The following is a 72,089-nucleotide window of genomic DNA, read 5'->3' as shown; positions in this document are numbered from 1 at the left end:
GAAGTCTCAGATTCAAGGTACACTCCTTTGAATATCCTTCTTGCATTAAATTTTCTAATCTTACATAAATTTTTTTACTAACTTCCACTTGTGTAAACATCTACATATTTCCATTTTGACAATCACTTCTGAATAAGAGTTGCCTCTTTTCAGAACATGTCAATATGTTCATTTCCAAAATTATAATATACTTCCAACTGTCCATAAGCAACCAATCTTTGGTAAACCTCATATTGTCCTCAACAATTGCTTAACTATTTTAGTCATATCTTGTTCTAGTCCCTTTTCCTTCTTAATGCCCTAGGCATTTGGAAAATTAGAACAAATTAATGTTATATCATATGTAATCAATCCTATATACTAAGTATATGGAATTTCATACATAATGTCTCACATAAAGACATAATACTCTATCAGTCTCTTGCTATAATATTTTCATATATAGAATTTCCTTATGTTGAATCATCTCAACATAACATTCATATATGTCCTTGAATAAATTTGGTCAAAATCTCAATCTAGACTTTTAGATTTGAAATGAAGTATGAGTTCCTCTCCCTTAATTATAGGAAAACAACTTTTCAAACTCTGCAACTTTGCGAATCGAAACTTTTGTTTTGTATAATTAACATTACTAACTCGCAACACTTCGTATAATAATCATGCTCCCACTATCATGATAATTATATTCTTACTAGCATAACACTTATGCTCCCACTAGCTTTGATATATACCCATAAATCAGCTAGACTTCTAGAAATCAATACTTATTGAATTTCTTTCCAAAGTTTAGATTTTTGATACGAGATGCTTCGATAGGCCTTTATCTAAGCTCATCCACCTTTTATAAGAAAGCTCATATGTCTGTCTGAACTATTTTAGAACTTAAGGCAATAAGTACCGAATGTTCAAACTATTTGCCTATTCTCTCAATTCGAACCATGAAGAGGGATGCCGTAATCATAATCAAATTTGAGAACGCAATTAACACAACTACTATCTTCTTAATATCTACTTAGTGAAAGAGTTTCCTCACAATAATTTTCATTAAATGGAGAGAAACCTTATGACACTTAGATTTTATGGTGTATGTGTTCCTATCCATGTAAATTTGTTATTTCCTAACCATTATCATAGGATAAGGTCTATGAAAAATTCAAACTCATATAGACTGAACATGTTCAGTCTTAATTTCTTTCCATTTAGCAGCACGAGGGCCTACCATGTCTTCCAAGTTGTTGAGTAAATCACCCTTGCTGATCAATGAACTTTCATTGATCAAGGTGCATAGCCTTATACAAACAATTGAGAACTCATAGAGCTCACATGCATATTCAACTTTAACTGAAATGGGCACAAACACAAGAATATGTTAAACACGATAGGTTACAAACCTCAAGTCGTTTGATGGTGATAAACAATAGGTTTTATTCTTGATTAGTTCTTGAAACTTTTCAATATCTTTAAGACTCCCACCGACCTCTCGACATATAAGATTCTTTTTTCAAGAACCGTTCCTTGTCAAAAAAAATATGAAAGAGTTAGTGAGGATTCTTACCAAGAATGACACTTCATATAACTGGTCTTAGTTGGTCTTTGTTTTAGCCAAAACATCACAACTACCAATTTTGAAATATGCAAGAGTTAGAAAACATTTCTATTCCATATTTCATGATGTGTTATATTCTACTTAAGATAAGTCACTCAAGGAAAAATCTTGGAGTAGGACTCTAAGACTTGATTTTGGAACAAAGTATGATTCACGTTTTTTATTTAACCATTTCAACCATTTCAACAATTTTCCATTCTTCTTCTTAGTCATACAGGTGCACTAAGGTGTCCTTATAGGATCAATTGTGATATGGTTTCAGATAATCATTAAGATGATCATAAACCACGATACTAAAGTACTCTCCTTTCCTTTCAGATTGGAGAAACTTTTATCTTTCTGCCTAATTTGATTATTCTTATTCGTCCTGCTATACATTGAAACCTTTTCAATGATTCAGAATTACACTTAAATCTTTTAAGCATAATCATATTCTCTAAACTCTTAGTAAATCATGACGAATAGTCTTATCGTTCCTTGTGGTGGACCTGGACCAGTGCACAACCATGTGAACTTGATCCCCTAGTCCTTCACTTAACTCACATATATATGTGAACAAGGGATAAGTCTTAATTTCCTAAAGACGAAAATTATCATTCATCATACGATACAAGTTGCACGATTCCAAATTTTTGTCCAACTGAAACTTGGGTGATGAAAATCTTTCCTTATTTGGTAAATTTTGACACTACCAGAAACGAAAGAATTAAATCCATTTTAAACTTTGCTAACAATAGAAACACAAAAACATCAATTTTCAAAAATGTCATTGCAAGGAAATATAAAATAAGATAAAATCAAGATTTTTCTATTTTTATAAAATGCGGAAAACCTTTTCCTTACAACGCAAGTACAAATGAAAAATATGTAACTACATATTTCTAACCAATCTATGATAACTCCTAAGTAGCAGCTCAAAAATCAAATCTTCGAACCAGGCGATCAAAATCCATCTCTTCGCGATCAGATTCAGCTTACTCTTCCTTTAAGCTTCCTTTCTTTTCTTCGATCCTACAAAACATCAAAATGTAATTTCATTACATCATGTATCAAGAATCTCAAAATAGGAACTTAATACAGTTAGATAGTGGACCTACGTGAAGCAGAGTCAAACTTTCTGACTTTACCATCCTTATGGTCCTTCGGGTAGATACAACAACTTCACATCCAATGCCCCTTCTCTTGGTAGTAGAAACAAACAGACTCTTTTGGAATGGCACATGGGACAATCTCAGACTTAGCCTTTCTTTTTACCATTTGGTCAAACTGATTGACCATGGCCGACCCCATTCCATTGGGAAGAGAAGACTTTTCTGGACTTCCAATGTTTCCATTGTCAATGTCCATGGAAGTTTGGGAAGTAGATCTTCCAATCAAATTTTCATTACCAGTGCGTGAAATCATTGTTGATTCAGCAACAATTAGCAAATAGGTAAGATCGATAATGTTCATGTCGCGGTCTTTCATATATTAATCTCTAATGAACTCACTATATGACATAGGAAGTGATTGAAGAACCAAGTCAACAGCCAACTTCCTCGACACAACGACTCCTAACATTCCCAGCCTATCAATGTGTGACTTCATCTCCATGACATGTACACACAGACCTTCCATATTGGTGTTTGCTCGCCAATCGGTCTTCAGTAACCTTGAACTTTTCAAGTCGACGAACATGTGGGTTAGGGAGAAATATTGGAGGAGGTGGAGGAATTCAAGTATGATTTCCATTTCCAAGATCCAATCGTGGGACATCATCTTCATGAGGAAAATTATTTCTAAAAGATTCGGGAAGACCATAGTTGTCAGAACTAGACATCTAAAAGGGAGAAATTCAAGTTTAGTTTATTTAAGTCCTTAATATAACACCCAAAAAGAAATATTAAGGTTTGGACCCAACACAATATTCTAAAATTCGGAAGAGGGATGACGTAATCCAACTGCAGAATATTTCAGGGTATGTAAATGACGATTTACCAATTTCCACCATGAAAAATAAAAATAAATATTAGGTTTTAAATGAATTGAAATTCCTAGATTCTTTGAGATTCATTGAAATTTTCAATAGCATGTTAAATCTCGATTATGCCCTTCAAGTTTGTGACTGGGATACTGAGGATCACAAACAAAGTGTGAATAACCATGCAAATTAGCTTTGTACACTCGAAGATATTTATCACCTAATCAATGTGTCGGTTAACCACACACGCTCCATTAATCTATGATAATCTCCAAGCTACCCATTTCCATCCTACATTAGTCCCAGATTAGTGTGTCGGTTAACCACACATGCTCCATTAACGACTAATAAGGTGCGATGTGCAATTTCATGGGTTACCATCAATTCACATTTTTCCTAGGTAACTAAGATTTTGGAATTTATAAAATATTTAGTTACTTGGTATTTCATTATACTTTTAATGGAAGTTTGTGTCCTATCCTACCCGTTCGGCTAACGACCCTCCACTAGTCAAGAGTACAGTGGGTAAGAGTGTATACCCACTGGCGGTCATTTTATAAGTCGTTTCCTTAAACACCCCTTATAGACTAGCTTCGTGAATGACGCCTACTAACAGTAAGACTGACTTTTTAACTTATATATATATATATATATATATATATATATATATATATATAATACTAAGCTTTTAATTTCATATAGTATAAGGGTGTATTTTAAATATTTCAAATACTAGGTGGTTTTATCTATTAATTAAACTAGAATTTTAATTTAATTAAACTCAAACCGTATAATTATGGATTTCTTAATACTCTTTTAATTAATTATCAATGAAGCCATAATTAAACCCTTTAATTCTCAATTTAAGATATGAAGTCAAAAAGTTTAGTATTTAATATTTCTCAATTAAAACTTTTTTAATAAATTTTTAAATTCCAAAACTTGAGGGCAAGCTTTGAAAATCTATTTGTTCCATAAAAGAGATTTTCCAAGTTCCATAACTTGAGGGCAAGTTATGAAACTTTTTAATGCCATTTGAAACAAACATTGAAACCTTTCAAGACTCTTGGATTGCATAACTTAAGGAGTTAATTTTTTTTCATGAATGAGACTTTTCATATCCATAGATCAATCTTTTAAAACAATAAATAATCATATCATTTTATCTTTTACTGAATTGACGTAATTCAACTCTTGTAGCAAAATGATTCAAAATTTACAAATAATTAGTTATTCACAAAATCAAGTAATTATCTAAAAATTTGGCAATGATCATGTTATTACATGGGGATAATAATTACCATATCAACAAAATAACATTTTATGAACCAAAACAGTTTGTGGTAATGATCCTAATCAAAACAGGCCAAAAAAACTCAAAAATACTACAACCAGACTACCCAACTCGTTGATTCAAGGCATGGACTCACCGATTTCATGATGAACTTGTCGAGTTCATAAGTGGACTCGGCGAGTTCACCTTGGCAGGGTGTAGAAAAGCAGTTTTTTCAACATTGAACAATAAACATATGAATCTATATGAAAGAAAACACCCATGGCTCTGATACTATTGTTGGGTTTTATGTACTATAACATTCCTATGGTGCACATAAAACCATAAATGCTTTCGATCTATGTTTTCTCTAGTTATACATGCAATAAAAATTATCCAAAGCATGAAGCCTACAGCTAGCATACAATTTGACATATAAATCATAAAAGCTAATTAGAAGATTACCTCTTTGTTGTAGCTTGTACAACATGGCCTTTCAAGAGCTTAGCACCCCAAGTGTTGTGCCTTAAACAAGTCACAAACACCATGAACAAGTTTTGTATAGTGAGAGAGAGGTTATGAGCTCGAAAACGGCTAGGTTTTCACCTTGGAGTACTAGTGACCGATTTTGCAAGCTTAGGGGTTTAATTTATAGTTTGGAATCCTTAGGGTTTAAACATGTAAATCTAATTCACTTGGGCTTTTAATCCAATAAATCATTTGCCTTATGGACTAACTTTTCATGGACTCTCACAAAGATTTAGTCCAATCCTAATCAACATGGATCTTTAGCCCAAACTATAAATATCACTAATTTACATAATCAGCCCTTAAAAATTTAATTAGTCCCTTTAGATCACTAAATTAATTCCAAATTAACTCTTGATCAATACTAATTAAATAATTTGATTTCAAAATTAATATTTTATACTTGTAATATATTAATAAATCATAAATAACCTCTTTCTCAAATATCCATCCTATCAGATTATCCTGGTTAAGGCAACCCGAAATTGACCATGCTACTCTCAGGTCAAGTACATAGCAATTAAAGTTATGGGCTTAGACACCTAATCCAACAGTAACAACAATGAAAAATGAAACAATGAAACTGAACAATCTGAAAAATAAAGAAGGAGATGGAATCAATGGAATAAGTTGCAAATGACAAATCAATCAGAAGATTGCCCGGGGAAGTGGTTCCTCTCAAACTGAAAATCAAATCTCATGAGCCAATACAATATTAACAAAATTACATCATATCCAATCTTACATATTCCTTGCTTATTCATTCTATCTGATGGCATAACTAACTAATTAGCCAGTTTCCTTTTTTGCCCTCATTCCCCTTCTAGAATATACTAGCAATGGCCTTTGTGAGTCATACTTTGTACTAAACCATTAAAAGAAAATGGATTGGATCAACAAATTATGGTTGAAACAAAATAGATCCTACTGAAAATCATGATAATCAATAAATTAAAAGAAAGATATACACAATTTAGAAAAGTGGAGAGACTCGCTAAAAGATATTGTATCTTGATTCGATTACGCATGAATGTTGTCAAATCATGAACCGTTCCATCTACTAATCACTTGAATCATCGTGGTTTGGCTCTGATACCACTTGTGTGAAAACTCGAAATTTCTAGCTTTCATTCTTCATTGTTATTAAAGTTAGCTTCATTTTGCTATTTTATAATGAAGTTTTGGGTCTAAAAGAGTACTTAAAGCTTAGTATATTTGAGATACGTGTCGGACGATGGGTTAGATTGGGTGTAGCATTGGAAAAACGGGCCAAACACAACAAACCAGGTGTGTGCGGCCAGCCAGCCGCACACAGGCCAACCACACACACCTCCAGCCGCACTCACCCTTCTATATATACTATCCTTGGTCATTTTGATCATTTCTTACACTTCTACATAGCAAGGACCCGAAAATTCTCTCAAGTAACATCCGGAAAGGTAACATCTTTCACCAAGAACACCAAGAACACCATGTTTTCTGGCAGCACACACCTTCTGGCAGCACACCTGGCCGCACACATGGCCGCACACACGTGCTGGCAGCACACCTGGCCGCACACCTGGCCGCACACACATATATAATGTGTATTTTGGCCATACACTCTCTTGTATAGCCTTATAACCCTTCATACAATCGTATATGGTTGTAACACTTCAATATAAGTGTTTACTAGTCCCTAAGATGGTCCCAATTCAAAACATAGTTGTTCATAACACTAATCATATTCATATATGTATCAATATATGCTAAATAGGATTCGCATGTGTACTCAAGTCACCACTTGGCACTTGGCAACTAATCCAACATTGTCATCAGAACCACTCACTGCAGGTGAGTTCATACCCCTAAATTAACCTTTGAAATACTTTAAATGCTCTAATGGAGGGGAATACAAGTTGAACAATTATAGTTATTATATCAATCACATGTGATTAATGACTACCAAGCAAATGGTTTTCTTACTTTCCAAAGTATTTATCAAACTGGTTTACCTCAAACTGTCTTACAAACTCCTTTAATTGTCAAATTCTTTTACTTAAACTCTTTTAAACTTATATTCTGTGTATCTGTATAGATATAGTTATATAAGTAGGATTGAAAAGACTTTGGACAGCTAGTCTACCCTGCTTCCTGTTCTTGTTTGATAGTGGTCTTAGGGTATCAAGGTTTGTTGTCCGAAGGTCGGTTGAATCCTAGTTATATATTATGTATATGTATATAGATATAAAAGGTTATTTCTTTCATTCAATTCCATGCCCTTGGCTAGCAAGGGTATACAAATATGTTCATACATTACTAGTAAGCTACCATAGGGGTAGTTTAGGAAGATATTATTACTAGAACAATGAAACATACAATGAGTCAGTTCATACATGAGTCAATACATACTATGATGAGAATCAAACATGAAACAGAGTGATGAGAAACAAACAATAGACACTATGATGAGAAACAAACATACAGACTAGACAGAGAAAGAACACACAATACAGCTAGCACACAAGTCACATTTCATATACATTAACCACATTTATGTGAGCCATTAAGCAGGGAATGGCACTACTTGCCATGACTGTTTTTGTATCAAAATCTCCTTCATTGGGGAGCGTATTGAGTTTGCGTATAGATCTATATTGGATTGACTATCCTACACCTTGTTGCTCGCTACAGTGGGACTTGCAATTCTACGGGTGCCAAACGTCATTTTTACGACATCTTACATTGTCGTTTTCAGCTAAGTCGGTAGCAAGATACACGCCGATCATATCTTACCTTAAAATTTACATTTGGTTTAAGGTAGTTACTACATTATTAGTTACTAGTTACTATATTACAGTACTATAACATTTTCCATTTACTTTTTACTTTGTGATGTTCACACAATAAACAATAATGTAAAAACTATATTTTTGGTTAATGATAGTTAGATTTGGGAAAATACACTTTTACAAGAGACACACACACAAGTACTAGATGCCTTGGTAGAAGGCTACTTTCAGTAGAAAACATAGGGTTTTCTAGGAGAGTTCAATCAAATACAAAATTTTACAAACATACACAGTACATCTTATAAAACACCTTACAAATGCTTTCATACAAACACATACACTAACATACTTATGATCTCACCAGCTTTAAAGCTGATACTCACTTTCAAAATAACTTGTATTCCCAGGTCGCCAGTAGACACGTACAGGTGCCATGTTTTGAGAAGAAGGAGCTCGTTCAAGACTCCTCTTTTATTTTGATGTATATAATTTTTGGTGTCTATATAACTTGACGGAACACACTTGTATGAAATTATACTATTAATGCAATGGATGATGTTGTTGCTTGTTTACTACTTTGCATTGTTGTGATACTGTACATGACGTCCTCCACCCCAGAATGTTTTCGCCATTCATCGGTTTTAAGGGTGTGACAAATTCGTATCAGAGCATTGTTTATAGTGAATCGAGTGTATCAACCCATAAAAGATATACGAACTATAAACACAAGCGGGATTTAAAATACTCTGATAAAGAGTTTATACTTTTAAATAATAAAATATTTAACCAAGTATACATACCTGCATTCATACTAAAATCAGTGTCACTAGGACAGAAAAAAAGTATTACGATTGTTGGACAGCACAAGTGGATTTAGAGACATATAGTCAAAACTGGGAAGATATAGCCTGATCAACTATATTATCCGAGGGTTGACTAGCATGTGCCTAAGTGTGGTTGTGAGGTTGCAACAAGTCTAAAAACTTACCAACACTACTACAACAAGATCAGTAGAATAGAACATTAAACTTAAAATACTATAGGAGTATTTTGTGTTACAATAATCACTTATCTGAGAATTAAAGGTCTTTATTAGTATGTCAATAGTTTCTTAGTGGATACATTACGAGTATATTTGCCTAGGATGTCATAGCCTTAGAATCTGTAAATCTTTGCTTTACTTCCTGTTCTTGTGTGATTGTGGGCTTAAAGTTAGGATTCACTTATTCGAAGGGCTATCCTGTCATGAGTACATATAGCTGGTATGCACTAAACGTGTATTGGAGTAACTGATAAAGATCATCTAATAATTATCTAGTTAGTTTGTCTATTACTTATTTCCTTATCCCTATTCTCGCATAGATTAAGTGGCTGGATTCCATATCCCTAGAGATTCGTACTTCCCCAATCACGGCAATCTAGGATGGCTAGAAGATGAACCGGAAGATGATCACCCAATTCCTTTGGATGATCATGAAGCTGAAGGCTTTTCTGATGATTCTGGCTTAGAGCCTAAAGTCAACAACCTACCTCAAGTAGGTCAGGCTCCAAATAACAACCCCCGACCCACATTCTGTCACACCCCCGAACCAGACGGCGGAAACGTCCGGGGGCTGTTGTGACTCAATTGTATACCATAACATTGAATATATATGAAACATAACAACATTCGTCACCATTCATTAATATAGTACAACCAGTAGCGTTTACATGACATACACTGTTTAAATATTACATTCCCAAAAATAAATTGTTCGACTCGTACATAAACAAACTGCAAGCCATCACTGAATATGATTTCCTTTGATTCAAGGGTTTCCTGAGAATACAAGTATTTTGAAAAACGTCAACATATGGTATGTTGGTGAGTTCATAAGTTGTATTTGAAAAACAATGTTTCGTATCGTTTGAAAACCACCAGAAAATCCGATATTTTCTTAAAAGAGAAGCTTTTGAAAACGGTTATGAAGATCCATAAGTATGCTTGTTTGTTTCTATACTTGTAGCAATTGTTCACTAAAATTGTATGCATTTCGAATCCGATATGTATTGAAAAACCTAGGAAAACCCGATGTTTTCCTAATCCTTTGAAATCCATTAAGTTGCGTTGAAACCATTACAAAAATAGTAGTCTCATTCCCAGGCGACGTTGGATTATTTTTGAGCATGATTAATTACTACAAAACCGCATTACACAAACGCCCAGTTTATAGCAATACTAACGATCCCGAAGGCGTCGTCCTTACTAATCACGTTATCCAGCCGCCCTGACTACGTGTCGTCCCACATCCGAAGAGAAAGAGGACACGAAGGCCTCGATGACTCTATTAGCCGGTTGGGGATAATATGTGTACGAGGAGTCCCCGACCCGCCTCGCAAAAATATGTAGACTTTACTAGCAATACCAAAGGACCCTTGGGGACCAGTGGTATACGAGCCATTGAAAGTCCCTCTACGTTGTGCCAAGTCGGTGAAACCCAACACTTCGTAGAAAAATAGGTCTTCGGGCCTTAAGATCAGGTCATTGGGCTAGCTAGGCCCAACAAACAAGATTTTACACTTTTGGGGCCCAAAGATGGTGCGTAGACGTCTGTGCACACTCGTATGTAGGTTAAGTTCCCAAACGTTATTTGTATGCATCGTAGTGTCGCCATGTTAGTAGTTTCGGATTTTCATTGGTTCGAGACCGAACCAATTCGTTTTACAACGATTTTGGTATTGTAGTGTATTGTGTTTCGTCGATAGTCGCGGTACCATTATTTGGTCAAATTGCATGCATTGAATTAGTCTTGAAAATTTTCTGTTTTCAGCCCCTCCTTGTTTGTAAAATTTACTTTTTCAACCCTTTACTTAAATACTTTCCGGTTTGGTCCTTAAATCAATTTTCTTGACATTTTAACACCAAAAATTATTGAAATAAATATTTTTCAGCATATTTTTCATAGAAAACAGCTTAGGTCCCTGGAATTTCAGTTTTCTCGGTTGTAACCCTTCTTTTCGCAATTTTGACAATTTTGGACCAAATTGTGAAATATTTGCAACTTTGGTCCTTTTTAAATTTAAAAAGCATTTTAAACCTTTGAAAAGGACTTGGATTACTTATGGTCCACTGTTTTACAGAAAATCACAGTTTTGGCCCTCCAAAACAGAAAAATTCGCATAATGGGCCTCATTGGGCCGAAAATGTCATTTTTAGCCCATTAAGCTTGAAATTTATATTTTTAATCCTCTAAATGAGTAAATTTCCAGAATTTGTTTTATTGAAACTGTTTTGGCACACCTCATCCATCAGAATTCGTGATATGTCAATTTGGATCCTTGATTTTGTATTTTTCACATTTTAGGCCCAAAATTTGTGTTTTTAGCCCAAAGAAGATTGTTACTAAACTACTTAGCCATTTTTCTTGCAACACTTTGTATGTAGAAACATATTTGATGCAAAAATCATTTGACATAAGATATATCTCGGTTTTGAGGGGTTTTATGGCTAGATCTAACATTTTAGCACACAAAAGCATACATGTAAGCATGGAAATCATACAAGGCATACAAAACACATATAGATCTACACCTTCACTTGTATTCCCCCCCCCCCCCCACAAAACTCATAAAAACAGAAAATAAGGGGTATGAAGCTCACCTTGGGTGTGGGGGCTCGGTTTTGCAAAGAAAATGGAAGGAAAATGAAGTGATTTTTGGCCTAAGCACCCTTTGGTGAAGATTTCGACCTCTAGGATGCAAGATCACAAAAATGAATGAATTTAGAAGAGATTTTAATGAAGTAGAGGGAGTTAGATCATAAGTTAAACATTAACTTACCTTAGATGGTGAATTTCTTTAGAATGATTCTTATGCTTCAAGCCAAATTTTCGAGACTTTTGAATGGAGTGGAAGGATGATTTCTTGAGTAATTTGGAGAGAGTTTGTGAAGTGTGTGTGTGTGGGTTACTCTCGGCTGAATCAAGAAGGAAGAGGGAGGGAGAGAAGAAAAGACCTTGAGGTGATGTTTGCATGGAAGAATGAGAATGCATGGATGTTTGAAGGGTAATGCTTAGATATCCTCCATACAAAGATGATGTGCCATGCAAGAAGTCAACTCCTCCCTTTTATTTGGGCTTGGGCCGAGAATGGTGGGGGAAAAGAGGATGTTTGGGCCATAAATGCTTAAGCCCAATTTTCATGGTTAAATTGAGTGATTTTTGGTCCAAATAAATATAAAGGTGATTTTTATGACTTGTTAGGGTCAAATTAGGTTAATTATGGTTCATAGTCATTAATTTATTTCATTCTAGGCCCAATATGGCCCAAAATGTTGAAATAATTTAGTGTGGGTCCAATTAGAGCCCAATTAGGGTTCTAAGCCCATGATAGTCTATTTGGAAGCTTATTGGCCCATTTGGATCCAATAAGGAAGTTCTAGTCCAAGGTGTACCTAAACAAGAACTTCTAGGGTTTCCAATTGTTTGATGACTATTTGTAGTACTTGTATGATGTATTTACTTGAAGTTTTTGAAGTTAAAATCATAGGTGTTACACATGTTCTTAAGCTTTTGATTCACATTAGCTTGAGTGTATAGATTACATGACACAAAATTTCCAGTTGTGACACATTCCAAGGACCCACACCTCTATGGGCAACAAATTTGAATACCTGGAGCCATGAACAAGGTCAACCCATTCCCTACAATGGAGACAGAAGTTTCTACAACATCACTGATGGTGGTTCTGCTGACAGAGTCCTACCCATTATGGTTAGTAGGATGTCTTGGAACACGATATTGGGGCAATCATCTATCAACCGAATCTTGGAGATCGATGCCAACATGGGTGTTAAAACTGTCCACATTCATCAACTGGAGTCTGCTCAGGAAAGGGCTCAGGTCAGCAATGCAATGCTTCAGAGGGAGCTTGCTGAAACCCGAGCTGAAGTCAGGGAACTTCGAGCTCAGCAAGCAATATCGGATAGGCGTTTAAGGGACATCAAGCATCTTCTGTCGGATTCGAGGACTCACTCTAGCAGTTCTCGTCGTCGATAGAATCTTATTAACATTTCTTTTGGATATAACCCAGTTATGTAAAAAAAAACTTGAGGCTAATTTCCTATCCTTGTAAATCTTAGACCTGTTAGGTCTTGATTAGGTCATAGTTCTGTCAAAATTTTCCATCTTGGTTGATGTAAGACCTACTTCTAGGTCATTTTTCCCAAACTCATTACATCTATAATTCCAGTATCTTTGACATGTGTCTAATCTAATGGAAATTATCATCGAAATTGCTTTCGTCTTCATTCATACCATATTCATTAAATTATGCTGTTGGGCGATGGAGAGTTAGTCCATGAGTCATCCTCATCAACTTTCCTATCAAATTCTTATCAATATATATATATATATATATATATATATATATCTTTCTAAACTTTCAGTTAAAAGATGCCTCCGCACAAATCACCAAGAAACAATCCTCCACCACCACCTATTTCTCAATTTGATACAGCAGCCCTCAATGCTGCTGTAGCTGCAGCTGTGGCAACAGCCATGGCTGAATATCATTCCTCATGTTCCACTGGAGGAGGGACTCCTATTCCAACTATACAGGTTGAAACCCCTGTGCACTCGAAAGAGTGCTCCTACAAAGATTTCACGAACTGCAAGCCATTGTCCTTTAAAGGAACCGGCGGAGTCATTGTAATCTCGCAATGGTTCGAGAAAACGGAATCGGTTTTCGCAATCTGCTCCTGTCCAGAAGGGAGCAAGGTGAAGTTCGCAGCTTGCACCTTTGAAACCAAAGCCCTAACGTGGTGGAATGGCCATGTTAAGTCACTATCTCTTCCAGTGGCAAATGATATGGGTTGGGATACTTTGAAAGACCTCATGAGTGAGGAGTACTACCCGAGGGGCGAGATTCAAAAGCTGGAGGAAGAACTTTGGCGCCAAACCATGAAGGGATCTGACATCGTCGCATATACCGCCAGGTTCCGTGAACTGGTGGCCCTCTGTCCCAATATGATTCATACAGAGGGAAAGAAGATCAAAAGGTTTATATGGGGGCTGGTGCCACCATACCAGGGCAATGTTTTATCATCACGCCCTACTACATTCGATAGTGCCAAGCGATTGGCACAACAACTAATTGACCACGGGGTCCGTACCCCGGCAGCAATAACCACCCTAGCCATCTCAGAACCCGCAAGAACCGCAAAGTCCAAGCGGAAATTCTGGGATGACAAGAAAAAGAATAAGGCTTCCAAGAAACAACAGATCGTGGCAGTTCATGCTGCTACAGCACCTGCCACTGCTGCTACTCCATTAAAGCAGTATTCTGGAAACTTACCGCTCTGCAACAAATGTAACTACCACCATGTGGGAGCCTGTTGGGAAATGCAGTGTGTAAACTGCAACAGGAAGGGGCACACTGCCCATTTCTGCAAAGCTCCGGCGAGGCCAATCAACCAAGTCCCTGGCGCTGGAGTGGTCCAAGCTTGCTACAACTATGGCGATGTGGTTCACTACAAAAGGAACTGCCCCAAGGCGGGAAATGCCGATGGAGTAGGAGGAGTTATGGCTATAGGCAATGAGGAGGCGGTTGCCGACCCCACAGTGGTCACTGGTACGTTCCTCCTCGATAACTCTTATGCATGCATTCTATTTGATAGTGGAGCGGAGAGAAGCTTCGTGAATCAAATATTTACTCTATTACTTAAGCAAAAATCACGAACACTCAAAGAACCCTTCACAGTAGAAATAGCTAATGGGAAGACAGAGAGTACTAGCTGCATATAAATAGGGTGTACTTTAACTTTAGATAGTCATTCATTCTCGATCGATCTCATGCCAGTCTCAATTAAAAGTTTTGACGTCATCATTGGTATGGATTGGTTTAGTCTTCAGCGTGCCGACATCATGTGTTACGAAAAGGTTGTCCGCCTTAATCTTTCATCTGGCGAAACCCTAGTATTTTACGGCGACAAACCCGGCACGAACCTTCGTATCATCTCGAGCATTCAAGCTCAGAAATTCTTGCGAAAGGAATGTCGCGCATTCCTTGCTCATGTGGTCAATGTGAGCCAAGAAACGAAATCTATTCAGAACATTCCAGTAGTACGCGACTTTCCCGACATCTTTCCAGAAGAACTCCCAGGATTACCTCTGCAACGTCAAGTCGAGTCCGAATCGACTTAGTTCCAGGGGCTACCCCCGTAGCCAAATCGCCTTATCGTCTAGCACCTGCAGAGATGCAAGAGCTATCCTGTCAACTTAACGAACTGCTCAGCAAGGGCTTTATAAGACCAAGCTTCTCACCCTGGGGAGCTCCAGTCTTGTTCGTCAAGAAGAAAGACGGATCGTTTTGAATGTGCATCGACTACAGGGAGCTCAACAACTAACCGTTAAGAATCGTTATCCTTTGCCAAGGATAGGCGATTTATTCGATCAACTTCAAGGGGCGAACTTCTTTTCAAAAATCTACTTGAGATCAGGATATCACCAACTACGAGTGCTAGGGGAGGATGTTCTGAAGACAGCTTTCCGAACTCGTTATGGGCACTATGAATTCATAGTGATGCCGTTTGGATTAACAAACGCGCCCGCAGTATTCATCGACTTAATGAATAGGGTGTGTTGTCCTTACTTGGATCAGTTCGTCATCGTCTTCATCGATGACATACTTATCTACTCTCGAAGTAAGGAGGAACATAGCCAACACCTGCGTCAAGTCCTAGAGACATTACGTTCGAATAAGCTTTATGCGAAGTTCTCGAAATGCGAATTTTGGATCCGCCGAGTCGAATTCTTAGGGCACGTGGTTAGCGAAGAGGGAATACACGTGGACCCTTCCAAAATTAAAGCCATTGAGAGCTGATCAGCACTGAAGACGCCTACGAAAATTCGTCAATTTCTAGGCCTCGCTGGCTACTATCGCATGTTTATTCAGAACTTCTCCCGCATAGTGAAGCCTCTTACAACACTTACCCAGAAGGGCGTATCCTTTGACTGGGAAGAAAAGCAGGAGAGAGCGTTCCAAACGCTCAAACGAGCCTTATGCACCGCGCCAATACTATTCCTTCCCGCAGGAATAGAAGACTTCGTTGTCTATTGCGATGCATCGAATCAAGGACTTGGATGTGTTCTGATGCAGCGAGGTAAGGTCATCGCCTATGCCTCGAGACAGCTGAAGACACATGAGGTCAACTACACGACCCATGATCTTGAACTAGGAGCAGCTGTGTTTGCTCTGAAGATCTGGAGACACTACCTGTACGGTACGAAGAGCACAATCTTCACAGACTACAAGAGCTTACAACACATCTTCGACCAGAAGGAGCTCAACATGAGACAACGAACGTGGGTCGAGCTACTCAGTGACTACAAATGTGAAATTCGTTATCATCCAGGCAAGGCCAATGTAGTAGCTGACACCCTAAGTCGGAAAGAATATTCTGGTCGTAGGGTCAAATCATTGACTATGACTATCCATTCACACTTATCCACACAAATACAGGCGGCTCAGCTCGACGCTTTGAAACCTAAAAATATGACTAGTGAATCCCTACGAGGGATGGATAAGAACTTGGAAGTCAAGGGTGGCGGAGCTTATTATCTCATGAATCGGATCTGGACCCCGAAACTTGGTGGTTTCAGAGATCTAGTCATGAACGAGGCACACAACACTCGTTGTTCCGTCCACCCAGGTTCAGATAAGATGTATCTGGACCTTAAAAAGATATACTGGTGGCCTAACATGAAGGCAGAAATCGCTACCTTCGTGAGTAAATGCCTTACTTGCACAAAGGTCAAGGTCGAGTACCAGAAACCCTCAGGCCTCCTTCAACAACCTGAGATCCCGGAATGGAAGTGGGAGCAGATCACTATGGATTTCATTACCAAGTTGCCCAAGACAACGGGTGGACTTGATACCATATGGGTCATCGTCGACAGATTGACCAAGTCCGCGCACTTCCTACCTATCAAGGAAACAGACAAGATGGAGAAACTTACAAGAACTTACATTAGGGAGATAGTAGGACTGCACGGTGTTCCCATATCCATTATCTCAGACAAAGATAGTAGGTTCACTTCTAGGTTCTGGCAGTCGCTACAGAGTTCCCTAGGAACTAGGCTGGACATGAGTATAGCTTACCATCCGCAGACAGACGGACAAAGTGAGAGGACTATTCAAACCTTGGAAGATATGTTGCGAGCCTGTGTGATCGAATTTGGGAAGTCATGGGATACTCATTTACCCCTTGTCGAATTTTCCTACAACAACAGTTATCACACAAGCATAAAGGTTGCTCCATTCGAGGCCCTCTATGGCCGCAAGTGCATATCCCCTCCGTGCTGGCCTGAGGTGGGTGATACCCAGTTAGCTAAAAGACAAGTTCCTGAAAGCACTCTCACCGGTTCGGAGATCATACGGGAAACAACGGAGAAGATCGTTCAGATCCGTGAACGATTGAAAGCCTCTAGAGACCGACAGAAAAGCTACGCTAATAAACGTAGAAAACTGTTGGAATTCCAGGTGGGCGACCGTGTTTTATTGAAGGTCTCACCCTGGAAGGGCTTGATACGCTTCGGAAAGCGTGGAAAGCTAAATCCAAGGTACATTGGGCCTTTCGAGATTCTTGCCAGAATCGACCGAGTAGCTTACAAACTCAATCTACCGAGCGAACATAGTAACGTACATTCTACCTTCCACGTATCGAACTTGAAAAAATGTCTATCCGACGAGACTCTTGTAATCCCATTCGACGAGATCGAGACTAACGAGAGCCTCAACTTCGTGGAAGAACCAGTAGAGATCATCGACCAAGAGGTCAAGCAAACGAAACAAAGTCGTATCCTGATAGTGAAGGTTCGCTGGAACGCCAAGCGAGGACCTGAATTCACTTGGGAACGAGAGGATCAGATGAAACTGAAATACCCTCATCTTTTTACTTAGTTACTTGTAATTACTTATTTGCTTAAATTCTAATTTCGGGACGAAATTCCTTTAAGGAGGGGATGATGAGACAACTCAAAATTTCTAGCTTTCATTCTTCATTTTTATTAAATTTAGCTTCATTTTGCTATTTTATAATGAAGTTTTGGGTCTAAAAGAGTACTTAAAGCTTAGTATATTTGAGATACGTATCGGAGGATGGGTTAGATTGGGTGTAGCATTGGAAAAACGGGCCAAACACACCAAACCAGGTGTGTGCGGCCGCACACTGGAGTGTGTGGACAACCAGCCGCACACAGGCCAACCACACACACCTCCAACCGCACTCACCCTCCTATATATACTATCCTTCGTCATTTTGATCATTTCTTAAACTTCTACAAAGCAAGGACCCGAAAATCCTCTCAAGTATCATCCGGAAAGGTAACATCTCTCACCAAGAACACCAAGAACACCATGTTTTCTGGCGGCACACCTGGCTGCACACACGTGCTGGCAGCACACCTGGCCACACACCTGGCCACACACACACATATAGTGTGTATTTTGGCCATACACTCTCTTGTATAGCCTTATAACCCTTCATAAAATCATATATGGTTGTAACACTTCAATATAAGTGTTTACTAGTCCCTAAGCTGGTCCCAATTCAATAATTAGTTGTTCATAACACTAATCATATTCATATATGTATCAATATATGCTAAATAGGATTCGCATGTGTACTCAAGTCACCACTCGGCACTTGGAAACTGATCAACATTGTCATCAGAACCACTCACTGCAGGTGAGTTCATACCCCTAAATTAACCTTTGAAATATTTTAAATGCTCTAATGGAGGGGAATACAAGTTGAACAATTATAGTTATTATATCAATCACATGTGATTAATGACTACCAAGCAAATGGTTTTTTTACTTTCCAAAGTATTTATCAAACTGTTTTACCTCAAACTGTCTTACAAACTCCTTTAATTGTCAAATACTTTTACTTAAACTCTTTTAAACTTATATTCTGTGTATCTGTATAGATATAGTTATATAAGTAGGATTGAAAGGACTTTGGACTGCTAGTCTACCCTGCTTCCTGTTCTTGTTTGATTGTGGTCTTAGGGTATCAAGGTTAGTTGTCCGAAGGTCGGTTGAATCCTAGTTATATATTATGTATATGTATATAGATATAAAAGGTTATTTCTTCATTCAATTCCATGCCCTTGGCTAGCAAGGGTATACAAATATGCTCATACATTACTAGTAAGCTACCATAGGGGTAGTTTAGGAAGATACTATTACTAGAACAATGAAACATACAATGAGTCAGTTCATACATGAGTCAATACATACTATGATGATAATCAAACATGAAATAGAGTGATGAGAAACAAACAATAGACATTATGATGAGAAACAAACATACAGACTAGATAGAGAAAGAACACACAATACAGCTAGCACACAAATCACATTTCATATACATTAACCACATTTATGTGAGCCATTAAGCAGGGCATGGCACTACCTGCCATGACTGTTTTTGTATCAAAATCTCCTTCATTGGGGGCGTATTGAGTTTGCGTATAGATCTATATTGGATTGACTATCCTACACCTTGTTGCTCGCTACAGTGGGACTTGCAATTCTACGGGTGCCAAACGTCATTTTTACGACATCTTACATTGTCGTTTTCAGCTAAGTCAGTAGCAAGATACAGGCCGATCACATGTTACCTTAAAATTTACATTTGGTTTAAGGTAGTTAGTACATCATTAGTTACTAATTACTATATTACAGTACTATAACATTTTCCATTTACTTTTTACTTTGTGATGTTCACACAATAAACAATAATGTAAAAACTATATTTTTGGTTAATGATAGTTAGATTTTGGAAAATACACTTTTACAAGAGACACACACACAAGTACTAGATGCCTTGGTAGAAGGCTACTTTCAGTAGAAAACATAGGGTTTTCTAGGAGAGTTCAATCAAATACAAAATTTTACAAACATACACAGTACATCTTATAAAACACCTTACAAATGCTTTCATACAAACACATACACTAACATACTTATGATCTCACCAGCTTTAAAGCTGATACTCACTTTCAAAATAACTTGTATTCCCAGGTCGCTAGTAGACACGTACAGGTGCCAGGTTTTGAGAAGAAGAAGCTCGTTGAAGACTCCTATTTTATTTTGATGTATATAATTTTTGGTGTCTATATAACTTGACGGAACACACTTGTATGAAATTATACTATTAATGCAATGGATGATGTTGTTGTTTGTTTACTACTTTGCATTGTTGTGATACTGTACATGACGTCCTCCACCCCAGAACGTTTCCGCCGTTCATTGGTTTTGGGGGTGTGACAACTTGTTAGGACATGAAACATTGATTTTACATTGCAGAAATGTATAAGTGCATAATCGAAAAGAATGAATTAACGTTGAAGCGCAATTGTATAGATAAAATGGAGTAGCGTAAAACTTATAGTAGCATGTGTTTTCTCCTACAATACTCTCTTTCTCAAACTAATCTACTCATCTATACAAAATAGGAGCCCTATTAACCTACAAGGAATAATGAACTACTTTTTATAGGGAAGCTCACCCCATAAGTCACAAGGCTTGAATTCTCACATGTGTCATAAAAGGGGTGAAGCCTTTAAGTATCACCACATGGAGTGCTTTGCACCCCAGAATACTAAGTCTCTTACGCCTCAAGATCCATTGTGCATAATTTCCACTCAACCTACTATTTCAATATATACATGCTCTTCTACTTCTTTACCGTTCACTTTATGCATGTCCCCCTATTTCTTCATCTTCCAGCCATGCTATAACTCCACACTCCACTACTTACCTCATTATTTATTTCCATTTCAATTGGAAACAATCACATACGTCTGTCCCATTCACCAATCCAGTTCCTCAACTTCCTAACACCCCTACCCCACCCTTGGTTCCTTTGAAATCCACTAACACAATAGTCCTACCTCCATCCACTACTTCAAAAAACCTTCAGTCTATCCTATGTCCATTTAGTCTAAGTTCGAAGTTTTTTAAACCAAGCCATATAGCTTATCTTTTCACTCTTTCTAAAAAATTGCTTCATCATGCTTTTCATTACACCAAAGACCCAAAAAGAAACAAAACAACCTCTAAACAAACAAATTTGATATCAGTTATGGAAGAAGAAATGGATGCCTTCTACCAAAAAAAAATACTTATGACCTTGTTCCATATCCCAAAAACTCAAATATTGTGGCCTCTAATTGGGTTTATCATAATGTTTAACATCTAGTTTTTTAGTTCAACTCGTCTAATGGCCGGTTCCCAGTTCAATCGCGAGTTCAACCGATTAAACCGTTGATCTACACTTGGCAGTGGTGTACACTCTGAAAATGCTCACTTTTCATTAGAAATGTGTTGTTTTTTAATGGGCTAAGTAAAATCAACTATAGAAGTCCAATAAATTGGTTCAAAATATTTCTTACCAGTTCTATTACATCGGTTAAACCTTGTTTTTAAAGAGACCATCCAGTTCTATCCGGTCTTAAATTGATATAAAACCGGTCTTTATTGAACCGATCTCATCTCTACTTCCAGTTTCAACCGGCCGGTTGTAACATACACGTTCAGTTATCGTGTTTTGTAAAGAATAATATTATGAAATATTATATGAATTTGAGTATTGAGTTCTAACAGATAGTTTTTACCAGAATTGAAGTAAAACTAAGTTTACAAACATTTAGAATGTTTTGGAAGTCTTATGATATTCCGATCAAAAGTCAAATATTGAAATTTAACGAAAATATAAAATTAGAAATAAGTAAATTTTATTATTGAAAGTTGTAAAGAATATCGTTAAAAAACATTTAGGCGAAAACCTCATCGAAATCCGAGTTATAACAAAGAAGTTATGGTTTATTGAAGTTTCGCGACAGAACACGACACCGTATGACGTAAAAAGTGAGTTTTCAATAAACTAATTTTTAGCCCTTATGATCTAAATGAAAGTCGTAGTATTCATTAAACCGATAATTTTCATAAAAAGAACGTCAAAATCTGACTTCGTATGGGGAAGTTAAGATTTTTCTAAGTTTCGGTATAGCAGTAGACAGCTAACAAACTCGAAATAAAGATCAAGTAATTTTGGCCGACACAACCCAAACAAGAATCGAAGGTCACGTTAATAGTAGTACAACTGTAAAAAGAAAGGCGAAAACGGACACCGGATGAAGAAGTTATGAATTTTTAACAGACTTTTCCTGCCTCGGCCTGTTAAAAATATAACATTAAAAATAAAGTCAAAATTAGCCGATGGAGTCTAAATGAAAGTTGTAGAGCATAATTCCACCCACACATGGATATAAAGAATGTCAAGAACGAAGTTCATATGCAAATGATACGAATTTTTAAAGTTTGTGGCACAAATTATGATTTTGGATCGGAAAAGTACGCCCAGCGTACTTCGTCGTACGCCCAGCATACTCGTGTGTGTGAACCAGAATTGGCCATGTCGCCAAACCCTCACATTCAACACGTGTCATGCAGGTTCGACACGTCTAATGCCACACATCACACTATGTGTCGCATACTCGATGTACGCCCAGTGTACTGAGCCGCAATGAGGTACGCCCAGCGTACTAAGGCTTACGCCCTGCGTAGAGCACCGCTGAGCAGAATGCCCATCGTACCGGGTAATCTGGGGTTTCAGCTGCTATAAATAGAAACCGAAGGCAGCCGTATTTTGTTTAGAAATCTTACTCTGTTTCATTCTTTATTCTCCTATTGGCCTACTTTTAACCCCCCCCCCCCCCCGAAGTCCTAGTATCATCCTCGTCACCCGAAGCAAGTCCCGAAGCCCTGAAATTTTTGAGAAAATAATCTTTTCAAGTTAAAACTCTGCCCGTGCAAGGCCGGTTTTTAACTAAAATCCCCGGTTTCATCACAGAAAGTCATTTTTAGAGCCAAAGTGCTGCCCAAATTATCATTTATTCTTTCGGTTATTTCACGGTGAGTATGTTATGTGGTATATGTTCAATGTGCTTTCCTGTGTTATCTTGAATTTTATATCATCGATCGGGTAGAGCATGTCTCGTATAACTTCTGGTATTAGCTTTAAGCCTTTGGACATGTAGAGCATGTCTCATATTATTCTGGTATCGGATTTATGCCTTTGGCCATGTAAAGCATGTCTCGTATCACTTCTGGTATTGGCTATGTGCCTTTGGCCATGTAGATCATGACTCGTATAACTTCTGGTATTGGCATAGGGCTATGTAGGGCTGAAAGCCTATATATTCTAGCAAAAATGATAATTTGAAATTGTATCTTCTGTGCCATTTGGGATGAAGCTTTATTGATGTATATCAAGTTGAAACTGTTGTTTCTCATTGATTGTAAATCATTGAATCAGATTATTGATCGATATGGAAAGCCTGACATATGATACACATATGCTTTTGTTGTTCTTTGTCCCTCTATGCTTCTGTCATATTGATATATATGGCATAACATTATATTGTAACTGTTATTGAACTCACTAAGCGTCACCCGTTTATCGCTCTGCGTGTTTAATTATTACAGGTGATAAGCATCTAGTTTAGTTATGTAATGTAAGAAGATGTAAAATAGTTAATAATATCACTTGTACATTTAGTGTTATAAATCCCTGGGAAGTTATGTAATATATAAAACTTTGTAAAAACCTCGTTTGTCGGTTTGTATCCAGTATTTTGTAATCAAATTATCAATATAAATTATTACTTATGAATATGCATGTAGAATGTTTTGGAGTAACAATGTCAAGTATGAAAGTTTGGGTCTTCCAATCACGGTATCAGATCAGTAGTTTAAGCGAACTAAATTCCACGGATTAGCATTTAAACTTAAACTATTGGAAGTTCAATATATGAACAAATTGGCTGTAAGTATATGGATACAAACCATAGGAAAGACTTAAGTAAAATATTAGGTAATAATAAATCCTAGTATTCTAAAAATACTATGTTACCCCGAATTTTTAGAGCAATGGCTGAACAGGTGAGTAGCCATAAGACAGAAAAGAGGAGACGAACCATAGAATTCCAGGTGGGTGATTTTGTAATGCTAAAGGTATCCCCATGGAAAGGCCTTATGCGATTTGGGAAGAAAGGAAAGTTGAGTCCCAGATTTGTTGAACCTTTCAAAATCATCCAGAGAATTGGTAAGCAAGCATACCGCTTGGAATTGCCTGAAGATTTGGCAGGTATTCATGATGTGTTTCATGTGAGTTGTCTGCGTAAACGTTTAAGTATATATGATGAAATGGTCTCATTATCCGAGGTGAAACTGGATAATAAATTAAGATATGTAGAAGAGCCTGAAGAGATCGTAAATGAAAGAACGACAGAATTGCATAATAAAGAAGTGGAGTTGGTGCTTTTCAAGTGGAAACACCATCGAGGCCCAAATTATACTTGGGACAATAAGAATGAGATAAGAGCGAAATATCCCCATTTGTTAAAATCGTTTTATTTCGGGAAGGAAATCCTTAAAAGTTGGGAGGTATTTGTAACATACACATTCAGTTATTGTGTTTTGTAATAAATAATATTATGAAATATTATATGAATTTGAGTATTGAGTTCTAACAGATATATTTTACTAGAATTGAAGTAAAACTATGTTTAGAATCATTCAGAATGTTTTGGAAGTCTTATGAGATTCCGATCAAAAGTCAAATATTGAAATTTAACGAAAATATAAAATTTGAAATAAGTAAAATTTTATTATTAAAAGTTGTAAAGAATATCGTTAAAAAACATTTAGGCGAAAACCTCATCGAAATCCGAGTTATAACAAAGAAGTTATAGCTTATTGAAGTTTCGCGACAGAACACGACACCGTATGACGTAAAAAGTGAGTTTTCGATAAACTAATTTTTAGCCATTATGATCTAAATGAAAGTCTTAGTATTCATTAAACCGATAATTTTCATAAAAATAACGTCAAAATCTGACTTCGTATGAGGAAGTTATGATTTTTCTAAGTTTCGGTATAGCAGTAGACAACTAAAAAACTCGAAATAAAGATCGAGTGATTTTTAGCCGACACAACCTAAATAAGAATCAAAGGTCACGTTAATAGTAGTACAACTGTAAAAAGACAGACGAAAACGGACGTCGGATGAAGAAGTTATGAATTTTTAACTGACTTTTCCTATCCCGGCCTGTTAAAAATATAACACTAAAAATAAATTCAAAATTAGCCGATGGAGTCTAATCAAAAGTTGTAGAGCATAATTCCACCTACGTGTGGATATAAAGAACGTGAAAAACGGATTTTGTATGCGAAAGATGCGAATTTATAAAGTTTGTGGCACAAATTACGATGCTGGACCGGAGAAGTACGCCCAACGTACTTCATTTGTACGCCTAGCATACTTGTGTGTGTGAACCAGAAATATCCACGTCGCGCAACCCTCACATGTGACACGTGTCATGCAGGTTCGACACGTCTAATGCCACGCATCACGCTACGCGCCGCGTACTCGGTGTACGCCCAGTGTACTGACCCGCAATGAGGTACGCCCAGCGTACTAAGGCTTACACCTCGCTTAGAACGTCGTTGAGCAGAACGCCCAGCATACCGGATAATTACGCCCCGCGTAATCTGGGGTTTCAGCCCCTATAAATAGAAACTCGTTCAGAATTCTTACTCTCTTTCACTCTCTACTCTCCTATTAGCCTACTTTTAACCCCCCCGAAGTCCTAGTATCATCCCCGAAACCCGAAGCAAGTCCCAAAGCCTCGAAATTTCCGAGAAAATAATCTTTTCAAGTTAAAACTCTGCCCGCACAAGGCCAGTTTTCAACTGAAATCCCCAGTTTCGTCACCCAAAGTCATTTTTAGAGCTGAAGTGCTGACCACATCATCATTTATTCCTTCAGTTATTTCACGGTGAATTCAATATAGGGACAATTGTATGTTATGTGTTATATGTTCAATGTGCTTTCCTGTGTTATCTTGAATTTTATATCATCGATCGGGTAGATCATGTCTCGTATTACTTTTGGTATTGGCTTTGAGCCTTTGTCCATGTAGGGCATGTCTCGTATTATTCTGGTATTGGATTTATGCCTTTGGCCATGCAGAGCATGTCTCGTATCACTTCTGGTATTGGTTATGTGCCTTTGGCCATGTAGATCATGACTCGTATAACTTCTGGTATTGGCATAGGGCTATGTAGGGCTGAAAGCCTATATATTCTAGCAAAATGATAATCTGAAATTGTATTTTCTGTGCCATTTGGGCTGAAGCTTTATTGATGTATATCAAGTTGAAATTTTTATGTCTCATTGATTGTAAATCATTGAATCAGATTATTGATTGATATGGAAAGTCGGACATATGATACACATATGTTTTTGTGTTGTTCTTTGTCCCTCTATGCTTATGTCATATTGGTATATATGGCATAACGTTATATTGAAACTGTTATTGAACTCACTAAGCGTCACCCGCTTATCCCTCTCAGTGTTTAATTATTGCCGATGATAAGCATCCAGTTTAGTTATGTAATGTAAGAAGATGTAAAATAGTTAATAATATCACTTGTATATTTAGTGTTTTTAAATCCCTTGGAAGTTATGTAATATATAAAACTTTGTAAAAACCTCGTTACTCGGTTTGTATCCAATCTTTTGTAATCAAATTATCAATGTAAATTATTATTTATGAATATGCATGTAGCATGTTTTGGAGTAACAATGTCAAGTATGAAAATTTGGGTCTTTCACCGGTTCAAACCGGTTTTTTAAAGATTGGTTTATCGTACCAAATACAAATCTGATAGCCTCATTGATCAATTCAAAGTCGGTTTAGTTTCTCATTGTTTTACCCATGTTTTTGGATTGGACTACTTTCTCACCATTAGTCTTATTGTCAAAGCTTCAACCATTCAGGTTGTTCTTGCTCGTGCTATCATCCATCATGTCATTTACATCAACTTGATGTAAAAAATGCTTTCCTAAATTGTAATCTTATAGAAACAGTGTACATGAAACAACCACCTAGTTTCATCAATACAAATACTCCAACTCATGTGTGTCGACTTAAAAAGGCACTCTACGTGCTTAAACAATATCCACATGCTTGGTTTCAACAACTTAACATGTTTGTTGTTCACATGGGTTTTCAATGTAGCATGGTCAATTCTTTTCTTTTTGGTTTTAAACGAGACTCGACTATTATTTACTTACTTATCTACGATGATGATATCATTTTGATGGGTAATCATGTTCCTCTCATTAAATAGTATACTAATGGACTCCATGATGAGTTTGCAATAAAAGATTTAGGAAAACTAAGCTATTTCTTAGGACTTGAAGTCATCTACACAAGCATTGGTCTCTTCCTTAGTCAAGCTAAATATGCATATGATATACTATCTCAAGCTGGATTACTTGATGTGAAAATCGTTGAAACACCTCTAAGTACAACTGAATCATTCAACTCTCAGGGAGAACCCTTTGATGATACAACCTTATATCGATCTTTAGTAGGAGCTCTACAATATTTCAACATCATGAGACCAGACCACTCACATGAGGTGAATCAAGCCAGTCGGTTTCTTCACTCACCTACTACATCCCATTATTAGTTGGTAAAGTTAATTAATGTTTATATTAAAGGTACAACTTCATATGCTCATACCTTTGACAAGTTGGTCACTAATCGTGTAGCTTGCTACTCAGATATAGATTGGGCTAGATGTATTGAGACACAAAGATCCACATATGGCTACTCGACTTGGGTGATAATCTTGTTTCCGACAGTGCAAAAAGCAACTAACAGTTTCTATTTCAAGTTGTTAATCAGAGTATCAAGAGTATCAGGCAATTGCAAACAAAGTTGTAGAAATCATATAGGTTACTTTTTGATGGGGTATAACAACAATAAACAATGAAACAATGAAACTGAATAATCTGAACAATGAAGAAGGAGAAGGAATTAATGGAAGACATTGCAAATGACAAATCAATCAGAAGATTGCCCCAGGGAAGTGGTCCCTCTCTCACTGAGAATCACATCTCATGAGCCAATACAATAGTAACAAAATTACATCATATCCAATCTTACACATTCCCTACTTATTTATTCTATCTAATGGCATAACTAACTAATTAGCCACTTTCCTTTTTTGCCCTCATTCCCCTTCTAGAATATACTAGCAATGGCCTTTGTGAGTCATCCTTTGTGGTCCCTCCTTGCATATTCTCATCACTCATCTTTTAAGAGAACTACATGCTCTACCACCAAGGGCGTGCTTGGCACAGAGCTTTTGGAAGTGTTTGGAAGCTTCTAGTTTTTTGCTTTTGACAAAACACTCTAGTTTAAAAAAAAAAAAAAAAAAAAAAAAAAAAAAAAAAAAAAAAACTATGTTTGGCGGTACGAGCATTTAGCTTTTAATTTAAACAAATACGCTCCAAGTCTAAAAAAGCTACTTCATGTAGCGTTTTAAAAAAAAAAAAAAACCTACTTCATGTAGCGTTTTAAAAAAAAACGCTACTGAGCTTTTGAAATCAATTTTCATAATTACCCTTAAAAATATATTTATATATCTATTTATTTTTAATCAGTTGTCCTTTTATGTAATTTTATATATTTCAAAAGCTTTCAATTACTTTTGTCAAACACTCATATAGCAAATAAAAGCGACAGCTTCCCGCTACAAGCTACTTGCTATCCGCTAACTGCTTCCAGCTAACAGCTACCCGCTACCCGCTAACTGCTTCCAGCTAACAGCTACTTTTGCCAAACACGCCTCAAATCCACCCACTTTTTTATGTGACAACAAAAGTGCTTTATTAATTAGCCAAAATCCTATCTCTCACAGACATGCAGACACACATTGATATTGACTGCACTTCATCGGTGAGTTTGTGTCATCCGTCGATTATACATTGAGTTTGTACCAACAAAGCTTCAAGTGGCTGATACATTAAGTAAATGTCTTCCACGCTGACCATTGTTTGAATGCTTTCGTGGCATATTACCTGTTAGTCCCCGACCAATCAGCTTGAAGGGGGATAATAGTTGTAAATTAGTTGTACGTAATTAAGTGAAGTCAATATGCATACTGATAGGAACTTAAATTAGCCAACCATTGTGATAGAAAGCTCCTTATTCATAGGAGCTAATTCTTTGTAATTTGTGTATTTATACCTTGTATCTCTTTTCTTTTCAATTAATATTGAAGATTAGCATTCTTTCACCAAGCTTGGATTATTACCATATCCTCCTGCTTGAGCTGCGTTGTTAGATATGTTTCACATGCTTACAAGTTGTAAGGTTAATTAACTAACATTTTGTTAGAAGTTAATTAGTCGCCTTTGAAATTGAAAGACACTATGTTTCTTCTTAATTATTCATTACAGCTTCTCTTGTAAGTGTTCCTTCAATCAATGAGAAAAACCTCTCCGTATCTTTTATCATTCAATCATAACAGTTAATAACTCCATTTTGGTGCAACTTACAAAATCATATCAGTTCTAGCTCATTGCACTCTATGTACAGTCAATTCAAACACAGGCACAATGATTTAAAGAAAATTTTGTTGGAGAAACACCAAGAGATTTGACAGAATTCAAGGACCTCGCACTGGGCCAAAACAGAAACACCCAGCAGCAGCAACTTGATCTTCAGGTATCATACCTCCGCCCTTAGTGGTATCAATGGCCTCTAGTAACTTCACAACCTCAGGCATCTCTGGACGCTTGTCAGGATTTGCATCCCAACATCTCCTCATTACGTTTGCTAAAGAACTTGGACAACATCTTGGTATCTCTGGCCTTAGATTCTAAAAAAGTTTACAAAAAAAAAATTTTAAATTAAGTGACAAACGTGTCGGAAAATAATATCTTAAAAAGAGCAAACAGAAGTAGTTGGCCTACATGACGAACAACTGCTGACGACACTTCAGCAAAACTGAGAAATGGGTATGGAAGATCACAACAATAAGTTTCCCATAAGCATACACCAAAGCTATAAACATCACATTTTCTGTTATAAGGCTTTCCTTCGAGAACCTGTGGAAACACATTTTGGATTTTTCATATTAGATGTAAGAAGATCAAACTTAATATGACACTTTATAAAGCTCAATGATTAAGATCACCTCAGGAGCCATATAACCTAATGTTCCAGTTTCACCCGTCATATCTTTGGGATTCTGAGCTTCAACACGAGCAACACCAAAATCGGCAATTTTGAGCTTCCTATTAGTATCTAACAACATATTTTCGGCTTTAACATCACGATGGACAATCTTCTTTGAGTGGAGGTAGCTCAATCTACAAAATTGCTACGTTCATTAACGACTTAAAGGATGTACTTATGATACAATAGAATCTCACCCTCTTGCAAGATCCAAAGCGAGTTGAATAACGATTTTGTAAGGAAGCTTCTTCTTCCTATTCCTGTATAATAATCCTTTTAGGGTTCCGCCTCTAAGAAATTCTACTACCACACAACAAGCCTTTGATGGAAGTTCAGTAGGATCATCACTTGAGTTTTTAGCAGGAATCTTGAGATTTGAAGTTCCCATTGAAGCACCAATAAACTGCAATCCACTTTATGATAGTTAAGAACACTAAAAGAAAAGAAAGTACTTTTGGGCATCATATATATATGCATACAAATATATCTGGTACGTACACTAGTAACATTTGGATGGTCTAACTTTTGCCAAACAGCAACTTCTTGCTGGAATGATGCTCGTAAGGCCGCCAGCTCATTAGTAGTAGCCATGTCATCCTCACCCCAATCCAACAGTTTCACTATATAATACAATAGCCATATATTTGTATAATGTTTAAATATAGAGAGGAGATTATCAAAAGGGAAAAGTTTTCATCACTAGATGAGGCTGACGGGTCATAAAAAAAACTTTAGAGCATCCACAATAAAAGTAGTATAAAAGTTGAATACAGTGATGACTATGATTGAATAAAAGTTGAATGGAGTGTGGGTGATGACATAAAGTAGTGTTGAATGGAAAAGTTGAATGATCATTGATTGGTTCAATAAAAGGAATAAAGTAATGATTAAGATTAAATAGATGTTTAATAGGTTGTGGGTGATGTTATATATAGATGCTTAATGGATGATGTGACAATCCATTGAACTCTAAAGAGTTCAATGAGTTCAATGGATTGTGGAGAGTATAATAAGTTATCATCGTTTGTTATTTCTTCTCATACCCTAGAAAACTTTAAAAGAAACTAAGCTTAATTCAATACACTTTAAAAAACCTTAGAATCGATTTTCATGACAACTTAGAGGTCACGTGTTCAAATCACATGTTTGTGTGTCGCTCACATGATCACTACAAATGTACAGTTTTGGATGGATGTTTTCTAACATGGCTATGCACTACCATTAATTGTCAACACCAAAGAAAGTTAGTTTTTTTCTTATATTACCAAATCTACACAAGATAATCGTTCGAGGGTGTCCCACATTCCTATATGCTCATTTTGGATATGTCCTAAGAACAATGAGAGTTCTTGTAGAAGCAAGAGAAAAGTACATACCAGCAACATCTTGCCCATCATAAGTGCCACGATAAACCGTTCCATAAGCTCCACGAGCAATAAGATTCCTTATTTCCAACTTAGCCAAATCAATCTCCCATGGTTCCTTTGGCCTATTAGGTTCTACATTTCTTGACCAAGCTCGGCTCAGGTGCTTCTCTAGGTGCACATCCAAGCATTTGAGATCAATTTCATCAGCCCTAAACAACATGTCATTGGTGCTTGCAGATTTCTTGCACTCCCCCAACGTGTCTTTCTCTCCAACACTTTCCACGTTTTTCAACTTTGATTCAGAAACCTCAGGATTTGGGTTATCTTCGATTTCCCCATTTGTTCTAGAATCCATTGTCTGTAAACACAAAGGTTAATTATTCACATAGATAAGAAATTGATATAATGTTTTTCAAAGATGACTCTTAATGCAACAAATAGAATGAATAGATGGAGAAAATAGAATATTACATACGGTTTATGTATATTTATAAAGGTTCATGGATAGAAACCTATACTTTCATCATGGTTTAATTATGATTGGCTTATCATGTAAAAGATTGAATCATGCATGCATGCTTCGATCCAAGGATGATTACATGACATGTACCACCACATGTCAACATTAAGAGACAAAAAGTGAACACGCACCTTGCTTAGAAATTGTAAGATAAAGATGGAAATGACAAACACCTTGAATTCAAAACTTAAAACCAGGAACTTTAAATGTGTGGAGAGTGAGAGACGAGACAGATGGGAAAAGGGAAGAGAGAAACATAAGTTGACTGCACCTAAATAATTGGTGAAAGAGAAAGAGATAGTAGTGGCTCAGGAGTCACATGATGGATTACGCCAATTGATAGAATGAGAAAATTATGGTAACAAGTTTGAAGATTAACATCTCGATATGAAATTAGCCTTATATTTTGCGAAATCTGTGGGATAAAAAAAGAAAACTAGAGGTATCGAAATGTGTGAACCGCAGCTTCTAATCTCATTACCTCACATACTTCGAAAAATAAGACGCGCCTTTTATCTCATAAATAATATCATTTTACCCTTTCTTACAAGATTTTCTCGATCAAGGGGCTACAATTATTCTAAAAGGAGATGGGACTATTCTCGCTACAAGGAAAAGTACTTAATATGTCTTTGCTACAATTCAACTACTATCATGTTTCCTCAATGGTATCTTATTTCCGTCACGATAAATAGTATCTTTTCCTAAACGTTATTAAAATATATAAAACTGATTATCTTTACCAAGGACACGTCCTCCTCTCTAAAGTCAACCAACAGAAATCAAGTGTAAGCAAGGAATCTGCGATCTTACTGTTGGAATAATCCAGAAGTATAGAAGAATTTATCTAGTTTATTTTTTGAATTTTTAGTCATTATCTTTTCTTCCTGCATTTTAGAGATAAACCAATCTAGTTAGTTTGATTTGTTTCTTTCAAGTATAAGTAGGAACGTTATTATGATGTTATAGAGAGTTTTTCAAGTTCATTGAAACCCAGCAGAAAGTTGGACGAAAATACCCTTCAATTGCTTCTTCTTGTTCTCTGTTCCCTGTTCTTATTTCTTGCTGTTAGAGTTAAGCACGCTCTGTTTTGTATCAAGCAGGTCCTGATTTCATTTGGTATCAGAGACAGGTTAGTTGCAAGAAACACACCCACAATAATGGACGGTCAGAAGAAAGATGGCCCGTTTTCACTCCATTACCCACTGTTGACCAGAAGCAATTATGCTGCCTGGGCTATCAAGATGAAGGTATTCATGCAAGCACAAGAAGTATGGGAAGCCATTGAGCCTAAGAACCCTCAGAATGCTGTCAGTGGCAAGAAAGATAAGATAGCAATGGCTGTCATCTACCAGGCCATTCCTGAAGATATTTTGTTGTCTTTGGCGGAGAAGCAGACAGCAAAGGAAGCTTGGGAAACGCTCAAAACCATGTACATGGGTGCCGATCGTGTATGGACGGCAAAGGTACAAACTCTAAAAGCAGAGTTCGAGGTTTTGAATATGAAGGAGTCGGAGAATGTGGATGAGTTTTCAGCAAAGGTGAGCAATATTGTAAGCAATATTCGAGCTTTAGGAGACAAGATTGAGGAAGCGTATGTGGTTAAGAAACTACTACGGGCAGTGCCATCAAAATTCTTGCAAATTGCATCAACCGTCGAGCAGTTTGCAGACCTCGACCAAATGACAGTGGAGGAGGTGGTTGGAAGATTAAAAGCTCATGAAGAGAGAATTAAAGGCCATAGTGAAATAGATGAGAAAAAGGTTATGTTGACTCAACAAGAATGGCTTGAAAAATCCAAGAAGCAAGGAGAAGATGAGTCAAGATCTTTGAAGTGTTCAAACCGGTCCAGCTCAAGCAATAATCGAGGTTGAGGAAGAGGACGTGGAAGAAGTTATAATAACTACAGAGGAGGTCGTCAAGGAGGCAACTCCTTCCAACATCGTGACGGTAGTCGTGGATCATCTGGTGTCCGGGATAAAAGTAAGGTAAGGTGTTACAATTGTCAAGACCTTGGTCACTATGCCTCTGATTGTAAGAATCCACAAAAAGAAAGGATCTTGGAAGCAATTTTAACCCAAGGAAATCTTGATGATGAACCGGACTTATTATTAACTGCATGTAAAGAAGCCTATGATGTTCAAGAAGTTTTCTTGAATGAAGAAAAAGTGAACCCAAAGTTGAGATCAGCAGAAGATTAACACAAACATTTGGTACTTGGATAATGGTGCTAGTAACCATATGACAGGTCAAAAGGAGAAGTTCCGTGAATTAAACCAATCCATTCAAGGCTTTGTGAAATTTGGTGATGGCTCAAAAGTACGTATAGAAGGAAAAGGCTCGATTATGTTCAAGTGCAAGAATGGGGAATATCGTGTACTAAAGGAGGTTTACTATATCCCGAGTTTATGTAGTAATATAATCAGCCTAGGTCAATTGGCTGAAGGTGGTGACCGGATTCTGATGCTTGGCTCGTGATGCTTGGCTCGTTTCAGTGGATACATGATGTGCAAGGAAGACTCCTTATGAAGGTAAAAAGATCACACAACCGTTTGTATAAAATTGTTTTGGAAGATGTCGGATCAAAATGTTTACTTGGGAAGATTAGTGAACCGGCTAAATTGTGGCATGCCCGGATGGGACATGTGAGTTTTTCATCGCTTAAACTCATGTCGGACAAAGAAATGGTTCAAGGGCTGCCAAGATTGACTAATCCAACAGGTTTGTGTGAAGGTTGTTTAGTGGGTAAACAAACTCGAACACCTTACCCCTCACACACGAACTTCAGGGCCAGTAGGAGACTAGAGTTGGTTCATGGGGACCTTGGTGGCCCAATTTCGCCACCCACGCCATCCGGGAACAAGTATTTTTTTTTATTAGTTGATGATTTCAGCAGAGTTATGTGGATATACCTAATAAAGACAAAAGACCAAGCATTTGGGGTATTCAAGAAATTCAGAGCATTAGTAGAAACTGAAACAAGTGAAAAGTTGAAAGGTTTCCGTACAGATCGGGGGGGGGGGGGGGCAATTTCTCTCAAAAGAATTCACCTCCTACTGTGAAGAGACTACTTTAAAACGACACTACACGGCTCCGTACTCTCCTCAACAGAACGGAGTTGTGGAAAGACGGAACCGTACAATTGTAGAAATGGCGAGATGTACACTTAAAAGCATGCAAGTACCTGAAACGCTATGGGGTGAAGCAGTACGTAATGCGGTATATATTCTAAATAGGGTGGCAACAAAGGCACTCGATGAGGTAACTCCTTATCAGATGTGGACCGGTAGAAAACCCAACATTGAGCATCTAAGGGTGTTTGGTTGTGTAGCACACATGCGAATGATTGGCGGTCATCTTAAGAAACTTGACAACTGGAGCAAGGCAATGGTTCACCTAGGAACAGAAACAGGGACAAAAGCCTATAGATTGCTTGGTCCAGAGACAGGGAACATTTGGGTGAGTAGAGATGTCCGTTTTGAAGAAGAGAAAATGTGGTCATGGGGTAAATCGGAAAAATTCAAAGTTACTCTAGGAATGACTTTTACAATTGAAGATTTTATGCCACTGAATGAAGGAAATGAAGTAGAAACAGAACTTTACGTGCCTAAACTTTATGATAGTCGGTATGCACATGAAAATGAAAATACTATAGAGGACGTTCCATCAGAAACCCCTATACCATTTAGTCCACAAACTGCCACTCCAACACCCCTAACTCCAGTGAGCTCAACCGGATCTGCTAGCACCACCTCAAGTTCCAAAGGTGGAGGAGCTCCTAAAAGATTTCGCACTCTGACAGACCTGTATGAAGATAGTGAGGAACTCTTACTCCTGAATGATAGCGAAGAACCAACCACTTACACTTTAGCTTCTAAACACAAGGAATGGAATGATGCAATGAAGTGTGAACTCGATGCAATTGAAAAAAACAGGACCTGGTCACTTGTAGACCTACCACCGGGACGCAAACCAATTGGACTCAAGTGGGTCTATAAGGTAAAGAAGAATCCAAACGGAAAGGTGATAAAGCACAAAGCACGGTTGGTGGCAAAGGGCTATGTTGAGAAGGCAGGGGTAGATTTTGACGAGGTTTATGCTCTAGTAGCACGAATTGAAACGGTACGTATTTTACTTGGACTTTCGGGTAAAAATGGGTGGAATGTACACCACCTAGATGTCAAATCTGCGTTTCTATACGGAGAACTGGAACAAGAAGTATATGTCGTCCAACCAGAGGGCTTTGTAAACCACGATCAGCCAAATAAGGTATATAAACTATCCAAAGCACTTTACGGGCTCTGCCAAGCTCCTAGAGCTTGGAATGCAAAATTGGATAGGTGTCTCAAACAACTTGGGTTCAAAAGAGGCTTGCAAGAGTATGTTGTTTACACAAGGAATAAAGATGGGAAACTTCTAATTGTAGGCGTGTATGTTGACGATCTTATTGTCACAGGAAATTGTGATACAGAGATGAAGAAGTTTAAGAATCAGATGAATAAGGAATTCAAAATAAGTGATATGGGAAAGTTTTCGTATTATCTTGGAATTGAAGTACATCAACACGAAGGCGGAATCTCATTGAAACAAGAAGCCTACGCTAAGACAATACTTAAGAAAACTGGAATGATAGATTGTAATGCATGTAAGTACCCCATGGAGCCCAAGCTGGAACTAACCAAGGATGAGGATGGAAGTCAGGTAGATGCTACTGAATACAAGAGTGTAGTTGGTGCATTGAGGTATTTAACCCATACCCGACCCGACATCTCCTATGCTGTCGGGTTGGTAAGCAGGTTCATGGAAAAACCCACAATTCAACATTTGAAGGCTGTGAAACATATCTTAAGACATGTGAAAGGGACTGTGGATTATGGCCTTGTTTATGCAAGAGGTAGTGGTGAAGACATTGTTACAGGTTACACAGATAGTGACTATGCGAGAGATGTAAATGATAGAAGAAGCACAGGTGGAATGGCATTCTATCTAAATGAAAACTTAGTCACCTGGGCATCACAGAAGCAGCGATGTGTTGCTCTTTCTACCTGTGAAGTTGAGTTCATGGCATCAACCACATCAACATGTCAAGGAATTTGGATCAGAAGGCTACTTTGTGAGATAACTAAGTGCAACATCAAACCACCGGTACTGTATCTCCACAATAAGTCTGCTCTTGACTTGGCAAAGAACCCCGTTTTTCACGGAAGGAGTAAACATATCGATACTAGATTCCATTTTATAAGAGAATGTGTTGAGAATGGAGAAGTCATAGTTGAACATGTGACACCAATAAGCAACGGGCAGATATTCTCACCAAGTCGATGACAAGAACCAAGTTTGAAGAGATGAGAGACTTGCTAGGAGTGAAGCAAGTTACTACTTCTGGATCAGGGGGAGAAATTGTTGGAATAATCCAGAAGTATAGAAGAATTTATCTAGTTTATTTTTTGAATTTTTAGTCATTATCTTTTCTTCCTGCATTTTAGAGATAAACCTATCTAGTTAGTTTGATTTGTTTCTTTCAAGTATAAGTAGGAACGTTATTATGATGTTATAGAGAGTTTTTCAAGTTCATTGAAACCCAGCAGAAAGTTGGATGAAAATACCCTTCAATTGCTTCTTCTTGTTCTCTGTTCCCCTGTTCTTATTTCTTGCTGCTAGAGTTAAGCACGCTCTATTTTGTATCAAGTAGGTCCTGATTTCACTTACTCTTTGGGCACAAGGTGCAGAGGTAAAAACAGAGCAGAGGAAAAGAGGCACAAAAAAGTGGAAGTATGCTGAATACTTGATCTCTAAGGTTTTATTAAGGAAAACAAAGGGAAAGACCAAATAAAAACATCATCTGTTAAAGCCTATTTATACTAAAGGGAAAATTGAAACTTAATACAACTCATATACCAAAAATAAGGAAAGTTTTGTAAAATGCCCTTTTACAATTATTTTACAATTACAGATATAGTACAACCCCCCAACCCAAATAAATAAATAAATAAATAAAATAAAAACAGAATATGATATGATATTCACTGTTAGCATCTTTCATATCTCCATGAACTTAAGTCTCGCCAACGACTTTGTGAAGACACCCGTCCTTTTCTCATTGTTGCAAACATGCATGCTTCACTATAACGCCCCCTTTCTTAACACATTGTCTGATGATGAAATCATGAATCTATATGATTACTTCTACTATGGAACACAGGGTTTTTTTCACAAGCTCTATAGCCGACTCATAAACTCAGCTTCACATGAAGAGAATGCTACACGTCTTAGTTTTTGTGATCAACAGTAAGTCACTATCTGAATAACTTGAATAACCTGTAACCTCAACCTCTTGATTTCTTCGTGTGTAGACTAGAACATACTCAATTGTCCCTTTTACATACCTAAAATTCCATTTTACTTCTTGTTGGTGGTAGACCGTGGGCCTCCCCATGAAATCAATCGCTACTTTATGTTGAAAATATGCTTTAAGGAATCCACTAATGAGCAATAAAAGTAGTTATGGTGATAAAGATCCTCCATTGAAAGTATACTCAAGAAGGAAAGATCGAGTCACAGCTACAAAAATGGGACAGTTGTATTCTGTTTTTGGAAACTGGCTAAATCCTCTTGGTCAAATCACTGGATGATTTTAGGCAATCAATTTAATTAATGATTATCCAGGAAATTAGGGTGTAGAATCATGCCCTTGATTTCATAATTTCCAGTATAAATAAATGGCTAGTCTGCCATAGTTGTTAGGCAGAATTATCTTTTGATTTCTTTGTTCTTGTAATCGGAGACCGTGCCCCTCTCGAATCGGGCCACTATCTTTTATTTCTAATAAAATCCAGCCGATTTTCATCTATATCAGTTATGTACTTATCATTTGGTTCCATTGCCGGGAAACAAAATGGTGCAAACCCGGAATAGCGACAACCCACCCGATCCCATTGCAACTCAGTTGGCTGCCATAGCAGCAAAGCTGGAGTTAACTGAAACGATGAAGGAAGATATAGCAGCTTTGAAGAAGAGGGAACAGTCCAGCGGGAGCAAGAATGACGAGGGGGAAAGCAATTGGAAGGGTCGAATGCCACATAAACCCTACAACAAAATTGATTTCCCAACTTTTAGTAGCGGAGATCCACGTGGATGGTTGCTGAAAGCCGAAAAATATTTCAGGTACTATCAGATCTCGGATGAAGAAAAAGTGGAGATAGCTTCAATGCACTTGGAAGGAGATGCCTTGGACCTCTATTCATGGTTATCTGATGATCGTCCGATCACTTTCTGGGAAGAATTAGTCCAAGTGTTTACAAGAAATTTTGGCCCTGCTGAATTTCAGAACCCTGATGAGTTCCTATGCAGCGTTAAACAGACTGGTACAGTGCAAGAGTATCGGCAGGAATTCGCTAAGAGATCCTCTCGGGTTTCAAATTGGCCAGATCATTGTCTCTTAGGGGTGTTCCTGAATGGTCTTAAAGATGAGTTGAAATCCGATGTAAGAATTCACAAGCCCCGTACAGTGTATAGTGCTATGAGTCTGGCTTTGGAATTTGAATCCAAACTCATTTCTAACCGGCCAGGGAAAAGTACTTCTTGGACTTCAAGTTTAAGAAATACTCAATCAGATTCCAAACCGACATCCTTCATCCCAGTTCCAACATCAACCCAACCAAAAAACCTACCCCGGATCTCCGACACAGAAAAACAAAACAGATTCTTGAAAGGAGAATGCTTTAGATGCAGCGAAAAATACGGACCAGTTCATCGATGTAAAGCCGGTACCCTCAAGGTGTTGGAGGCGGAGGAGAATATGGAAGAATCACATGTAACAGAACTCACTAATCATGATTTTGACCAGGAAGAAACGGCCAAAATCAGCTTGCATGCTATCCTAGAGATACCACATCCTACTACAATGAAGGTCCGAGGTAAGCTACAGACTACCGATGTTTTGATTTTAATTGATGGGGGCTCTACACATAATTTCATTTCAGATGTTTTGGTAAGCGAACTCAAACTGACACCTGAACCAATGGCACCATTTGGTGTCCAAATCGGTAATGGGGATAGAATTCTGTGTGGCCACATTTGCAAAAATCTCCCTGTACAAGTTGATGAGCTCAAAATCACTCAAGACTTTTACCCCTTTTCTCTGGGTGGGGCTGATTTAGTATTAGGGGTCCAATGTCTAGCCACACTGAATACAGTTCAAGCTAACTGGAAAGAGATGTTCATGATCTTCAAAGTTGACGGGAAACAATACAAGTTACAAGGTATTGCATCTGGGCCTCAAAAATCATCTAGTTTTCAACACTTAGCCATTGATCCAGAAATTCTGCCATGTATTCCAACCCCACTTCAGTCTATTGTTACACAATACATGACTGTTTTTGAAGAACCTCAAGACTTACCTCCTGTTAGATCACAAGATCATGCAATCCCGCTCTTGCCAAACTCAACCCCACCCAATATCCGCCCTTACCGCTACCCTCACTCCCAAAAAGCTGAGATAGAAAAACAGGTGGATCAATTGATGGCAGCTGGTTTTATACAACCCAGCACAAGTCCTTTCTCAAGCCCGGTTTTACTAGTGAAGAAGAAGGATAATACATGGTGAATGTGTATCGATTATCGGGCTCTTAACAAGTTAACTATAGCTGATAAACACCCGATACCTAACATTGACGAGTTACTTGATGAATTATATGGAGCTACGGTGTTCTCAAAACTCGATTTGCGATTGGGTTATTATCAAATCCGATTGATAGCCTCGGATATTGAAAAGACAGCTTTTCGTACACATTCGGGTCATTACGAGTTTAAGGTTATGCCTTTCGGCTTAACTAACGCCCCTTCTACATTTCAAGCTGTTATGAATGATTTATTTCATCCTTATTTACGATGTTTTATACTCATATTTTTTTATGACATTCTAATTTACAGCTCAAGTATGGAGCAACACAAGTCTCACCTAGAAAATGTCTTGAAATTGTTGCATGATAACCGATTTTTTGCTAAATTATCGAAGTGTTGTTTTGGGCAAGAACAAGTTGTGTTTCTGGGACATATAATCAGCTCGGAAGGAGTAAGTGTGGAGGAATGTTGGGTTGAAGATTTGTTCAAGTGTTGCGTCTTTGGGCTCGGTTATTTATTTACTTTATTTGTATTCCGGTTTGGGCCTGTCCAACCGAGAGCCCATTATGTTTAGTATATAAGTATATGCTTGCATGCATATTAGGTTAACGATTGATCTAGAGCGTAACGATAGTATTTACAGATTTCTTTGATTGTTCTTGTAACCTACCAATCCTCTACAGTTGATGTTCTTAATCAAGCTCTTCTGATGATTTTGTTTTAATCATTCGACACGTTTGATTCACTTTTGCCTTGTTCTTATTTTCGTGTTCTTGCTGTTTTATAATTACTTACCTGTTTAAGATCTAATCGATCTTCAAATATTAACGTTTTAATCTCATCAATTGGTATCAGAGCAGGAGGCTGTGTAATCGATACACATCTTTTCTGTGAAAAGGTTTCAATTAGGGTTTTTCCGCAACTACCGATATTTATTGAGCCGTCATCTCATTATTGACGTATCTTGATATTTATTGTTTTGCCCTAATTTGCTTTATTACAAGTCTGATCTTTGAACAGGTTTTTCGATCATAATGGACGAGTCGCAATCAAATCCTATTAATATTTCCAACAGCATCGGTTCAACCACGAAGATTCCAATCCTATATACCCATGACTATGAAGTATGGGCGCATCACTTCGAAGACTACGTGATAGGATCTGAGGATAATGGATACCTCATATGGGAAGCCATCATTAATGGACCGTTTTCTCATTCTGCAACGTCCAGGATTATTAAAACTCAAAAGGAGTACAATGATCTGCTGAAGGATGTTAAAGATATTGCACAAGATGAAAAGGACAAATTCCAGTGCAATATCAAGGCATTAAGGTTGATTAGATTCGCCCTTCAGTCCGACACCTTTAGGTTGGTCAGCTCATGCATGACGGCAAAGGAAGTTTGGGATAGACTTCGCGAACTATACTCTACAGACGAGGATCTTGAACATTTTATCCAAACCTTGCTCTTATCTGAGTTTGGAGAATTCAGGCAAGGAGCCGAAGAAATAGTGACCCAGACATTCGATCGCTTCAATCATCTTCTCAGCAGGATGATCAAACATGACATCGAAAGGAAGCTTATCGAGCAGAAGGTTACATTCTTAAATGGTCTGAGGTCTGAATGGAGAGCAGTGGTGTCTACAGTCAAAGCCCATGAGCAGTTTAAATCATATTCTTTAGCGAAACTGGTGGGTATTCTCAAGTCCCAGGAGAAGATTGTACTGCAGGAGAAGAACGTTGTTTCAAGCGTTGGTTCGCTGGCCCTCCTGTCAAAAAGTAAAGCTGTGATGGAGGATGAAGACCTTAACTTGGAGGAGTATGACCTCACGTCTGAGGATTATGCTATGATGGTGTCCAACCCCAAGAGGTTCATAAAGAAGAGATTCCCCAGCAATAAAAATGGAAACTGGCAGGGGAGTTATAGTTCAGAAAAAGTCAACAATGAACCGAAGGTTGAAGAGCCCAAGAAAGAACCGAAGGTGGATGGTGATTCTGGAGTAAGCTGTTACTACTGTGGTGGGAAAAACCACTATGCTAAAGATTGTGTCCTTAAGAAGATGGCTGAAAAGGATGATGAAAAGGATGAGGAAGCTGTGTTGCAGAAAAGGCTGGATGAGATGAGAAAGAAGAAGTCTACCGCTAACCCCTCTATGAATGTTGTTATTGTGCAGGGTTCGGTTGCTGATGACGAGTTCGGTAGCACGGAAGTTTGGTCTACCGACTCAGAAGACGATGAAGTGAGGAAGCCTACTCATGGAAAGGCTTATGTGGCAAAGGAGGAGAGCAGTGGAGGAAGATGCTTCATGGTGTCTGATGTATCTCAGATGAGGGGATACAACACTGATGGTGGAAGCGATGAAGCGAAGGGGCAGGAGGACATGTGCTTTACGGCCAAACCACTCAGCCAGCAGTTCAATGAGCTTGATGAACTGATAAAGAAGGTACAATCGGTTTTCATTTCATTTAAAGTACCACAATCCTCATATGAGAAAGAACTAAAAATTGTTAATACAAGAATTTCTCATCTAGATACTAGCTTAACTCAAACTCGAGTCACCAATTCTAAGCTAACTGATCAATTAAGCAGGGTGTCTTCGAAGAGTGAGGAGCGGCGCATGTGGATTGAGTTGAAGGAGTCTGAATTAGTTAAAATTAAAGACGAAAACATTTATTTACAAAGAGACAATTTAAAGTTGTTAAAACAGCGGAATGTTTTTTGTTTAATTGCAAAACGTCTATATTCTAATATTACTCAGCTTCACTTGGACTGTGAAATAGGCCAAAAGATCCATCGCATGATTTTGCCCTTCCTTGAGTTTAAGGAGGATGAAATTGATGCCGAAGCTTATAACTATGAGAGTGTGATATCATCTGACGATGTCAATCCGACCTACATGTATGGACTGGACAAAATTGAGTCCTTCATTAAATCCAAGGACCACAAGGACATGCTTAAAAACCTTTTGGATGAAAATGATAGACTTAAACTGAGAACCGAAACCATACAAAAATTTGACTCTTTAAACGCCAACGTAAGCTCAGAAAACAAAATTGATGTTGAAAATGCATCTGAGCTTAACGAGGACAACAACATGAGTGAAATTTCTATAGAGGACACGGATGACTGCTCAGAATTTGTAAAAAGCGAACCTGAAAACCACAAGAATCTAATTTCTAAAAATTCAGTGGAGTTCGCTCGATTGTCCCAACAAAAGTCCCCGATCTTAGCAGAGAAAGCAGTTGTGTATCAAAAGGTCAGGACCACTCCAAATCAAGTATACAAGGTCACTGGAGTAACCGAACATCAGACGGCTGAACTCACAGCTATTGTAAACGAAGACAATGCTGGGGGCTGTGATGAGTACTTCTGGTCAGCTCCGATAGATAATGCAAACGAAACGGTAGGCTTATCTGAAAGAACCTCCTGGATGAGTAAAGGTAGATACATACCTGAACCATTGAATAAGCCAGATAATTTCGATGAGCCAAGCACCAGTGGTACGAAAGACATTCCTCAGGAGAATGAAAGTTCGGCAAAAGAAGACGTTCCCTCTACTTCCTCAGTTCAAGGTGAAACTCCTACAGTTCAAAATCAACCAGCCAAGGAGAAACCGAAAATGAAGGCTAATATTCATCATCAACCGAAGCAGATGAGGAATAAGAAACGTGAAAGGAACCAAAGATACAGGAAGAATCTCTCAGAAAGGAGGCAATTCTGGCAATCTCAAAATGCATACTTCTCACATCAAGATAAGAATCTGAAGTATGAAAACAATCCTGTCGGAAAGCCTGAGAGCCACAACAACCGAAAGCCAAGGTTCGGTTCACAAGAGAATACCAACCGAAAGCAAAGGTTCGGTTCTGAGAATGACTTCAACCGAAAGCAAAGGTTCGGTTCAAAGAACGATTCCAACCGAAAGCAAAGGTTCGGTTCTAAAGTCGAAAGAGATCAAAACTCTAAGGTCAGTCCCTCCAATGATCAAAAGCAAAAGGATCACCTAGAGTCTCCAGCCAAGAAGTCCTCTCAATCTAAACCCACTTCTTCTAGTTCATCTAATTCTTCCACTTCCACCAATTCATCTCCATCTTGCTCTAAAGCTCATTCTGTTCATTCTCAAAAATCTCATTCGTCAGCTGAACAAAAGGGCAAACAGAAAGTCAATGAATCCAAACCAGAGTCCAAACCAAACTCACCCAATCCTAATAAAATAAAAGTTTTTACCATTAAAAAGAAAGATGAAACAACACTCATAAAACGAACATATCTTGTTGACATCTCTCTTACTGTTCCTGTTCCCATGAAAAGCTCACGTGGACCCAAGAAACTTTGGGTTCCTAAATCTGCTTAATTTTTGCAGGTTATAAGTGACGAGCAGTTCGACGAAGAATGGTACATCGATAGTGGTTGCTCACGTCACATGACAGGGAGGAAAGAGGAGCTCAGGGAATACAGGTCTCTTGCAAATGGTGGCAATGTCAAGTTTGGAAATAACTCTTTCGGCACCATAAAGGGATACGGGATGATAACAAATGGTGACTTTACTATAAGGAAGGTGGCTTATGTGGAAGGACTCCAACACAACCTCATCAGTGTATCTCAGCTTGTTGGAGGTACAGGTCTCAAAGTCTCATTCGATGATGAAGGTTCTGAAATTATTGGGAAAAAGACAAAGAAAGTAATTCTCAAGTCGGAGCGAAAGGGTGAAATGTTTCCTCTAAACCTTAAACCCATCAAAGGAAACCCAGCTATATGCTTGTTATCAAAAGCTCAATCTGACGAAAGCTGGTTGTGGCACCGAAGACTCTCTCATCTCAACTTTAAAGATATCAACCGACTTGTCACTGGAGGTCATGTCAGGGGTCTTCCATTACTCAAGTTCGATAGAGATCATTTGTGTGCTGCATGCGAAATGGGGAAGCAGAGTCGTCAAAGTCATCCATCTGTAATTAACACAAAAGTTGTTGAACCACTCGAATTACTTCATTTCGATTTGTGTGGTCCTTCATCTATCGAAAGCATCGGTGGTAGCAAGTATATTCTTGTTATTGTTGATGACTTTTCACAATTTACGTGGGTGTTCTTTCTAAAGCTCAAATCTGAAGCGACTCATAAGCTGAAAGTGTTCATCAAGCAGATCGAAGTACAGCTCAAGAAGGTCGTTCGAAACATCAGGAGCGACAATGGTTTGGAATTCAAGAACAGGGAGTTTGAAGAATTTCTAGCAGAAAAGGGAATAAGTCACAACTTCTCAGCTCCCTACACACCACAACAGAACAGAATTGTCGAAAGACGAAACCGATCTTTGTGTGAAGCTGCCCAAACTATGCTAAGTTTCGCTTCCTTACCTCTTTATTTTTGGGCTGATGCTATTTCTGCTGCTTGTTTTACATAGAACAGGTCCTATCTCAACAAGCGATTCACGCTCACACCTTATGAGATACTAAACAACAGAAAGCCCAATGTGAAATTTTTCCACGTGTTCGGCTCACGGTGTTTCATCTTTAACTCTAAAGAACACCGCAACAAGTTCGATGTCAAAGCCGACGAGGGAATCTTTCTGGGCTATTCTCTCACATCCAAAGCATACAGAGTCCTAAACAAGCGTTCGAGAAAAATTGAAGAGACATATTACGTGACCTTTGATGATAGCTATGTCAAAAAGCTACAGGCCAAAGAAGACACCGCTGGGGAAATCTTTCCTCAAACTGGCCAAGTCACAGTCTCGATCGCTAATCTATACGAGAAATTTCTGGAGCTCTTTGATGAACCAGAGAAAGCTTCTCTCTCAGAAGCAGGTGCAGCAGACAACAAGGTAGACCACATGAAGAAAATTGTCGAAGAAGCTGCCAGGAGAATGAATGAAGGAGGATCGACTTCTGACGAACCTCCATCCAACGATGCTTTAGTCGAGGGGGAGCCAAGCTCACAAGTCGAGGGGGAGCCAAGCTCTACAACTTCAACCGAAAGTGCTTCTCCAACCGAAAGTGCTTCTCAAACCGAAGGTGCATCAACGCCTGCAAGTCCAGAATCACAAGAAACCCCTAAACCTCAAGTTTCTCAAAGCTCATCAATCGAGGGGGAGCATGATGATATGACGCTTGACTACGATAGCCAATCCGAACCAGAAGAAATGATCAATGCTGAACTAGACCCAACCTTTGATCCAAATTATCCTCCTCTTACCAAATGGACCAGAGATCATCCTATCTCTCAAGTCGTTGGTGATGTCTCTGAAAAAGTTCTGACCCGATCACAACTGAAGGCAAAACAGACATCCTTATTTTCAAAGGTTGAGTTTTGTATGTTTAACTCATTCGTATCAAAAGTTGAACCGAAGACAGTTAACACTACCCTCGATCACTCTGATTGGGTTCAAGCAATGCAAGACGAACTGAACGAATTTGAAAGGAACAAAGTCTGGCGCGTCATTCCAACTCCTCCAGATGCTTCGGTTGTTGGTCTCAAATGGGTCTTTAGGAACAAAATGGACAAGGAAGGGAATGTTATAAGGAACAAGGATCGTCTGGTCGTAAAGGGATACTGTCAGGAGGAAGGGATTGATTATGAAGAGACTTTCGCTCCTGTAGCTAGGCTGGAATCTGTAAGAATATTTCTTGCTTATGCTGCCCACAAAAACTTTGAAGTTTTCCAAATGGACGTCAAGTGTGCATTTCTTAATGGAGAACTCGAAGAAACCGTGTATGTGGAGCAACCTCCTGGGTTCGTGAACGAAAAGCATCCAAACCATTGCTATATTCTGGATAAAGATGTGTACGGCCTTAAACAAGCTCCGAGAGCCTGGTATGAAACGCTAACTAAATTCTTAAAGATGTCTAAATTCAAACAAGGTTCGGTTGACCCAACCTTCTTTCGCAAAAAGGAAGGTAACCACCTTATGATAGTTCAAATTTATGTCGATGACATCATCTTTGGCTCAACGAATCCCAGCCTAACAGCTGAATTCAGAAAGATGATGGAGACTAAATTTGAAATGAGCTCAATGGGTCCTATTAACTTTTTCCTTGGTTTAAATATTAGACAGGGACCCGAAGGCATCTTTATTAATCAGGAAGCTTACACGAAGACTCTCTTAGCAAAGTTTGGTATGATGGGAGACTCCAAAGTCAAAGTCCCAATGGCATTCGGCACCAAGCTAACTCCATCCCTAGACAAACCAGCTGTCGATATCACGCTCTATCGTCAAATGATGGGCTCACTAATGTATCTAACTGCTAGCAGGCCTGACATCATGTTTTCTGTGTGTTATTGTGCTCGATTTCAGGCAAACCCACGCGAACCTCACATGCTTGCAGTGAAGAACATTTTGCGCTATCTCAAGCGAACCACCTCCTTAGGTCTATGGTATCCTTCCAACTCCGGCTTCTTCGTTCAAGCCTATTCTGATGTTGACCTTGGAGGATGTGGACTCGACAGAAAAAGCACTACTGGTGGCTGTCAATTCCTTGACGGGAAGTTGGTCAGCTGGCAATCCAAGAAACAAACGTGTGTGTCGTTGTCTACTGCCGAAGCAGAATACATAGCCGCTGCATCCTGCACCTCACAAGTGATTTGGATCCAGAGTCAACTTCGAGACTATGGACTCAATATGAAGAAGATCCCACTATATTGTGACTCTGAAAGTGAAATTAGGATCTGTCATAACCCAGTGCAACACTCTAAAACCAAACACATAGCACTGAGGTATCACTTCATCAAAGATCACGTGGAAGATGGAAACGTCGAAGTTCACTTCGTAAGAACCACTGATCAACTGGCTGACGTCTTTACCAAAGCTCTTCCTGAAGCATCATTCAACAGAATATTGCAAGGGCTAGGTATGATGGAATCAGAGTCAGTACCTCACACTACCTCTCAACCTCAAACGTAAGAAGCGAAACCAACCGAACGTTCGGGTTTGGTTAAACCATCTGACTCGCTCATCACTTCAAAGGTAGTTTTTCTTGTTGTATATTTCTTGTACAAAATTGTTTTTCTTAGTGTTGAAAATATTTTCCCATTGCATGTCTAAAATCCTTGGTTTCTTAAAATTTTCCAAAACCGAAACCTACCGAAGGTTCGGATTCGGTTTCTTAAAATTTTCCAAAACCGAAACCTACCGAAGGTTCGGGTTCGGTTTTTCAAAATTTTGTTGAACCGAAACCAACCGAACGCTCGGGTTCGGTTTTTCAAAATTTTCAGGAACCGAAACCAACCGAACGCTCGGGTTCGGTTTTTCAAAATTTTCTAGAACCGAAACCAATCGAACGCTCGGGTTCGGTTTTTCAAAATTTTCTGGAACCGAAACCAACCGAACGCTCGGGTTCGGTTTTTCAATTTTTTTCCCAACCGAAACCAACCGAACGTTCGGGTTCGGTTTTTCATAATTTTTCCAAAGTTTTTTTTAAGTCTTATTTTTTTTCTCTTACTTTTTTTTTTATTCTTTTTTTTTATTTTATTTTATTTTTTTATTTCTTTAAATAAATCTCAAAAACTCCAAAAATACTTTTCTCTTTTATTTTTTCTTGTGTGTTCGTTCGTTTATGGGGGTATAATTGATGAATTACTTAAGTGTCCCTAGAAGCATGCTGCTGTATGTGTCCCAAGCCTCATAAGATTTTGAATAATAGCCTTCATGACCTGGTATAAACAAACCTTGTCTTCCCAATAAGGCTGAAACATTTATTCTAATCGTGAGCTACCTCACTCTCTTCTCACATGAGTTAAGAGTTTCCTGCTTGGTCCTTATTTTCGCAGCAGAGGTACTTTATCTTCTTACACCATCTCCATTACATTTCTCCATTACATTCATTTCATCAATGTAACCCTTGAGACTCTCAGAAATTACCACTGAGGTTTATGGTTACACAACATCTGTGTTTATGATCTTAGTTTTGTGCCACTACGAGCTGAGTGAAACCCAAAATTCAACACCAAATCTGAATTGACGGTGAACAATTAATTTGCTCAAGTTTTCACCAAAGAATTGACGAATGTACTTTCATGAAATCTCAAATTTTATTTTGTGTGATTCCTATGAAATTGTTAAACACCATAACATTTCTTCCCTTGGGATCCAGTTTTTAATTTTTTTTTATCTGAGATTTTATATTTTTCCAAGCCAAATTAAAATAAATTCCTACCTACTTGTTCAACAGACTACACCGGTCTCACAAGTACTTTGATCACCTTCTTTCTTATTTCAAGATTAGAATTGATGCATCAAAGCGAAAGCCACCCTAATGTAGCCTAATTAAAAGAAGCCTTTCAACATTTCTTAAAAAGTGTTTGATCGTAATTCAACGGGAATCCACACTAACACTTTAAGGTCTCTCTTGACCTTGAAGGAAGAGATTCGTGCCCGGGATCATCAGTTTCGTGTCATTATTGACATCACAGTTAATCCTAAAAAGAGTTGCTTTATTTCTTTTCTTTTTACACTCTTTGCACGAAAATCTTTGATTTTCCAAAATTCCGTTACTAATTAATTTCAGGCTTATTTGTTGCATTGGTGGTTAATAATTAAGACGTGGTCAACAATCCTCCACGTGGGCAGTTTATTCAAAAAGATGCGATTTACAAGATAAGACGAAGGGTTGCTGACTCAGGCGGGAAATAAAAGGATTGAATTTCAACCGGTGGTAAAAATTAAAAGGGGGCGCGTGTGAATTTGAAACGGCCATACTTTTACTGACATAGTGGACGCGTGTGCGAAATCCAAGCGTCATCTCTCTGGCACTTAAAGGCGCGTGAGGAATTGAAACAGTTTTTTCTCTGAAACGGCGCTTGTTGGGCGGCGTGATCCTAGGAATCTGACACTCTCTCTCCTATGTGATCATCGCACGCCTCAACTGTCGCACATCTGTCATTCAGGAAACCTTTTCGTATTTCCATAGAAGATTTGAAACGATTTTTCTCTCTCCTATCACCCACTATAAAAGGCAGTCTTCACCACCATTTACCTCTTTACTGCCTCCGAAATTTCAAGAGAACAAATACTCCCAAAAAGCTTTCCTGTTCATCATCTTCTTCAATCCTCAACAATGGCAGAATCATCTTCCGTCCATGCTACCTCACAAATCCTTCCCATTCGTCCACAACAATGCCTGGTGATCGACCTCAATCCTCTGGCGTATGACTCTTACATGACGCCGATCATCGAGTGCCTGAAGTACTCCCCAATCGCTCCAGCTCTCTCCAGGATTGAGTCTGTGCCAATGGTGGTCCTCTCGCAAGTGTATGCGACTGCTTATTACGACAAAGCAGTTGAGCGGGTGTTCTTTGAGGTTGCTGATCACAAGACCTCGATTTCAAGGCAGCGATTCTGCACTCTGCTAGGGTTTGCTGCTGACTCTTCAAGAATTAACCCGGAGACGATTCCGTTGGGCCATCTTTACAACATGTTTTATAACATGGGGTACACGGAGGCGCTCGTCTCCGTTGCAAAGTTCAAGAAGTCTTGCTTGCCGCCGCAGTGGAACGGCATGTTCACAGTCCTCTTCAAGGGATTGTCGGAACGGAGCTCAGGATCCGACGGTGCTAGTCGACTTTTCTTGTCGATTATGTACGCCGTTTACAACAGGATCAACTTGGATTTTGGGTTGGTCCTATGGCAATAGCTCATCCAGAGCCTTTCTTCTTCATCTCGACATTCTGAGGTGTCGCTGGCCCGGTTCTGGATTCTTATCACCAAGTGGGCGATGGATAAGCTGGATATTCCTACTGCTACTGGTGCAGTGATGTCTTCGGTTGGTACTTTTCATACCACCAAGATAATCGTTTCTGATGCATCCAAATTTTCCTTCATTGGCTCTATTCCGGAGACAATGTACGGCGATGTTCCTTCTGACAGCAGGATCATCAGGACGATCAAGGAGTTCAAACAGTAAGGGCCAAGGGAACTCACACCGGAAATGCTCAAGTCCATCCACGATGCTAACAAACCGGTGCCCAGGGGCAAAAAGGCGGACAAAGGGAAGCAAGCGACCAAAGCTCCTAAGGGTCCTTCTCCCAAGAAGAGGAAACAGATAAAAGCTGCTCAGTCCCCACAGCCGAAGAGGAGGAAGACTCAACCGAAGCGCAAGCTTGTCATCCCTTCCTCTTCAAGTGACTCAGAGGGTGAGAGTTCGGGTTCGGACGGCTCTCAAGGAGGCGAAACCCCTCAAAGAGGCAACACCCCACCCCGATCACCTACCCCAGAAATGGAAATCCACAACTCACCCATCCCTTCACCCACTCAAACCATCCCTACTTCCATTCCCACCATAAACCCCACTACCACTATTCCTCCAACCTCTTTCCATATACCACCACCCATTTTCACTGATACAACAACAACCACTACAAAGGTTACAACCAATGTATCTGATACGGGGGTTCATACCAGTGCAACCGAAACCCCACCCATAACCGAACCACCACAAACCGAAACCCATACAACCGAACCTACCCACACTCAACCACCACCCGAAACTACCCCACCCCACACTCAACCTGGATCCACAAAACCCACAACACCCCCAGCTTCACCACCCCCACCATCTCCAGATAACGCCTCTGATGGAGATAACCCGTTCCTTGGCGGGGATAACATGACCTTCGTTTCGGTCTATTTTAGTCCGTTTCAGGTTCAGAGTGACGAAGAGGATGATGCTCCAGTGACAAAGAAGCATATTAAGGAGCTCAACGAGAAGGTTGACTTACTTCTCGCCTCTTCTTCCAACCAACAGTCATCTCTATCTGAAGCTGCACTTCAGAAGATTGTTGATGCCTTCTCCAGGGCTCAGCATGATTCAGTAGCTTCCGCAACTGCCGCCATCGAAGCCTCTACCAAAGCCTGTGAGGCTGCGACCGCAAAAGTCGATAAACTATTCACAGACGCCTCTTCTTTGTTGAAGTCATTACAGGAGAGTGCGGATTCTACAAAGACAACTTTGGAACCGATTGTTCAGCAATTGGCCAAGTTCATCTCAACGGAGTTGACCTCGTTCGCCAACCTTCGCCAATCACTAAGCGACGACAACTCGGCCCTTCGTGCCTCCATCAATGAGCGCCTTGCTAAGCTACAAGAAGATCTTGCAGCTGAAAACTCTTTGATGGACGTTCTAGCAAGCAAAACCACCGCCCTCAAGGTCAAGAGCACTCAGCTATCCAACTCTCAACAACAGCTGGAAGCTCTTCGATCCAAAAGGTAGGTCATCAAGACATGTGTTTCGGATGTACACGCTGCCTTATCTAACATCCTAGAAGCACATGATCCAATTCTCAACCATTCGGTGAGGCGAACCCTTGCTGAAAAGCTTTCTCCTGCCATGGACCTTCTCAGCAAAATAGAAGGCTTACCTAGTTTCGTGTCCAATCCGAAACACGGGGGAGAAGAGAAGAAGACCGGATCGAAACCACCTCCTTCCTCCAAAGCTACTCACACAACCGAACCACCTCCGACTGGTCAAGCTTCGGGTTCGGGAGTGAATGACAAAGGGAAAAATATAGCTGAGGAAGAAGATGAAGATGAAGATGAAGACAAGGAGACTATTGTCGACATGTTGAAAAGAAAGAACAGTCGCAATGCTGATGATGACGTTAATCGTGTGGCGCGAGAGGCTGAAGAAGCCGAACGCAAGCAGAAGGAAGCCAACGATCTCCTTGAGAGCAGGAAGACTCTCTTCCCTGCATGGACTCGGGAGCGAATGATCAAAGAGGCCATAGACACTCCCAGCATCTGATGGCTCGAGCCGGTGATTTCGTTCGACTGCGTTAATTCTGTCGATTCGCAGTTCGACATGTCGTTGACTCGAAAGGCGTTTATCTTCCACGCCTTCTCAAATATCTTTGAAGTCCCTCATCCGAACGCTGAGCTTGATAGGGAGCTCATCGACTTCTATCTGAAGGCTACTCGTCCTCGGTATCTAACTTGGAGCGCCCAGAAGATAGTGAACGTTCGGGTACTGAAGCCTTACACCGAAGGTAGATTCATAAACGTTCGGTTCAAGGTGATTCGGGGATCTGCAAGAACTGCACATCATATCTCCCTGGAAGATCTACTGAACTTAAATCCTCATGATTGGATTGTTCTGCATAACATCCTCTTGACAAATGAAGCTGAATATGGTCCGATCATAGACCATCTCAAGAGGATGATTGTCTGTTATATCATGGAGGTTGCCCTTATGGATCAGGAGGTTGCCACTGTCTTCAAGAAGAAACCGAAGATAGCTCCTGTGGGATCGGCCAGTGATCTCAACCAGATGAAGATGGGCAAGATCGACCCGAGACGCAATTCGGTTATGTTCACTAGAGCAGAAGGATAGAAATGTCTCTTTGCTTTAGCTGACAAACATCTATACACCACTGCTTGTCTAGAGCACGAGTTGTCGATCATCCAAAGGTGCAAAGAGAATACAGCAGATGATGTTAAGTACTTCAATGACATGATCCAGTGGTACATCAAATTTAGGCAGACGATTCTGGCTCTTATCTCTCGTCTGTTTAACACCGTGAAGAAGAAGGTACCTGGCTCCGCTGCTGGCCCAAGTAACAAGTGAAGGTCTCACTCTAATTGACGCAAAGGGGGAGATTGTTGGGTTGAAGATTTGTTCAAGTGTTGCGTCTTTGGGCTCGGTTATTTATTTACTTTATTTGTATTCCGGTTTGGGCCTGTCCAACCGAGAGCCCATTATGTTTAGTATATAAGTATATGCTTGCATGCATATTAGGTTAACGATTGATCTAGAGTGTAACGATAGTATTTATAGATTTCTTTGATCGTTCTTGTAACCTACCAATCCTCTACGGTTGATGTTCTTAATCGAGCTCTTCTGAGGATTTTGTTTTAATCATTCGACACGTTTGATTCACTTTTTCCTTGTTCTTATTTTCGTGTTCTTGCTGTTTTATAATTACTTACCTATTTAAGATCTAATCGATCTTCAAAGATTAACATTTTAATCTCATCAAGGAAGAAACGATTTCAGCAGTAAAGTCGTGGCCCATTCCATCAACAGTAACAGAGGTGAGAGGATTACTTGGGTTAACCGGCTATTATCGGTGTTTTGTCCGAAATTATGGACTTATAGCCCGACCACTTACTTCATTGACCAAGAAGGATGGGTTTCTTTGGTCAGAGGCAGCCCTTAAGGCCTTTAATGACCTAAAACATGCATTGTTGACTACACCTGTTTTAAGGTTACCGAATTTCTCTAAACCCTTTGTTATAGAGTGTGATGCATCATCAGATGGGGTCGGGGCAATACTATCACAAGAGGACCATCCTGTGGCTTATTTCAGTAAAGGATTCTCCCCATCTAACCGCTTTAAATCGGCTTACGACAGGGAGCTATTGGCATTAGTCCTTGCAGTCCAAAAATGGAGTCATTACTTGATTGGCCGACATTTTCTGATTCGCACCGATCACTATACCCTCAAGTTCTTATTAGAACAACGCATCACCACTATAGAACAACAAAGGCTTTTGCTAAAACTCATGCCTTATGATTTTTCAATTGTTCATAAGGTTGGGAAAGAGAATAAGGGGGCAGATGCCCTATCTCGTCGACCCCACTCAGGAGAATTACTAACTCTTATCATCCCTTTTTGTGTTGAATTAGCTGATATCAAGGCAGGGTTGCAAACTGATTCATTTACTAGTGATCTGATCATAAAGTTGCAAGCAGATCCTTCATCCACCCCTGATTTCTCACTGGTGAATCAGCTTTTGTTTTACCATGGACGGATGGTGATTCCAGAGATACACAATCTCAAACTCAAGCTGTTACAAGAAGCACATGACACTCCAATAGGTGGACATGGAGGTTTTTTAAAAACATACAAGAGACTCTTTTCTCGTTACTATTAGCCAAAGATGAAACAAGATGTCAGGGAGTTCGTTCAGTAATGTATAATCTGTCGGCAACAAAAGTATCAGACGTTGGCCCCAGCAGGATTACTTCAGCCCCTACCCATTCCCAACCGAATTTGGGAAGATGTTTCCATGGATTTTATCGTTGGATTACCGCCATCTAGTCGTTTTGATACTATTTTAGTTGTAGTGGATCGTTTAAGCAAATACGCTCACTTCATTTGCTTATCCCATCCCTATACGGCTAAAGGAGTAGTAACGATTTTTTGTAGGGAAATAGTCAGGTTGCATGGCTTCCCTCGATCAATCGTGTCTGATAGAGATGTTGTCTTCCTCAGCAACTTTTGGCAAGAATTGTTTCGTTTAAGTCAGACAAAATTAAAGTTGAGCACAAGTTACCACCCTCAAACGGATGGCCAAACCGAAGTGTTGAATCGATGCCTAGAAGCTTACTTAGGTTGTTTTGCTAGTGAACAACCAACCAAATGGAGTGCGTACTTGCCTTGGGCCGAATATTCTTATAACACGGGGTACCACACGGCCACCGGCACCACTCCATTCTCTGTTGTATATGGTCGAGAGCCCCCTTCGTTGCTTCCCTATACGGCAGGCAAAACAAAAAATGCAGAGCTGGAACAACAGTTGGTTGATCGGGATGATATGATAAAGCTTCTTCGCCAAAACCTCCAAAAGGCCCAAGACAGAATGAGAAACCAAGCAAATCAGAAGCGACGGGAAGTCACATTTCAGGTTGGTGATTATGTCTTCTTGAAGATTCAACCGTATCGCCAAAAAACTTTGGCTAAACGTCATTTTGAGAAGTTATCTCCAAGATTTTTTGGACCATATCGTGTTAAAAGAATAGTGGGTCCAGTTGCTTATGAATTGGAATTACCACCTACAGCTAGAATCCACCCAGTATTTCACATTTCGATGCTTAAACCTGCCCATGGTTCTTTTTCTTCAATACCAATTACCCCGTTACCCATCACCAACGACTGGGAAATTGATTTACAACCTAACTCGGTCATCACTCATCGATGGGTCTATGAAGCTGGCCAACATGTTCTCGAATTGTTGATTTCATGGTCTAATTGACCTGTAGAAGAGGCTACATGGGAAACCTATGATCTAGTGGCTGACCAATTTCCTACATTCCGTCTTGAGGACAAGACGTTTTACCGGGAGGGAAGTAATGATAAAGATCCTCCATTGAAAGTATACTCAAGAAGGAAAGATCGAGTCACAGCTACAAAAATGGGACAGTTGTATTCTGTTTTTGGAAACTGGCTAAATCCTCTTGGTCAAATCACTGGATGATTTTAGGCAATCAATTTAATTAATGATTATCCAGGAAATTAGGGTGTAGAATCATGCCCTTGATTTCATAATTTCCAGTATAAATAAATGGCTAGTATGTCATAGTTGTTAGGCAGAATTATCTTTTGATTTCTTTGTTCTTGTAATCGGAGACCGTGCCCCTCTCGAATCGGGCCACTATCTTTTATTTCTAATAAAATCCAGCCGATTTTCATCTATATCAGTTCTATACTTATCATATGGTTTTGCCAGTTTTTATTTTTGAATTGAATAAGTTTAATTAGGAGTTAGTGGATAGTTATTCTCTAGTTAATTTTCAGTTATGAATAACAGCTATATAAGCTGATATAGTACAATGATTTTGATAATTCTTTTGTCAATTCCAGTCATTGCATAGCATATCTCCCCTGTTCACTTTTCTCCTATTTACAACCTATTGTCTTCTTTTCTATTTGTTTAAAACTAACAAATTAGTATCAGAGCTTATTTCTTGAGGGATCTGTGAGGACAAATGGCAGAAAGTAGTGTTTCACAATTCACTATTCTTGTGTTTAATGGTGATAATTACCAGCTATGGGCTGCAAGAATGACATCTTATCTTGAAGCCATGGATCTTTGGGAAGCTGTAAAAGAGGACTATGTTGTTCCTCAACTTCCAAAAAATCCTACCATGGCTCAAATCAAAGTTCACAAAGATAAGACATCAAGGAAGTCAAAGGCGAAAGCAACTCTGTTTGCTGCAGTCTCTACAAGCTTTTTCACAAGAATTATGTGCCTCAAAACTGGAAAAGAAGTGTGGGATTATCTGAAGGAGGAATATGAAGGAGATGAAAGAATTCAAGGCATGCAGACTCTCAACTTGATCAGAGAATTTGAGATGCAGAGAATGAAAGAATCGGAGACTATCAAGGAGTATTCGGACAGATTACTGGATATTGGAAACAAGGTACGGTTGCTTGACTCTAAGTTTTCAGATTCAAGAATCATTGAAAAAAATTCTCGTTACTGTACCTAAGAGATATGAAGCTTCAATAACCACTTTGGAGAATACAAGGGACCTGTCAGAAATTACTTTGGCAGAATTGTTAAACTCATTACAGGCACAAGAGCAATGTAGGCTTATGAGACATACACATGTTGTTGAAGGTGCTCTACCAGCCAAGCATCGAGATGAATGAAAGGAAAAGAAGAACAGTGACAAAAAAAGCCTCATCAACTTTTGTTGTTGAATATTCTGTCAACAATCAGAGTCTAACCAAAGTACAGACTCCAAAAAAGAATTATCCGCCTTATAAGCATTGTGGTAAAATGGGTCATCCTCCATTCAGATGTTGGAAAAGACCAGATGCAAAGTGCAACAAATGTAATCAGGTCGGTCACGAAGTTGTTATATGTAGAAGCAATACTCAAAAGCATGAAGAAGTCCATAAAGCTACTCAAGATGAAGAAGACCATATGTTTGTTGCATCTTGTTATTCAACAACAATTTCTCCTAAAAGTTGGCTAATTGACAGCGGGTGTACAAACCACATGTGTAATGACATCAGCCTCTTTAAAGAGGTATTGCCTTCGAAGTCCAACAGAGTGAAAGTAGGCAATGGTGAATACGTTCCAGTCAAAGGAATTGGAACAGTTGCAATTATAACTACTTCAGGTACAAAAACAATCTCAGATGTCATGTATGTACCAGAAATTGATCAGAATTTAATAAGTGTCCCCCAGCTGCTAGAAAAAGGATGTAAGACATACTTTGAAGATTTTTGTTGTCTTGTGTATTATCCAAATGGAAAAGAATTGATGAAGGTCAAAATGAAAGGAAGAAGCATGCCTTATGATCCAAAAGAAGAAGAACAAATGGCCTTTTACAATAAAGTTAGCAACACTAACATATGGCACAAGAAGCTTGTGCACTGTCATCTTCAAAGAATGCTACAAATGCAAAAGGATGAAATGGTGAGAGGTCCTCCAAAGTTAGATGATCAATTTTCAAATTGTTCAGCGTGTCAATACGGAAAACAAAGGAGGATTCCATTCCATAAATCATCTTGGTGGGCATCAAAAAAACTTCAACTCATACATACTGATGTTGGAGGACCTCAAAGAACACCATCATTGCAAGGTAATGTTTACTACATTATTTTCATTGATGATTTTACAAGAATGTGTTGGATTTACTTCATGAAGTTCAAGTCAGAAGTGACTGATGTTTTCTGGAAATTCAAAAAAATGGTTGAAAACCAAAGTGATTGCAAAATTCAAGTGTTGAGGTCTGATAATGGAAAGGAGTATACATCAGAAAAATTCAATATGTTCTGCGAGGAAGTCGGCATTGAACATCAGTTCAAGTCAGAAGTGACTGATGTTTTCTGGAAATTCAAAAAAATGGTTGAAAACCAAAGTGATTGCAAAATTCAAGTGTTGAGGTCTGATAATGGAAAGGAGTATACTTCATAAAAATTCAATATGTTCTGCGAGGAATTCGGCATTGAACATCAGCTCATAGTTCCATATTCTCCACAGCAAAATGGAGTTAGCGAAAGAAGGAACAGATCCATATTGGACATGGCCAGAAGTATGTTGCACGATAAGGAGCTGCCAAAATATTTTTGGGCAGAGGCTGCTAACACAGCCGTGTTCCTACAAAACCGGTTACCAACACTTGCTTTGGAAAGTAAAACTCCTTTTGAAGCATGGTTTGGTTATAAGCCTTCACTAAGATTTCTTAAAGTTTTTGGGTGTGTATGTTTTGCTCACATTCCTCAGGTTAAGCGTGACAAGCTGGATAAAAAGGCCATCCCGGGCATCTTTGTAAGTTATGGTTCGGTTTCTAAAGGTTACAAAGTGTACCATCCTCAAACAAAAAAGATGACAATAAGCAGAGATGTACATTTCAATGAAGACGAGCAATGGGACTAGAACAAGAAAAAGGAACAAAATGTGTTTCTTTTGGTGACAATGCAACAGAAGAATAAGAGGATGAACCGATAGATGAATTCTTGGAAGACGAATCAATTGATGATCCTCCCGTAAGAGGTACAAGGTTACTTACAGATGTCTATGCAAGGTGTAATGTTGCAATTAATGAACCATCTAATCCTGAAGAAGCCCTGAATGATCCAAAATGGAATAAAGCAATGTTGGAGGAGTTGTCTATGATAGAAAAAAATAAAACGTGGGAGTTGGTTGAGAGACCAGAAGGAAGAAAAGTCATTGGTGTTAAATGGGTGTTCAAAACAAAGCTCAATGCTGATAACACCATCAACAAATTCAAGGCTTGACTCATTGTTAAAGGGTATGCTCAAATTTATGGTGTTGACTATTCTGATACCTTTGCTCCTGTTGCAAGGTTAGATACAATCAGATTGTTACTAGCCATATCTGCACAAAAAGGTTGGAAAGTGTTTCAACTAGATGTGAAGTCATCCTTCCGAAATGGTGTACTACAGGAGGAGATATTTGTAGAGCAACCAGAAGGTTTCAAGATTCAAGGCAAAGAAGATAAAGTCTATCTACTAAAAAAGGCTCTCTATGGTTTGAAACAAGCTCTGAGAGCTTGATATAGCCGGATAGATACTTACTTGCTGGATCTCGGTTTTGTTAAAAGCTTATCTGAAGCTACTCTTTATGTGAAACATAAAGAGAATGATATTCTTATTGTCTCTCTTTATGTTGATGATTTGCTCGTGACAGGAAATAACAAGAGGCTCATAGATGAGTTTAAAAAAGAGATGATGCAGGTTTTTGAAACGACAGATTTAGGTCTCATGTCATATTCTTTGGCATGGAGATCAAACAAGACAAAAGTATGTTGTTCATCTGTCAAAAGAAATACGCAAATGAAATTTTGAAAAAAATTCAAATGGAAGAATTCAAAGCAGTGAGCACCCCAATGAATGAGAAAGAAAAGTTTAGCAAAGAAGATGGTGCAGATAAAGTTGATGAAATTTATTTCAGGAGCCTAATCAGTTGTTGGATGTATCTCACAACGACAAGGCCTGACATTCTCTTTGTTGTTAGTCTTTTATCGCGATTTATACACTGTGCAAGTGTGATACATTTTAGGGCAGCAAAATGAATATTAAGGTACATCAAAGGTACCTTCAATTTTGGAGTCAAGTTTGAGAAAAATCAAAGATTCAAGTTGCATGGTTTCTCAGATAGTGATTAGGGAAGATCAATTGATGGTATGAGAAGCACATCGGGCTACTGTTTCAGTTTGGGCTCAAGTATTTTCTCATGGTGTTCAAAGAAGCAGCAGATTGTAGCACAATCTACTGCAGAAGCAGAATTCATAGCAGCTACAGTAGCCACAAATCAAGTTTTATGGTTGAAAAAGACTATGTGTGATTTGCAAGAAGAACAAAAATTTAGCATTGATGTTTTTGTTGACAATCAAGAAGCTATTGCAATCTCCAATAATCCGGTATTTCACGGGAAGACAAAGCATTTCAACATTAAGCTCTATTTTTTGAGAGAAGTGTAGCAAAAGGATGAAGTCTCTCTAGTCTACTGCAAGTCTGAAGACCAGCTAGCAGACATCTTCACCAAACCACTTCCGGTCAGCAAGTTTGAAGTTTTAAGGCAAAGGATTGGAGTGTGTAGTCCTTAAAGCAAGGAGGAGTGTTGAAAATATGCTTTAAGGAATCCACTAATGAGCAATAAAAGTAGTTATGGTTTTGTCAGTTTTTATTTTTGAATTGAATAAGTTTAATTAGGGGTTAGTGGATAGTTATTCTCTAGTTAATTTTCAGTTATGAATAACAGCTATATAAGCTGATATAGTACAATGATTTTGATAATTCTATTTTCCAATTCCAGTCATTGCATAGCATATCTCCCCTGTTCACTTTTCTCGTGTTTACAACCTATTGTCTTCTTTTGTATTTGTTTAAAACTAACACTTTATTAGCATATGTCATGTCAGGTCTGATGTGAGTTAGATATCTTAAACCACTCATGATCTATCGGAGTTCCGTGCTCGTCTTTTGTCAGCTCAACTTTTGGTTATATCGGATACCAGGATGGGTTGTAATCAGCCATGCCCGTCTTCTTAAGAAAACTCTTTGAGTAGACGGTTTGCTTCAAGTTAACTAATATGCTATATTTATTCAATATAGTCAACTCCTAATTTAGGATATTATTGTGTATCAATTTGTATCACTTATATAGGTTATTCTTTGTACACTACAAAAAAAAGTCATTTAGCGGCACACACTTTTAGTGGCATTTATCTTTTGTGCCACTAATTTTGCTTTTCAATGGCACTTTGCATATGCCATAAAAAAATAAAACTAATTTTAATGGCATTTTATATTTTATGTCCTTTTATATAGAATTAAGTGGAACAAAACAAATATATATATATATATATATATATATATATATATATATATATATATATAAATCTCTCCCATATTTACGATGCTTCAATTTAACTTTACATGAAATATATATATATATATATATATATATATATATATATATATATATATATATATATTAATTTCTAGAGTGAGACTTAGAATTAAGGATCGGATAAAAAAAATATATATGTGCCATTAAAACTTAAAAAATGAGGCCTAGAATTAACGATGGGATCAATATATATATATATATATATATATATATATATATATATATATATATATATATATATATATATATATATATATATATATATATATGTCATTAAAACTTAAAAAATCATCTTATCTTATTTTAAATGAAAAATATATTCACTTTTTAAATGATGCGTGTAAAGTACTTTAGAATACAACTAATGTGCCATTAATTTAGACCTAACTTTCATTTTCATTTGTGGCTCGTTTTCCCCTTCTGTTGTGCATCTAGTAAAAGTTTCAGCTTGGCTTCCCTTTTCCCTCCAGCATCAGGTGAAATTTTTAGTTTCCCTCCATTAAAAGCTGAAATCAATCGCCAGGGAAATTTCCCATCCCTCTATTGAAAATTCTTGCTGTGAAATTATAGTTTTGAATGGTTATACTCGTGATTTCCTCATCCTTCAAACAATTTCAACAAAACCAACCTTACTAACGAACTTTAGGTTAAGTTTCACCTTCACTCGGGTTCGCTAACACCTTTTAAGATTCAATCGATCTCTGCTTCCTACTAACAATTCGATTACAGGTATCACCATCAATCTCTGGTCCAAGCATATTGGGTCAATTGGTTCCTTGTTGCAACTATGATTTTTCTCTGCTGCATTTTTCCTCCATAGGAGTTAGCTACTTCAGCAGGTATTCATTCTATTTTCTTTGTTGTTTTTTTTAGTTGTTTGTCTACTGTCATTTCTGTTTCCTGATTGTGAGAGCTAATTACTCATACTCATGACTGATAAAAAGTTTGAGAAGCATTTTATATTAATACCATTTCTTTTGTTATAGTTAATCTTCTGTTGTTTCTCACTATAAGTCATGGACAGATCTTGGATGTATCTTGCACCAAGATCAAGTCAAACTTTTGTTAATGGTGTGCTAAACTTCTTGAATTTTGCATTTGAGAGAACAAGTGTCAACGGGGGGATGATAAAGTATCCATGTACAGACTGTATAAACATGGAATATCATAATAGACAAATTGTTCTAGATCACCTCATATGTTCAGGGTTCCGTCCAAACTACTTGAAATGGGTATATCATGGGGAGGACACAACAGTTGCATCAACAAGCACAAGCCATAATGAAGAAGAAAGCATATTTCACCATGAAATGCATGAAATGTTGAATGATTTTTGAGATGGAAGGTGGAAGGGGAGAGGAAATACATGAGAATGCCTTAAATACTAGTCAAGAGATGGGAAATGGGAGAAATAAATTTGATGACCTTATGAAGGAGGCTGAAGAGAAAGTGTATCTGAATTGCAAATACAACAAATTATCATGTGTGGTGTATTTGTACCATTTAAAGTGTCTTGGTGGTTGGAGTAACAAATCTTTCTCTATGTTGTTAGAGTTTTTAAAGGATTTGTTACCTGGAAGAAATGTGTTACCTAAATCAACACATCAAGTAAAAAAAATAATGGCTAACTTGGGATTAGGATATGAAAAAATTCATACATGTCCTAATGGTTGCATGTTATTTTGGGATGACAAGGTGAAAGATGAAGTTTGTTCTTTTTGTGGGTCTTCTAGGTGGTAAGTTCATGAAGCTAATCCAGAACAAGAAGTGAGTCCTCCCAAGAAAAAAGCATCAAAAATATTATGGTGGTTTCCTCTAAAGCCTAGATTTCAGAGATTGTTATGTCATCAAAGACAGCTAATTTTATGAAGTGGCATCATGTGGATCGTGTAAAAGATGGAAAGTTGCGACACCCAGCAGATGCATTAAATTGGAAAGATTTTGATGAAAAGTTTCCTGAATTTGCTCGTGATCCCCGTACTGTTCGCCTAGCTTTGTCAAGTGATGGTTTTAACCCGTTTAGGACAATGAATGCGGCACACAGTGTAACAACCCGTTATTTCAAATCAATATATTCACTAAAAATCAACTTCTTTTGTAACCTTGTGTGAATTAATAGAAATAGCGTCATAAATTAAAGTGTTCAAAAAGCCCGGTTTGAGGATACCATGTGATAAATAACGGGATGTGGTTTCCACCAATATAAAGGACACAAAAATCCTAGATATAACGAAGAAGTTATGACCATTTTAAGATTCGTAACAATACCGGTAAAACGCTGTTAAGCGTAAAATACGAAGATCCAATAAAATACTTTACAGCCTTAGGCTTCTAAATAAAAGTCGTAGATATCATTAAGCTATAATTATGCATAAAAAGAACTATCAAATCTGACTTCATATCAGGAAGTTATGATTTTTAGAAGTTTCAGAATAGCAGTAGACGGCTAAAAACTCGAAGTAGAAATCGAGCCATTTTTAGCCGACGCAATCTAAACAAAAGTTGAAGATCTCGACAAGAGCATCGCAACGATAAAAAGACAGACGAAAACGGACATCGGATAAAGAACTTATGAATTTTTAACAGACTTTAGCAGTCCCGGTCTACTAAAAATATACTATTAAAAATAAAGTCAAAACTAGCCGATGGAATCTAAATGAAAGTTGTAGAGTACAGTCTCACCTACGCGTGGATATAAAGAATGCGAAAATCGGAGCTTGTACGCAAAAGTTACAGAATTTAGAAGTTGGAAATCCAATTTACGCCTAGCATACTCAGACGCAGAGCCCCGTCCCATCGACTAGCAAGCTAGCTAGACTTGATTCGTAAGCGTTGATGACTCCGGAGTACACCCAGCGTACACAAGATTACGCCCAACGTACGGGGGGTGCTCCAGCACTATAAATAGAGTGCATGAGCTCTGGATTTTTGGCACACATTCTCAACTCCTCTCTCACTTTCACACTCTCTTGAGCTCCAGAAGCTATCCCGACACCCTCGATTCCATACCTGAGCCCCGACGGAAGTTTCACGCTACCGAGATCCCCGAGAAACCCGAAGATGCAGCTTTCCGCAGTCGAAGTTCTGCTAAATTCTCGTCTCACTCTCTCCAAACCAAACAAGTGAGTTCATACCCTATTTTTCTACCATTTTAAATACTTTTAAAAGGCTTTTATTACTATATGGGGGAGAATACAAGTAAAAACGTAACCTTACTCGCATGAAAACATCGAGCTTTTGCATGATATTTTTACAACTATCGAATGGTTTAGTTAACACGTAAACATCCTACATTACTCTACCCACTTTGGGAAACAACATGGTTTATAAATAAAAATGGGTTTTTACTTATAAATACGCATACAATTTCATGCCAACAGTGAGATTTTCAACTACAACCTTTTATATTCATGGGAATATATACATTACTACTATGGTTTTGGTAATACTTTGAAAAACGATAGACTTTGCGACAACAAACATACACTTATGATATGTAACATAATTGAGAATTTGCGAGACAACATCTTCACTATACCCAATGGAGGTATTACAGTAAGTCCTGTCTTATAACCAGAATCTCCCGCCCGGAGAGCGTGGCAAGTGTGTATAGATCTATACGGGACTAATGATCCCGCACCCTGACTGTTAGCGACAGTCTGCGTTGTGACAAGTATCATAACGTTTCAACGCCTGAAGACCGTAGCATGCAGGCAAATATGATAGTATGGTTATGAGAACTCACCGAATATACGATTAATGCAGTATCATGTCTTTATGGGAATAGTAGTATTTTGATTTACTTTTACGCACCTAAACGAACTTCATATGGTTTACTTTTATAATAAGACTATACAACAACATTTTGAACATGGTATAGTGTTTACAGTTTACAGTCTTGAACATTTAAAGACTGCATTTATACATTTAGGGAAATAAGGGATTTTCCTGTTTCGAAACATACATTACACATTTGAAACGATTTACTACACGATTTGTAAGAAAATATAGAAATTTCTGAAATTAAATACACAAACTTTCGAATGGCATACATTTATTCAAACCACTACTTATGAACTCACCAACTTAATTATTGACAGTTTTTCTTTGAAATAACTTGTGTTCTCAGGGAATCACTAAGGCAGGTTGTCAACAATCTTTTGAAGCTTAACGCGATGACGTTACTTGCATATTTTTGAATCATGATTTGTGTAATCAACTTTTGAACTTGTATTGATACAGTCATGTAAACTTTTCAACTAATGTAATATGGTGGTGTGTACTTTATTTACTATACAATTGTTGTGATACTAGACATGATGTCATCCGCCCCCGAACGTTTCCGCCGTTCAGGTTTGGGGGTGTGACAGATTGGTATCAAAGCATTGTTTATAGTGAACTAAATATATCAAAACCTATTTTTGATATACAACTATAAACGCAACTGGGCAAAAACACTCTGATTTAGAGTCATATTTTTTTTTAATTATACATGCATTCATTTCATACTAGAGTCGGTATCATAATAAGAACAATAAAGAAGTATTATAGATGAGTTGTGCAGTGTAGATATGCCTTAGAACATGTAATCGGAACTGGGATGGATATAGCATGATCAACTATATTTATCCGAGAGCCGACTAACATGTCCCAAGGAGTAGCTGCAGTGGACAACGAGCCTAAAACTTACCTAAAACATAACTTTTTTGAAACCAAACAATACGTTTAGAATACTTTAGGAGTATTTTATGCGATAGTTACACTGCAATTTGTCACTTATATGCATTAGCTTTTAGACAAATTTCATACCTCTATTCTCGTACAGACAAAATGTCTGGATTCCATATACCGGGAGATCCCTACTACCCAAACCAAAGTAACGATGGATGGTTAGAAGAAGATCCAGAAGAAGACCCAGAGGAAGTCGAAGAAGAAGTCAAAGAGGAAGAAGAGCCTATGGAGGAGGAAGAGGAAAGTGTTGATGGAACAGACTCAGAGCCGGAGATAATCAACCCACCAGCTCCCCGACCTCCCGCAATTAGAATGGGCTATCAAGGTCCCACTCCCATTTGGGGGAACCATATCCACCATTGGAGCCAACAACTGGGTTTACGCTCTCCCTTTGGCATGTGGCAGGAGTTCTATGATGTCAGTGGTGGAAGTTCAGCCGATCGAGAACTTCTCGTCATTATGGGCAAGATAGCCAACCAGTCCTACCAATCGGGAGTTCAAGCGGTTCGAGTTCCTGAGATCAATGTTGTTGTACATGGTAACGCCGCAGACATTCGTCGCCTGGACGAACTACACGAAGATACCCAACTCCACACAGGGACGCTTCAAAGCCAAATGGAGGCAGCACTTGCAGAAATAAGAGAGATGAAGGAACAACAAGCGGTCTTAGAAAGACGTTTAATGGGAGCCAAATAATCGGACGCGGAGTCTAGCTCCAAATGCAAAACGCATCGCAAGTAGGACTTGCCCGACTCCAAAAAATTTGTTATAGAATAGGACCTCGGATAAAGTTTTTACTTTCCTTAACCTTGTAATCGGAGACCTTTAGATAGGTCAAATTTTCCTAACCACAAAGAAAAATGTAACGCACCATATGTTTAATATATATGAAGTATTCCTTTAAATACATTTGCATACCTCTCGTAATTCACCAGATTATCTAAATTATTATATCAACTTCGAAATCATTGACTAAGGTCAAAACAAATTGCCGATATAACTAACCCTCTAATGCACAATTGTCAATCATTAAAGACTTATAGTCTTCATTGTTTTTTTCTTTACCAGAACAATGCCTCCTCGTAGATCAGCATGGATAAACACAACTCCAACACCGCCACCACCACCGCCAGTTTATGATCCCGCCATGGTGTAAGCTACTATCACCGCGGCAGTAACGGCAGCCCTATCAAAAATTAACTCCAACGGCAATGGAGGGGCTGGAAGTAGCACCAATCATCAAAACCATGGGGTTGGACCTGTCAGGGAATGCTCTTACAAAGAGTTCTCGAACACCAAACCAAAGATGTTTAATGGTACGGGAGGAGTCATTGCACTGATGCAATGGTTTGAGAAGACTGAAATGGTCTTTGAAATCTGTTCCTACGGAGAAAACAGAAAAGTCAAATTTGCTGTCTGTACATTCACCGACCGAGCCCTTACATGGTGGAAGGGCCATGTGAAGTCTGTAACTCTTACAGATGCAAATGCTATAACATGGGAGGACTTGAAAGTCCTACTATTAGAAGAGTACTACTCGAGGGGCGAGATTCAAAAGTTGGAACAGGAATTATGGAATTTGAAGATGACTGGTTCCGACCTAGCCGCCTACACGGCCCAGTTTAGCGATCTATCCACCCTATGCCCAGGAATGGTCAACCCTGAGTCAAAGAAAGTGGAGAGATACATTTGGGGGCTGTCGCCTCAAATTCAAGGACACGTCTTAGCATCCAACCCAATCACATTCAACAGCGCAAAGCGCCTGGCACAAAGATTAATTAACCATGGGGTCAAGCAGGGTAACATCACCATCGCCACCAACCCACCAAAAGAGATATCGAACCCCAGGAAGCCCTAGAACAAGAGAAATGGGCAAGACCTGCAAGAGAATCCCAGAAAGCAACAAGTAGTGGCAGCTCACGCTATTACTATCCCTCCTAACCCCGCACCAACAAGTTCATACAAGGGTCAACTACCAAAGTGCAGCAAGTGCAACTTTCACCATCACGGGCCTTGCCGTGAATTTCAATGCTCCCGATGCCACAAGAAGGGACATACCATCCGCTTCTACAAAGAACCAGCACTCTCGCTGAGAACATAGGAGTGGGCCGCACCTGCTTTGAGTGCGGAGAAACAGGGCACTTCCGTAGGGACTACCCTAAGGCAAACAACAAGAGCACTGGTGGAAGGGGCCGATTGTTCGCAATGGGCCAGGAGGAAGCCGTTGCAGAACCCACTGTTGTTACGGGTACGTTCCTCCTCGGCAACTCTCATGCATACATTTTATTTGATAGTGGAGCGGAGAGGAGCTTCGTGAGTCATAACTTTAAAAATCTACTCAAAACAACACCTCAATCCTTAAACGAAACATTTATAGTGGAAATGGCAAACGGTAAAACTGAAGACGCAATAGAAATATACTTAAACTGTACCCTTTCACTAAACGACAAGTCTTTCCCAGTCAACCTCATGCCAGTCTCAATAAAATGTTTCGACATCATCATAGGCATGGACTGGCTATGCTCTCATCGTGCGGATATCTTGTGTTACGAAAAGGCCGTGCACCTTAATCTGCCAAATGGAAAAACCCACATGATATATGGTGACAAGCCCAGTACCACTCTTCGTATTATCTCGTGCATCAAGGACCAGAAGTATTTGCACAAGGAGTACCACGCATTCCTAGCACAGGTGGTAGATGTGAAACGAGAGTTTGAAGACATTAAGGATGTGCCAGATGTATGTGATTTTCCCGATGTGTTTCCTGAAGATCTTCCCGGAGTGCCACCTACCAGACAAGTGGAATTCAGGATTGACCTAATCCCTGGCGCAACCCCTATAGCCAAAGCACCATATCGATTAGCCCTAGCATAGTTGCAAGAACTATCCAACCAACTGAATGAACTACTCAGCAAAGGGTTCATCAGGCCAAGCTTCTCGCCTTGGGGAGCGCCAATACTGTTCGTGAAAAAGAAGGACGGATCATTCAGGATGTGTATCGATTACTGAGAACTCAACAAGCTTACCATCAAGAACCGATATCCCCTACCCCGAATTGATGATTTGTTTGATCAACTCCAAGGAGCGAACTACTTTTCCAAAATCGATCTAAGATCGGGATATCACCAGCTATGAGTCCTGGAAGGCAACATTCCCAAGACAGCCTTCCGAACAAGATACGGTCGCTACGAATTTGAAGTAATGTCGTTCGGATTAACCAATGCCCCTGCTGTATTCATGGATTTAATGGATCGAGTATGTCGGTCATTCTTGGACAAATTTGTGATTGTATTCATAGATGACATACTCATTTATTCAAAGAGCAAAGAAGAGCATGGCCAACACCTGAGGCAAGTCTTAGAAACATTATGAACCGAGAAGCTTTATGCAAAGTTCTCAAAATGCGAGTTCTAGATTAGGAAGGTGGACTTCCTAGGTCACGTAGTCAGCAAAGAGGGAATCCACGTGGACCCTTATAAAGTAAAGGCTATCAAGAATTGGGTTGCGTCTACAATGCCAACTGAGATTCGCCAATTCCTAGGCCTAGCTGGCTATTACCGCAGATTCATACAAAACTTCTCCAGCATTGCTAAACCTCTTACCTCTCTGACTCAGAAGGGTGTAACCTACAAATGGGGAGAAAAACAAGATGTGGCATTTCAGACCTTGAAACAAGCCCTGTGCAGTGCTCCCATTTTGTCTCTTCCAGAGGGGACAAAAGACTTTGTAGTATACTGCGATGCTTCCAATCAAGGGTTGGGATCTGTGTTGATGTAGAGAGGAAAGGTTATTACATACGCCTCCCGACAACTGAAAACTCACGAAGTCAACTATACCACTCATGACTTGGAACTGGGAGCGGTAGTGTTCGCTTTAAAGATATGGAGACACTACATATATGGTACTAAGTGTACCATATTCACCGACCACAAAAGCCTTCAACACATATTCGACCAGAAGGAATTAAACATGAGGCAATGACGTTGGGTCGAACTACTAAACGATTACGAATGTGAAATTCGTTATCATCCAGGCAAAGCCAAGGTTGTGGCAGATGCCCATAGTCGTAAGGAGTATTTTGGGCAAAAAGTGAAATCATTAACCATGACAATCGATTCCCACCTACCAACACAAATCCAGGAAGCTCAATTGGAAGCCTTGAAACCCGAAAACGTGGCAGTTTAAGCACTTAGAGGAATGGACAAGAATCTTGAAATCAAGAGCGACGGAATTCGTTACTTCATGAACCGGATCTAGAAGCCGAAGTTCGGCGGGATTAGAGATATGGTTATGTCAGAAGCACACAAAACCCCATACTCAGTGCACCCAGGCTCGGATAAAATGTATCTGGATCTCAAGCAACTTTACTGGTGGCCGACTATGAAAGCAAAAATTGCTACCTTTGTGGGCAAGTTCCTAACTTGCGCCAAAATCAAGGTAGAGCATCAAAAACCCTCAGGTTTACTCCATCAGCCCGAGATACCTAAGTGGAAGTGGGAGCAGATTTCCATGGATTTCATAACCAAACTACCCAAGACACAGGGTGGTCACGATACCATCTGGGTGATCGTCGACAGGCTAACCAAATCCGCCCACTTATTATCAATCAAAAAGAATGATAAGATGGAGAAACAAGCACGAACCTATATCTGGGAAATTATATGACTTCATGGAGTACCGAAATCCATCATCTCAGATAGAGACAGCAGATTTACCTCAAGGTTCTGGCAGACACTACAAAAGGTCTTGGGTACAAGATTAGACATGAGTACGGCCTATCACCCTCAAACTGACGGACAAAGTGAGAGAACAATCCAAACTCTGGAAGACATGTTGCGAGCATGTGTCATCGACTTCGGTAAAGCATGGGACGTCCACCTACCGCTAGTTGAGTTCTCTTATAACAACAGTTATCATACTAGTATCAAGGCTGCTCCTTTCGAATCCCTTTACGGCCGCAAGTG

The 72,089-nt window shown here is 38.8% G+C and overlaps 4 protein-coding genes across 4 annotated transcripts; 3 read left to right on the top strand and 1 right to left on the bottom strand.

The window, feature by feature from the left end:
* Positions 1 to 29,513: 29,513 nt before the first annotated feature.
* LOC145061773 (serine/threonine-protein kinase 52-like) lies at positions 29,514 to 32,485 on the bottom strand. Its single transcript, XM_079009334.1, has 7 exons — positions 32,311 to 32,485; positions 31,669 to 32,017; positions 30,791 to 30,912; positions 30,490 to 30,695; positions 30,252 to 30,426; positions 30,028 to 30,162; positions 29,514 to 29,933 (listed from the first exon to the last, which is right to left on the bottom strand). The coding sequence occupies exons 2-7, from the start codon at positions 32,012 to 32,014 to the stop codon at positions 29,721 to 29,723; spliced, it is 1,197 nt and encodes a 398-aa protein (XP_078865460.1). The 5' UTR covers positions 32,015 to 32,017; positions 32,311 to 32,485; the 3' UTR covers positions 29,514 to 29,720.
* A 6,589-nt stretch (positions 32,486 to 39,074) lies between these two features.
* Positions 39,075 to 40,784, top strand: LOC145064242 (uncharacterized). The gene has a single exon (XM_079011726.1). The coding sequence runs from the start codon at positions 39,075 to 39,077 to the stop codon at positions 40,782 to 40,784; it is 1,710 nt and encodes a 569-aa protein (XP_078867852.1).
* Positions 40,785 to 57,490: 16,706 nt separating this feature from the next.
* On the top strand, positions 57,491 to 57,994 carry LOC145064241 (uncharacterized). The gene has a single exon (XM_079011725.1). It carries the CDS (start codon positions 57,491 to 57,493, stop codon positions 57,992 to 57,994), a length of 504 nt encoding a protein of 167 aa, XP_078867851.1.
* Positions 57,995 to 69,162: 11,168 nt separating this feature from the next.
* On the top strand, positions 69,163 to 69,999 carry LOC145064240 (uncharacterized). The gene has a single exon (XM_079011724.1). It carries the CDS (start codon positions 69,163 to 69,165, stop codon positions 69,997 to 69,999), a length of 837 nt encoding a protein of 278 aa, XP_078867850.1.
* The last annotated feature ends 2,090 nt before the right edge of the window (positions 70,000 to 72,089 follow it).

This window comes from Lactuca serriola, chromosome 7 (assembly GCF_051521515.1).
Source record: "Lactuca serriola cultivar US96UC23 chromosome 7, Lser_US96UC23_V15, whole genome shotgun sequence".
NCBI classification, from domain to species: domain Eukaryota; kingdom Viridiplantae; phylum Streptophyta; class Magnoliopsida; order Asterales; family Asteraceae; genus Lactuca; species Lactuca serriola.
Note: the sequence above shows the minus strand (reverse complement) of the source record. Positions and strands in the feature narration are given on the sequence as shown.

Excerpts from the sequence above, each read along its gene's own strand:
- LOC145061773 (XM_079009334.1), bottom strand. The coding sequence starts at position 32,014 with ATGGATTCTAGAACAAATGGGGAAATCGAAGATAACCCAAATCCTGAG. Across the intron at positions 30,913-31,668 it reads TGATGGGCAAGATGTTGCTG|TGAAACTGTTGGATTGGGGT; the intron begins GTATGTACTTTT and ends TGTATTATATAG. Across the intron at positions 30,163-30,251 it reads TAGGTTATATGGCTCCTGAG|GTTCTCGAAGGAAAGCCTTA; the intron begins GTGATCTTAATC and ends GTGTTTCCACAG.
- LOC145064242 (XM_079011726.1), top strand. The coding sequence starts at position 39,075 with ATGGTGCAAACCCGGAATAGCGACAACCCACCCGATCCCATTGCAACT.
- LOC145064241 (XM_079011725.1), top strand. The coding sequence starts at position 57,491 with ATGGCAGAAAGTAGTGTTTCACAATTCACTATTCTTGTGTTTAATGGT.
- LOC145064240 (XM_079011724.1), top strand. The coding sequence starts at position 69,163 with ATGCCACAAGAAGGGACATACCATCCGCTTCTACAAAGAACCAGCACT.